Source organism: Canis lupus, chromosome X (assembly GCF_003254725.2).
Source record: "Canis lupus dingo isolate Sandy chromosome X, ASM325472v2, whole genome shotgun sequence".
In the NCBI taxonomy this organism is placed as follows: Eukaryota; Metazoa; Chordata; class Mammalia; order Carnivora; family Canidae; genus Canis; species Canis lupus.
This window is the reverse complement of record NC_064281.1, coordinates 102,765,240-102,837,328: the sequence shown is the minus strand read 5'-3', so window position 1 is coordinate 102,837,328 and position 72,089 is coordinate 102,765,240. Positions and strand designations below refer to the sequence as shown.

General features: G+C 40.6%; 1 protein-coding gene and 1 pseudogene across 1 annotated transcript in view; both read left to right on the top strand.

The window, feature by feature from the left end:
- The window catches only part of IGSF1 (immunoglobulin superfamily member 1), a 16,325-nt gene extending 7,607 nt beyond the window's left edge, over nucleotides 1-8,718 (top strand). Inside the window, exons 8-20 of the mRNA XM_025431599.3 lie at nucleotides 1-81; nucleotides 428-548; nucleotides 2,439-2,509; nucleotides 2,605-2,637; nucleotides 3,018-3,308; nucleotides 3,578-3,856; nucleotides 4,357-4,644; nucleotides 5,528-5,815; nucleotides 6,475-6,762; nucleotides 6,958-7,245; nucleotides 7,350-7,628; nucleotides 8,016-8,139; nucleotides 8,294-8,718. The exon at nucleotides 1-81 is cut by the window's left edge and continues 198 nt beyond it. Of these exons, the coding sequence (XP_025287384.1) occupies nucleotides 1-81; nucleotides 428-548; nucleotides 2,439-2,509; nucleotides 2,605-2,637; nucleotides 3,018-3,308; nucleotides 3,578-3,856; nucleotides 4,357-4,644; nucleotides 5,528-5,815; nucleotides 6,475-6,762; nucleotides 6,958-7,245; nucleotides 7,350-7,628; nucleotides 8,016-8,139; nucleotides 8,294-8,429 (2,567 nt within the window). The 3' untranslated portion in view covers nucleotides 8,430-8,718. The remainder of the gene's footprint in view (nucleotides 82-427; nucleotides 549-2,438; nucleotides 2,510-2,604; nucleotides 2,638-3,017; nucleotides 3,309-3,577; nucleotides 3,857-4,356; nucleotides 4,645-5,527; nucleotides 5,816-6,474; nucleotides 6,763-6,957; nucleotides 7,246-7,349; nucleotides 7,629-8,015; nucleotides 8,140-8,293) is intronic.
- A 28,302-nt stretch (nucleotides 8,719-37,020) lies between these two features.
- LOC118353792 (olfactory receptor 6N1-like) lies at nucleotides 37,021-58,451 on the top strand (annotated as a pseudogene).
- The last annotated feature ends 13,638 nt before the right edge of the window (nucleotides 58,452-72,089 follow it).

Genomic DNA, 72,089 nt, shown 5'->3' with positions numbered 1-72,089 from the left:
ACAGTTGCAGCTATCGCATAGAGGCACACCCCAACATCTGGTCAGATCGCAGTGAGCCTCTGAAGCTGATGGGGCCAGCAGGTGAGAGGACAACTCTTCCTAGGGTTGCCCCTCCATGGCTTTGGTCATGCTACCCCTGGGATCCTGAAGCAGTGCCCAGAAAGCTATGGAAAGGGGAGTCAGGGATTGTAAATCAGGGCCCTCGGGTTTGGGCACACTTCCCCTGGGGTGATCTCATAATCACTCAAAGACAATGAGCAGCATACTTTCAAAGCTCCCATTCTTCATGAAAAAGAAGGCCCCTTCTGTCACTCCTTCCTTTCACCTTCAGTAACCAGCTCCTCCTCCCTCCTCCCCGCAACCCCAAATGTGTTCACCTCCCCCCTTCTCTATCAAGGCTCCTGCTTCTCATCTTCTCTGGTCACAGGCTTTCTTACCTGGAATTACATTCTGAATGAAGCTATCAGATTGTCCCTAATCATGCAGCTTGTTGCCTTGCTGTTGGTAGTGCTGTGGATAAGGTGGAAGTGTCGGAGACTCAGAATCAGGTAACCATCTTATTCCAGCCCCTTGTCCTTCAATCTAGCTGAGTCCAGGCTCTCCAGATACTCAGAAATGAGTTTTACCCCCATTGACATAAGCCACAGGGCCACACTGTTTGTATTCTCCACCTTCTGGGCTTAAGAAACAAGACTTTCCCATCCCAGCTGTTTTTCTTTCACCTCACAGAGAGGTCAGTACCCAAGCCAGAGGGTAGAGAAACATAATTCTTGGAGGGAGAAGCAATCCAAACCTCATTCTCTGATTTGCCTCCCCCCTCCTGCCCAGGAGAGTGCCCAAATCTCCCTCCCAAGCCACCCTGCCCCTCGGAGATGATTGATGTCTCTCACTGAATTTAGTTTGAATTTTTTTCTCTTGTAAGAAGACAAGCTGTCCTGTCTCCCTGGGTGTTATCCAACTCCTGTCTCAACTTTTCACCCTTACCCCTAGCTTTCAAGAGCTAGAGAGGCTTGTGGTCCCTCTTAGTCTCCATAGGAACCAGTGTCTCTACTGCTCTGGTCTCCAACCATCTGTGCAGAGCATTCTGAGAATATAATCTTAACCTGGATGGGCATCTGATGAAGCAGTGGATTAGGCCAGAGAATCAAACTGCTTCCTCTGAACCGCAAAATGGCAAACCAAACAGGTTATCCAGTCCTTTCCTTTGATCCTTTGGTGTCCCTTGGGCCATCCTGATCCCCTGGCCTATGCTCAGGTGATTCTGCCTGAAAACAGGAAGATAAATGACAGGTCCTAGGTTGGTGGGGGTCTCAGCCCCTGAAGGTCTTACCTACTCCCCCAACCCTCTGCTTCTGGCTGTAGCCCCCTCATCATGATCATAGGTCTTTGTGTGTCTGAGAGTATTCAATACACAATGGATGATGACTGTGATTGCATGTGTCTGTTTTCCACCAGGATCTGAGGGACAGAGTGCTTGGGTAATTAGAAGGGAGCCTCCTAAATCATCTGTAAAAACCACCATCCTTTGAGTTTTCAAAAAGTCTCAGTGGGGTGCCAGCCCTACTTGTCCTCAGAATCCATCCTGAGTCCCACACGTTAGGGTAACCTCCAAGCCAGGGATTAGAAAAAAAATGTAGCTTCAAGTGCCCCGCCTCAGCCCAGGACCACTACATCAAAAGATGAGCTCAGAAAGCAGATTTCAGAGAAAGCAGCTTGAAAAGCATGTTTTCCTGACCCAGAAGGAGGGTCATTGTTTTCTAAGTACGAATTGCCAAATGGATTTTGGCTTAATATCATCTAATTCTACAGGACCCATAACCCAAAGCTGCTGCACATTGCTAGTCATAATCTGGGTGGGGGTAGAAAGATCCCACTCTCTGACAAGCTTAGCTCAGCACTGACAATCTTCGGGTAATTCACTGCGGCTGCCTAGGCAACCCTTCCATAACAAAGGCAGGTGAGGCAGGTCGGTCTGAGGACCAATACTGCCATAATACAAACTGCTTCCAAACTTAAACTTGATGACGGAGAAACACCCAAGATTTTTCTCTCCACCCCCACACCCACCACCCAGAGCTGCCGATCACTCTGAGCTCCGGGGGTTCTGAGAGCTGAAATTACAAAAGCATTTTCACATCTGACAACTCAATTCCAGCAACAGCCTAATCAGGGGCCATGGGGAGCTGACATCTGATATAGGCTGGGAAGGGGGGAGGGGGCAGGGGGCACGTGGGTCATGAAAGAGCAAGAGGTTTGTAGGTGGTGAGGCCCTCAAAAAGAAAAGTCATCGATGTCAGAAAAGATTATATCCCATTATCCTGCCCAAATCCAATCCCTATTGGGTGGTGAGTAAGCCAATGACATAAATTGCCGCCCCCTTCTCTCCGCCCTCCCCCTAACCCCAGCAGCTCCTCTCATCTCTTTTCTGGTCTCACTAGAGAAGCCTGGTTGCTGGGAACAGCTCAAGGGGTCACCATGCTCTTCATAGTCACGGCCCTTCTCTGCTGTGGTGAGTACAAAGGGGTGGGGAAGGGGCCTGGGCAGAAGGCCGGGTGAAGTCCCGTGGGGGAGGGGGCAGAGCCTTGGCAGCAATTTCTTTTGCAGGACTGTGCAATGGGGTATTGACAGAAGAGACTGGTGAGTTTTTCCTGCTCCAGACTGGGACATTCCTTCCTGGAGATCCGAAATAACTACAGAGTGTCAGTGTCAGTGGCCAGGGAGTGACTGGTTGGGAGGGAAGGACAGCCAGGAAGGGGCACTTGCTAAAACTGCTGGCAAAATTCAGCCTCCAACTCTGATTTCTGCTTGCAAAATTTCCCCTAAGCTTCTGCACTTTCCTGAGGCTCAGCTAAGACATAAGCTTCCCCTTTCCCCAGCACCTGCAGAAGGAAGGAAACAGTTTGGATTTGGGTTGAAAGGGGAGGTGGACATTGTGATCTGGGTAGGGGGTTCAAGGGCAAAGAAACAGGGAGGGGAGAGAGGAGGGAAGATGGCTTTATTAACTCTGCTGTTTCTAGAAATAATCATGCCAACCCCTAAGCCTGAGCTGTGGGCAGAGACCAACTTCCCTCTTGCCCCGTGGAAGAACTTAACCCTCTGGTGCAGAAGCCCTTCTGGCTCAACTAAGGAGTTTGTGTTGCTGAAGGACGGGACTGGGTGGATTGCAACTCGCCCGGCCTCCGAGCAGGTCCGGGCTGCCTTTCCCCTTGGCGCCCTAACCCAGAGCCATACCGGGAGTTACCACTGCCATTCATGGGAGGAGATGGCTGTGTCGGAGCCCAGTGAGGCACTTGAGCTGGTGGGGACAGGTAAGAAAAGGCAGAGGTTCCTCCCGGGGTGACCTTCAGTGCCCTGTGATTCCAACACTGTTCCTAAGGGTAGGGAATGCACAGAGCCCAGAGTTCAAGGGGCTTTGCAGCAAGGAGAGGAGGAGCCCTGAAATGGAGGAGGGGGTTGGGAAGAGAGTGAAAATGGCCAGTCCAGGATGGATTTCTTTTTTGCTGACAAAGTGACTCCAAGTGTTCCATCTGGGCACCTCCAAACTTCGACCTCCTTTTTCACCCCATTTGTTTTCCAGACATCCTCCCCAAACCTGTCATTTCTGCTTCCCCCCCAATTCGGGGCCAGAAACTGCAAATCCGGTGCAAAGGATGGCTGGCAGGCATGGAGTTCGTTCTGTATAAGGAGGGAGTGCAGGAACCTGTCCAGCAACTTCATGCCGTTGGGAGAGAAGCCTTCTTTACAATCCAAAGAATGGAGGATAAAGACGAAGGCAATTATAGCTGCCGTACTCATACTGAAAAGCGCCCCTTCAAGTGGTCTGAGCCCAGTGATCCCATGGAGCTTGTCATAAAAGGTAGAGTTGAAAAGGGTGTATGAGGGAGGAGGGGGAAGGCAAAGCTCTGGGTCAGACACTCCTCTCCCCACAGCAAATTTTGCTGCTGGTCCTAGGAGCCTGTGTCCAATCTTAGAGCCAGGCAGGCGTGGCACTGGGTGTGCCAGGGCCTCTGGCTGCACGATATTAATAGCCATAATCGTTATTAATAGCTGGGGTTTGTGGAGGGTGATTTAATTTTTCTAATTATTTTCATATCAATTATCTCATTTAGATATAGGCCAAATATTCCAGGGAGGCAGAGCAGGTACCATTTCCCCTTCTTGCCCAAATGGGCAAACTGAGCTGCAGGGGACCAGCAGAGCCCTAATGACAGTTCACTCTTTTAGCTAGCCTCCATTGCCTGCCCTGATGGCTATAGAAAACAAAGCAGCTTCCAGGAACCATTATTTGCTATATTAGCTATCTTTCTTTTTTCTCTTAATTTGGTTTTGTGTTGTGTTTTGTTTTTTGCCTTCTAGAAATGTACCCCAAGCCCTTTTTCAAGACATGGGCCAGCCCTGTGGTCACTCCTGGTGCCCGAGTGACTTTCAATTGCTCCACTCCCCAGCAGCACATGAGCTTTATTCTTTACAAAGATGGAAGTGAAATAGCATCCAGTGACAGGTCTTGGGCAAGTCCAGGGGCCAGTGCGGCTCACTTTCTGATCATTTCAGTGGGCACTGGTGATGGAGGGAATTATAGCTGCCGCTATTATGACTTCGCTATCTGGTCTGAGCCCAGCGACCCTGTGGAGCTCGTGGTGACAGGTCAGGAGTGGGGAAACACAGATGGAGGCAAGACTGACCCTGGAATGGTGGGTGGAAGGGCTGTCAAAGGGAGAGGAAACATGCTCCTTCTAAAAGTCACCAGAATAGAGCACAGGACTCTTGATCTCAGGGTCATGAGTTCAAGCCCCATGTTGGGTATGGAGCCTATTCAAACAAACAAACAAATAAAACTAAGTCACCAAGAAAGTGCTTAGGAATGTCACTGGTACATGTAAACAGTTCATGAAAGGCAGAAGACTCTATTATTATTAATACATGGAGAAGAGACAAAGGAGAGGGGAGAGGCAAGTAATTCACTTCTAGGGGAAGAAATGAGGCAGACGAGGGTGTCCAATCTCCAGTGCCAAGCTCACATTGCCCTATTTCTGAAATCTTTTTGTGACTTGGCCTTGAGCTTTAGGCTCAATGTTCACTTTTTCTTTAGCTGGGCTGTCAGAGATTGGCAGGCTGGATGGCCCTCAGAGAAAGGGCAAAGACCTTGAAATGACAGCTGCATATTATGCAGCCATTACAAATGATAGTTTTCAAAGGCTGATTAACGTCATAGGAAAATGTTTACTATATAAAGTTAAGTGAAAAATATTAAATTACACAATTGTACATACAGTAGGACCCGAGTTATGCAAATAGTTACAGTTACAATAACATGGAAACATAGAGAAAAAATGAGAAAGAAATATAGAAGCGTGTATAAAGAGTGGTTATCTTTGAATGGTAGAATTGTATTTTCTTAGGTTTTTTTTCTATATTTTCTAACTTGTTACAATAAACACATATTGTTTCTTACAATAACACTAAAAGAAAACGATCTGCATAAAGTGAGGGGCAGGCATCTCTCAGGTTGTGGTCTGTTGAATTTCAGAATTCTACCCCAAACCTACTCTTCTGGCACACCCGGGTCCTGTGGTGCTTCCTGGAAAGAATGTGACCCTGCGCTGCCAAGGGGCTTTCCAAGGCATGAGATTTGCCCTCTTGCAGGAGGGAACCCAGGTTCCCTTACAGTTCCAGAGCACCTCCGGGAATTCAGCTGACTTCCTCCTCCACACTGTTAGAGCAGAGGACTCTGGGAACTACAGTTGTGTTTACTACGAGACAACCATGTCAAATAGGGGATCACATCTCAGCAAGCCCATTATGATCTGGGTGACTGGTAAGAACAGACAAGATATATTTAAGAAACAAAACAGATGAACATATGGGGGAAAAAAAGAGGAGGGAAGCAAACCATAAGAGATCTTAATGATAAAGAGCAAACTGAGGGTTGATGGAGAGAGGTGGATGGAGGTGGGCTAAATGGGTGATGGGTATTAAAGAAGGCACTTCTTATGATAAGCACTTATGATGTAAGTGATGAATCATAAATTCTGACCCTCAAACCAATATTACACTATGTTAACTAACTACAATTTATTTTTTTAATTTATTTATGATAGAGAGAGAGAGAGAGGCAGAGACACAGGCAGAGGGAGAAGCAGGCTCCATGCACCTGGAGCCTGACGTGGGATTCGATCCCGGGTCTCCAGGATCCTGCCCTGGGCCAAAGGCAGGTGCCAAACTGCTGCTCCACCCAGGGATCCCAACTAACTACAATTTAAATTAAAAAATTGAGAAAGAAAAAAATAATGAGATTTAAAAAAAGAACAGACAAGATATGAGACTGAGATAGAGACAACTCGAGTAGGGGTATGGAGGGTAGAAGGCTAGGCCAGACCATGGAAGGGAACTACTGTATCCAGAAGGAGAAAGATGAAGGGTTAACACAGCAAGTGGTAAGTTTCCATACTCTCTACATCTTTGGTCTCTTTCTAGACACATTTCCCAAGCCATGGTTGTTTGCTGAGCCCAGTTCTGTGGTTCCTATGGGGCAGAATGTTACTCTCTGGTGCCAAGGGCCAGTCCATGGAGTAGGATACATTCTGCACAAAGAAAGAGAAACCACTTCAGTGCAGCTCTGGGGATCCACCAGTAATGATGGGGCATTCCCTATCACCAATATATCTGGTGCTAACATAGGGCGTTACAGCTGCTGCTACCACCCTGACTGGACCAGCCCTATCAAGATACAGCCTAGCAACACTCTGGAACTCATAGTCACAGGTAAGGGGAAGGTGCTCTGGGGCAAGCATGGGAACTTAGAGAGGAGAGAATGGACTGCAAGAGGATTCATTGAAATAGTTTTTGAAGAGCTCAAGGAGAGGTAAGCAGTAGTCTTTCCTCTTTATTGAACAGACTCCAGGGGTGGCACACTGGAACATGGCCTCCTCTCTCTGACCAGGAGTTAATTTCTTCTAGGTTTGCTCCCCAAACCCAGCCTCTTAGCCCAGCCAGGTCCTATTGTGGCCCCTGGAGAAAATATGACTTTTCAATGCCAAGGGGAACTACCAGACTCAACATTTGTCCTGTTGAAGGAAGGCACTCAACAGCCTTTGGAACAACAGAGCCCAAGTGGGTACAGGGCTGACTTCTGGATGCCAGCAGTGAGAGGTGATGATTCTGGGGTCTATAGCTGTGTTTATTATTTGGACTCTGCTCCCTTTGCGGCTTCTAATCACAGTGACTTCCTGGAGATCTGGGTGACTGGTAAGGGCCTGCAGACCTCAGTAATAGTCTAGTGAAGTAATTAGTCCCAAGAGGGTTCAGGGCCACTTCTTCTAACACTGGTTGGTTGTCCTGGTTGGTTGCAGATAAGCCCCCTAAGCCCTCGCTGTCAGCCTGGCCCAGCACCATGTTCAAGCTAGGCAAGGACATCACCCTTCAGTGCCGTGGCCCCCTGCCAGGTGTTGAATTTGTCCTGGAACATGATGGAGAAGAAGCACCTCAGCAGTTCTCAGAGGATGGGGACTTTGTCATCAACAATGTAGAAGGAAAAGGCATTGGCAACTACAGCTGCAGCTACCGCCTCCAGGCCTATCCTGATATCTGGTCAGAGCCTAGTGATGCCCTGGAACTGGTGGGGGCAGCAGGTAAGAGGATAATCCCTCCACAGTCCTGGCATAACCTGCCTGGGGTATCAAAGACAGTCCAGGTAGAGACCACTCAAAGATGGAGGTGGGAGAGTTTGGAGTCAGAGACTTCAAGTGTGGTCATCTTTCTCCTAGGGATGGTGAGGAGGTGGACCTCAGATCCACCTACAAATAGTAAGCAGGATACTTTCAAGGCCTCTTCCACCCTCAAAAGGAGGGCAGGTTCTGCCTTAGCATAAGTGCTGGCTCTAACCAACCCCTCTGCATTCTCAACATGGCTCCCAAGTGAACGCTGGAGGAGGCCAGATGAGGGGGCAACAAGAGATCAGGGGGAATGTACATGTGCTAACCTCCATGGCTTTGGTTTCTGCTCTTTTGTCATTACAGGGCCTGCTGCCCAGGAGTGCACTGTGGGGAACATTGTCCGAAGTAGTCTGATTGTGGTGGTAGTTGTAGCTTTGGGGGTAGTGCTAGCCATAGAATGGAAGAAGTGGCCTCGACTCCGAACCAGGTAAATGCCTCATGTCAGTCTCCTTCTATAAACCCAGGGCTGGTAGAAAAACAATAGTCTTCATGTTCCTCGAGTATCTGAGCCCCATAACAAACCTGTTTTCAGGTTGATACTTTTAGATTCTCCCTTAGTCATATCTTTTTTCTCCACACAGGGACTCAGAGACAGATGGAAGAGACCAGACCATAGCCCTTGAAGAGTGTAACCAAGAAGGAGAACCAGCCACCAACACCAGCTCTCCCTCCTCCGTCTCTCAGGGAACCTCAGTGGAACTGCCAGTCCCAGTATAATAATCTCCTCCTTTACAAGAGCTTTCTTCTCTCTTTTATCCTCAGAGATCTGCAAATCGGACTGGTTATACTGGGAGTCAACCTCATCTACTGTTCATTGGCCACTAATCACCTGAGCTGGGTCAAGGGGATTCTGGGATTTGAGAGCTCTACCAGGGTGAGATGTTTCCTGAAGAGAGATTCCCCACTCCTGTAACTCCTCACTGTACTGATTTACTGGTGCATGAAATTCTATTAAATATGTATTCTTCTGAATAAAAAGAGTATTCACTATTTAACTGCAAAAAAACTATGGCAGTGGTTTTTCCATGGGTTTCTTGTCCACTTATAGCTTAGAAATGGTATACTGGAGCTGACCATCATAGCAGAATAAGAGCATGGGGCTGCTAGCACAAAGGAAGGTGCTTAAAGATGGGGTAGGGAAGGCTCCAAAAGAGTACTTCCCAATTTGGTTTGAGACATGGTCACTAAGTAGGATGTCCTTTTGTCCTTCCATTTTACTATTGAGTGGATGGATGGATAAATGGCAATGTTCTCTTCAAGTTCAGCCCAAAGAAGCTAAACATTGAAAGTATATCCCTTTCACCATGTTACTTCCACAGCATATCTGCTTTTAAACACTAGGATTAGCCCTCTGCAGAACTTTGAAATTGTTGAAGTGTGTTTATGGCCCTTACCTAACAATCTTAGTATATGTGCTGCTAAAGCGAGCACCTTACCTAACAATCATGGAGTGTACATTAATTCACCCATACGTGTAAGTGATTGATAAATTCTGAATACTTTGCCATTCCCTGAAGAGAGTTTTGTTTTCCCAAAGGAATGGGTCTCTGGTAGTGGGATCTCAGAGAGTGAGTAAGCAAGTGAAGCTGGGAGCAGGTGATTCCTGCTGTCTCCTCCCAGAACTCTAAATAGAGACCAGCTTGCATGCTGAACCCATGATCTTCCTTGGATCAGCATGCCATTTGCTCTATGGGTGGGAATTCAGTACATATTAGGGGCGTTGGATTAGGGAAGGGGGCTTACCTAGTTCCTTGAACCTGTTCAAGACCTCAGAAGAATTGACCTACAGGTCCTAGAGGAGGTCATGATTCCTCAAACCTGGCCCTGAAGTTCCTTACCTCCCAACACTGTTTAATTCTAAGCTAACACTGTTCAGTAGAGCAATGCATGAGGGTGCTGCACACAGTAAGTTGTTTATCCCAGACCACAATAAAGTTTAGAATTTTATTGTAAGATAAAATTTTACATTAAGGAGCTTATTTACCCAGCAACTTAATGGAAAAAAATGCATCCCATTTCCCTTAATCCTTATAGAATGAAACACTGAATACTATAAACTAATTTGTATTAAGCTCTTTGGAATGTAGAAGTACAAAGTCTCACTCTGATTTCCATTTGATGAGATGCTATTAGTGGCTTATACTAATTTCTTATAGTGTTTCTAAAAATTGCATTTCAAAAATGCTTTTACATTTGAATTTAGCAAAACCTAATTGTTGCTTTCTGCTGATCACTACTCTCTGCCTTCAAACTCTTAATCCCTAACCCTCAATCAAGCTGTACATTTTGAACATTAAAGGGTGGCTTGTTGTTGGTCCTTGGTTTTAGGATAGAAGTTCTTTGCTCAGGTCTGATTTTGTTTTGCAAATCATCAGGTGTTCCAAAGTGTATTGTCAAGGCTAGTGGCAGGGCTATGCAAGTTAGCAAGTGATTACTTGATTACTTTAGCTGTTAACCAAGTGAAAGAGAAATAAAAGAAGAGCAGAGGGCCAAGGTCTGAAATCTAGAGAAGCCTCTGAGTTAGAAGAGCAGGAAGAAGATGAGGCAAAAATGACAGAATAAAAGACTTGTGAAATCCAGACATTGAATCTGAGATCTCCTATATCATAAAGATTTAAACACAGGTAGGTGCTCATGGAATCAGATAAAATTTTGATAAACCTTTCAATGAGAAACAAATAGTGAGAAATATTGTGACACTGGACTGTTAGTTGGTTTTCTAAAAACACTCACATATACCATTCTTTCACTTAGAGAACCAAGTTCTACATGTTTTAGAAGGGAAAAAATAGTTGTCAATTAACTGTGAAATACTTAAAGACAAAGAGTGGCGTTGGGATTTAACTTTCCTACTTGCTGTCAGAGCTATCTCAATGAATTAAATATCTATTTATAATGCAGAAGTCGTCACAAACTATCTCAATGAATTAAATACCTATTTATAAGGCAGCCTTAGCTTGTTGCTGACAATGCTCCACATGGCACTTTTTTCAACCTGGTTGCCATGGGAATCAGTCCCTTTACCCCTGGCTGGCCTCTAATCATCAGGCTAGCATTGAGTAATTTATGGGAAATGGAATTTCAGTTAGGGTGGAATGGACGTTTAGGAGCAGAATTTGTCTCTGGGACTCTAGTAACACAGGCCAAATATTCTCTACCCATGTTTTTAAAAAATGTAAATTACTCCTGATCCTTGAGCTCACACACCTTTGGCCCTAGCATCTCACAGCTACAAATATTGTCAAGGTGGTGTGGTCCAATCCCCAACCCAGTACACAATCTCCTTCACAATAGAGCATACAGGTAGGTACACAGCCTCTTTCTGTACACCTCCAGGGATGGGGAATCCACTTCATGACACAACCTGAGAATTTCAAATTGTTTGATTGATCCCATGTCTGCCTGTATATATTCCATTTGTATTCACTGGCTCTAGTTCTGTCTCAAGTAGCAACCCAGATGGAGTCTACGTCTTACACATAATAGTTTTACAACATCAAGAAGATACTGTTGTCTTCCCTGAGTCCAGAATATCTCACTAGTGGTGCTTCCAGGGTTAGGCCAACATTCATTTGCAAATGTATCTCTATGTAGTTAACTCAGTTACTGAGACTTCAGAGAGGGCAGTATTCACGGACACCCAACTCCTGCCATGTTCATAGTATACTTTATAGGTTTTTAAAATATATTTTTACATATTTTATATATCTACTATTGTATAGAATAATATACTATAGAATATTAAACAATGATAAATGATGTCATGAAAAATAAAGCAAAGAAAGGAAATACAAAAGTGTGTGTCCAGTGGGGAAATTGTTGCAATTTAAAAGGGGTAACTTAAATTGCACTACTGGGAATTTACCCCAAAGATACAGATGCAGTGAAACAGCAGGACACCTGCACCCCAATGTTTATAGCGGCAATGTCCACAATAACCAAACTGTGAAAGGAGACTTGGTGTCCATCGAAAGATGAATGGATAAAGAAGGTGTGGTCTATGTATACAATGGAATATTACTCAGCCATTAGAAATGACAAATACCCACCATTTGCTTCAATGTGGATGGAACTGGAGGGTATTATGCTGAGTGAAGTAAGTCAATTGGAGAAGGACAATCATTATGTAGTTTCACTCATATGGGGAATATAAAAAGTAGTGAAAGGGATTATAGTGGAAAGGAGAGAAAATGAGTGGGAAAAATCAGAGAGAGTGACAAAACATGAGAAACTTCTAATGCTGGGAAACAAACAAGGGGTAGTGGAAGGGGAGGTAGACTGGGGGGATGGGGTGACTGGGTGATGGGCACTAAGGGGGGCACTTGACGGGATGAGCACTGGGTGTGGTAATATATGTTGGCAAATCGAACTCCAATAAAAAAATATACAAAAAAAATTAAAAAACAAAAAATTAAAAAAATTAAAAGGGTAGCTGAGAATATCACACCAAGAAGATAACATTTGACTTACGGTTTGAAGGGCATGTGGAATAAGGCACACAGATATCTAGGTAAAGCGGGTTCTTGTCAGGAAGAGAAGTAAATGCAACAGCCCTGATATAGGAGAATCCCTGGCTGGCTGGAGGAACTGTGACTAGATTCTAGTGGCTGAAGCCGAGCAAGGGGGAAAGCAGGAGATAAGGTCAGAAAGGTGGTGGGAGCTGGGCCAAGCAAGACATTTGTAGGTCTCTGTAAGGACTTTGACTCACACTCACACCATGAATAAAAAAGGAAGTTACTGGAGTGACATTAGACTTAATTTGCAAAGGACTGTCTAGTTTTCTGCATGAAAAGTAGACTGAGGGGAGAAGGTGGAAGCAGAGAGATCTGCTAGAGGCTATTGCAATAATTAGGCAAGAGAGGCTGGGTTAGGTCAGCACAGTAGCAGAGAGGTGATGAGAAATGATTGGATTATTGATATAATCTAAGAAAAGAGCCAACAGAATTTGCTGACAGATTGGATGTGGGGTGTGTTCTGTAAACATTTTCATTAGAAGAAAGAACTGTTTCAAATATTGCCTTAGTGTTTCCCTCCCTGTGTTATTTTAATCTCATCCTCAAGAAAGAGTTTTCCAATGCCTCCCAAACTGGGTTGCCACTTGTGGACAGTTTGTCAATGAATTTATCATTGTCTATCCAGAAACGTTGTGAACAAAATGCAGTCCTGTACATCTGAGGTGACCTGACTGGCACAGAGCACACAGGACAGTGAAAAGATCATTTTCTGGGATCTCAACTTACCATTTCTATTAATACCATCTAAAATTACATTAGTCCTAGGGTGGTCAGATCACTCTGGTGGCTCATAAGAAACCTATGGTCAACTAAAACCCACAACTCTTTTTCATACAAACTTGTCAGTTCAATCCTTTCTTATTCTTCACATGTGCAAGTGATATGTTATTTTGCAGCTGAGTTTTGAACTCAGATACAAGACTTGACATTTATTCCTGTTACATTTCATCATACAGGCCTCAGCTTACAGATGTCATATATTACCACTTAGTGAGCCTCCTTCAATATGTCACGCATATACCCACTACCTACCTCATTTACTCCTAACAACAATTCTGTGTAGCCCCATGTTATTATCATCCCCATTTTACACATGAGGAAACAGAGACTTGAACAGGTTATTTTTTTAATATTTTATTTATTTATGAGAGAGAGAGACAGAGAGACAGAGACACAGGCAGAGGGAGAAGCAGGCAGAGGGAGAAGCAGGCTCTATGCAGTGAGCCTGACGTGTGACTCGATCCTGGGTCTCCAGGATCAGGCCCTGGGCCAAAGGCGGCGCTAAACCACTGAGCTACCCGGGCTGCCCTTGAACAGGTTATATAACATACCCAAGGCCACCCAGCTCATAGCCAAGGGAAGAGCTGGAATTAGAATCCAATTTTGCCTGTTTCCAAAGCCAGATTCTCCTATGCTAAATCTTGGATAGCACAGTATCTGGAACATAGTAGGTACACAATAAATATTTACTTGAATTGTCCACCTTCACTCCATACTTTTTATTTATGTTATTGAACTGGCACTCATATTCACTTGGTATTTGTTGAGCTCTGTTCTAGAGCTTTATATTTAATAATCACCTTAATCTTTACATAAATCTATGATATAGGTACTATCATTATTCACATTTTCCACAAAGAAGGAAACAGAGCCACACAGAGATTAAGCGACCTGTCTAGGTGACACAGCCAACAAGTGTTGGGAATGGGTTTTGGACCCAGGCAGTCTGGCTCCAGGGATGACTTTGGTGAGAAAATCCCTTGTTATTTCAGAAAGCCATCTTTGGCACATGTTAAAGGCCTGAGGATGATTCATATGACATCATAGCCTAGCAAAATGTATCTCAGAGGCTAGAGTTCATTTTGAGCTTGAGACAAATCCTATAAATGGTGGCATGTCATAAGAAACTTTTCAAAATTAGTCAAAGTTTTCTTATTTTGCAGGATCGTTACTCATGCAGTTGTCCCATTTTAACCCAGCAGTCAATCCTGGGGAGTCCATCAATTGCTGTCCCAGAGACACCTGGGTGGCTCAGCCGTTTAGTGCCTGCCTTCGGCCCAGAGCATGATCCTGGAGCCCCAGAATCAAGTCCTACATTGGGCTCCCTGCATGGAGCCTGCTTCCCCCTGTGCCTATGTCTCTGTCCCTCTCTCTCTGTGTCTCTCATGAATAGATAAAATCTTTTAAAAAATTGCTGTCACAAAGTTAGACCTCATGATATATATCTGGGCATAGTGAAAGAATCCTAGACTTGAAGAATATTTGAATTGGCAAGGCCATCAGAGATGATATAATGTACAAACTTTCTACAACATAACAAACAAGTGGCTGACCAACCTCTGTTTGAACCTTTCTAGAAGAGTGGTGTGGGAGTGGGTGGACTAGACTTACTGCCTATAAGCAGCGGTTGTCCCTTCAATTATCAGGTAACTGTAATGGTGAGAAAATTATTTTAATGATCTGAAAGCTGCCTTCTTTCAGCTTTTGTACCGGTTGGCCCACAGAAAATGTTTAACACAAAATTCATCATTCAGTCTTTGCTTTTCCAAGCAAAACATCCTTATTTTCTTCTAACACTGCAACCAGAGTAAAACAATGTCTTAGAGATGCTCTGACCAAGTTTAAATACAAAGAGGTCACCTTCAATGTGATGGACACTCTACATCCATTAGTATAGCTCTGAAATCTCAATAGCATATATAGCACATATAGCAACCACATAACAGTATGGGCTTATATGAAGCTTGAAGCAACTGAAACTCCTATTTGTTATTTATCTATTTATTTATTTATTTATTTATTTATTTATTTATTTATTTATTTTTAATCTCTGCACCCAACGTGGGGCTCAAACTCACAACCCTGGATCAAGAATCACATGTTGTACTGACTGAGTCAGCTAGGCACTCTTCCCATGCCTTTTAGAGAAGTATTTCACTAAAAGAAGTATTTCACTTGCCTTCACTCTGAGTTTATGTAGTTAATTTTAGAGCTGTAACATACAATTTCATATTTGTCTCAACCACATTTAGAGTAAGAGGGTTGTTTTGTTTTGTTTTTTGGTTGTTTGGCTTCATAGCTATTTGTCCCCTTGGCAAATCACTGAATCTGTCAACCTCAGTTTTCATATCTGTAAAATGGAGATAATCACTATTCTAATTTTGCAGGGTTTATGGTGAGGATGAAACAAGCAACATATGTGAAAGTGCTCTGTAATTAGAAAAGTATCATGCCGCTATAAGGCCTAATGATGATAATGAGGATTCTTATTTTCTATTGTACAATGTACACAGATATCCCCCCCAAACTTGGCCTTAACCTCAGATTTGGTCAATGTCTTAGTTTTATCTTTATTAAAATTGAAAGCACATGTCTTTCTGGGTTTGCAGAATTTATTAGTGTACATTTTGTATATGATCATTTAACGAGTTAAATGTTCAACTGTCCATACTATCAGCCTACCACATTTTTCTACCCTGTCTGAAAGAACATCAGAGAAGTGTTTGTCAAGATCCTTGCTGAAGCCCAGGTAAATGATTTTTGCAGCTTCCTCTTGTAAGCCCATCCAAAAGGAAATGAGCTTAGTCTGGCATGACTTGCTCTTAATGAACCCATGCTGGTTCTTCATGATTAGTAAGTCCCATTTCCAAGGGCTCAGAAATCATCTTCTTAATAATCCATTCTAGAAGTTTGCTGGAGATCGACGTCAAACTCACCAGGCTAGCATTTGTAGATTCTCCTTACTTTGTAGAGGGGAAAAAATTATTCTTTATTTAGTCTTTTGGCACCTCTCTCCTTATCCACAAGTCTTTGGAGACTAGCAACAGAGATATTCAAACTTATAAGACAGATAAAAAAGAAACAATGCTAAATCCTAAGCTGTCGTTCACTTTTCCTCATTTTTTTGAAGTGAGAGAATTCAATTTAGTTAGATGATATAGACACACCCTCTACAATTGAGGTTATAGAGTTTATATGCCTTATTTTAGAAAGCCCAGAATGTCAATGGCAGATTGGTTAACAATGCAAAAGTGTCCTTTCCAGGGGATGCTTTACAAGAGCTCACACTTCTAGAGCAGTGCTTCTTAAACTTTAATGGGTGCATGAATCACCAGTGGATCCTGTTAAAAAGAAGATTTTTGATTCAGTAGATCTGGAGCAGAGTTTGAATTTAGGCATAACTCCCAGGTGAGGTCCATGTTGTGGGGACACAGATTATACTTTGAATAGCAAGGCTCTAGATTAATCACTCTAGGCCTTGGCTATACACTAGAATCACCTTAAGCGCTTTTAAAAACTTCCATGACCAAACTGCTCCCCACATTAACTAAAGCAGAATCTCTGGGGTTGGAACCTAGGAATGGGTATTCCTGAAGCTCTTCGGGTTATTCCAATGCACAGCCAAAGCTGAGAGCACTCTTCTAATACTAGTTATCTTTAATCTTTCGGCCAGTAGTCTTCAGGAGGACTCAAACTTTATCCCTTGATTCAGGCAACTGCAGGACCTACCTATTATAAGCCTATGCATAAAGACACTCCTTTTTAGTAAAATGTTGTTAACCAAGAGTATTGGAAGTGTTGTAAGAGACTATATTCCAATGTTGGTAATTTTAGGGTTACTTTGCTTTCCTTGCTGCCTACTACCATAATTGAGGGGTCAGTAGGGTGACGTGAGGGAGGAAGGTTAAGTTAGAAATAGTTTTGTAGCAATAAAAACTCATGTTTCCCCAGTGGGTTGCTTTATATAACACTACCACTTGGACAACAATTTAGAAAGTACTATAGAAATGAACAGGTTTTGGTTTGGCTTGGACCTCCACAGAAAACTCCACTTACAGTAAACAACTCTCTTTTGATCAGAGTGAATACACACATAAAACAGAATATACTTATTTGTTAAACAATCTCTGTCTTTATTGATAGCTAGTTAATGACAGCAGAGGCAGGCTAGCCCAGGCAACTAAAAGAATTTGAGATACATTATATTAAACCATAGAACTCAAAGACAAGTCATTTAAAGGTATAGTATCTTCCATGAAGATTCTTCAACATAAAGGTTAAGGATCAACACCAAAGAAAAAAAATGTAACAAAGAGCAGGCATTGAAATTTTACAGATCTGGACATTTCTTAGTTGAGCAATACTGATATAAATCCTCTCCCTGGCCGCTAAGCACAGGGAGAAAGCATATCGGTCTGTGGGTGGGGTGTGTGAAGGGCAATGGCTTGGCTGGCACTCCAGCTAGGGGCATACCAGAGAGAGAACGGCCAAATGAGGCCAGGCTCAAAGGGGGAACAAAGCAGGCTGGATGGTGGCAGGTCTCAAAAAAGTTCTAGGCAAGAATCCTCCTTCGGCAGCAATTGTTGCTGGCGCCAGACCTGACAATCCTTTGGGATATCATGGAAAAGGACCACTTTGAGGCCTGCTAATAAGATCACCATTATTACACTGTTGATCATTTTATAACATTTAGAGAGTCAACTTTCAGCAAATTCCTTCTCTTTATGCCCTGGGAATACGTTAGAGAACCTAAAAAGGGAAGACCTGGGAGGGAGAATCTGTGGCTCCTGCAAGGAAAGAACGGCACTGGCAGAAGCTTTTCCAGTGACTTATTTCCTCCTGGAGAACCTCCCAAGGACAAAGAAGGACAAAGAAGAGATGGGACTGCACTTATTGCCCCCTCCTTCAGAACTGAGTTCATCCCTACTTCTCACCCCTTTCACACCTCCACACTTCTTCCAACATTTCATTCTAAACCTTCCAACAGCCTGGTAAGCCAAAGAGAATTAAAAAATTTCTCCTTTGTAGCACATCTTATTTCCAGATGCCGCTCAGTGTGGCATCAGCAGTTCAAGGATCATTGTTCTGAAAGAGACAACTCTAGTCTCTGAGAGGTTTTTCTTCCATTGGCCCTAGGCATTGTTCCACACTCTCTATTAGACTGCGCCCACTCATCCTCCCAAGGCTAGCGCACAATGATACTCCTAATTCTCCTTGTCTGTCCAAAAGCAAGCCACGTACCCTTCTGAGGTGGTACAGTACACAAACAGTTCATTTTATGATGTGGTGAAGAATACAAGCTTTGGAGTGAGGGAGCAAGCCCAGAGTTTGCATTCCCCATTGCCACTTACCAGTTGCACACCCTTGCATGCCCACTAGAACTCTTGGTACCTTAGTCCTTCCTTATGTCAAACAAAAATGAATACTAATAGTACCCAATTCAAGGGTTGTTATGGGGATTAGCTATGATGTACATCCATTGCCTACCATGCAGTAGGTAAATGGTCAATAAATAGTAGCTTTCATTATTTTTTCTAGACTTCTCTCTTGGCAACTATAAAGAAAACAACTAGTGAGGTTTAAAAGATACTAACTGCAAACAAAAGTTGAAGGCTACAAAGTCACAACAATTTGAAAGTAACATACAAGAAAAAACCATAAAAATCACTGAGGTAATCACTGAAATATGAATAGAAATAACCTTGAGCTGTCTCTGCCCAAAGCTTGCTGAATTTCAAGATTTTTGCTTTTTCTTTAAACTGCAGTCTTGGGTAGAGATGAAGGTTCCTGGACTTAGAGTCAAACAAGCCTGAGATCAAATGCCAGCACTGTCCCTTACCAGCTCTGTGCCCTTGGACAGGTCCCTTAATTCCCTCAGCCTCAGTTCCCACATCTGCATAAGGAGAATAGAGTATCCAATTCCTATGGCTGCAGTAAGGATGTAATGGACTTGTTATAGCGTAAGAGCTCAGTAAAAGGAAGTTGCTCTCATAAGCTTGTGTTCCTACCTCCCGGGCCTGCGAATTTTTAGGGCTGTGTTCATGGATCCCATCCACATCTGAGTTCTTTCACATTCTCTTTCCTCCTAGGCCCTCTTTTGCATTCCGGGAAAATCAAGCTGACACATTTCCACCCAACGGTTGAGCTTACTTAATCACTCCAAGGAGGAAAGGAACAGAGGAAACACACCCCAAAACTGTAGGAGACCCTGCAACCCTGCCGAGCAGGAATGGGAGGGGCAGAATGGGAGGGAGAGAGAGGAAATCCTTCTCCCTCTGCCTTTTTGGCCCCTCTTTTACATCGGCTGAAAGCTTGCTGGGCAGCTCTGTAAAGGCGAACAAGGATAGGTGTGTCAGCTCTGCAGCTCCCTCCAGTGGTGGGGCCTGGAGAATCCACGAGGTGGAGACGGGGTGAGGAGTGTAGTCCTAGGACTCATGGAGAATAGCAATAACCCCAGTGACAACCATAGCAACAACAGTTTATACAACAGTAGCAATAATCCATAAAAACAACAATAATGATAATATTTGGTGGCCTTGCAGAGGAAGAGGACTAAAGTTCTGGGAAGATTCATGGTTAAGAATGGATTTACAAGTAATATGACAAAGATTACAGTAATATTTAGTGGCCTCATGTAGAAGAATAATCATGATTATAAAAGCAACATTTAGCAATTACTCCCTACACATCATTGCTAAGCGCTTTGTATGTATTATTTTACACAGCCCTTCAAGGAACTTCGGCCTCAGAAAAATTAAATAACTTGTCCATGGTCACATGGCAAACAAGTGGCAAAGCTGGTAGGAAAATCCAGGTATGTCTGACTCCAAACCTGTGCACTTCCCCCTGTACCATGCATGTAGTGGCAATGGAAGAAAACCAGCTGGCCGAGCTAGTTAGGACACCTATTTGCCTTCCAGTTCTTAGCCATGGACGTCTGCAGAAATCTGCAGGATTCTGAGCACGACTGACTGGTTACCATGGGAGCCACCCTCTCTCCCCTAGGCTTTTATTACCAGTCTTGGACAAGGGGGCTTCAGAAAAATAGAATTCTCTCCCACCTCCAGTAGGGTGGCAGGTTCCCCACTGAGTAGAACAATCTGGTACCCAGACATCCAGGTGTGTAGTCTTCTCATAAATGTGTGAATTGAGGGACATGAGGGAGATTCCTCCTTCCTAATTGCGAATGTTTGAAATTGGACCTTTGGAACATTCTGTACTTTATTAAAATGCAAATACCTGTTTTGATTCATTTACACCACAGTGTGAATCTTTTAGTTCATCATTTCCAAGAAAACTAGTCTCTGAGACTTTCATCCTAACATAGTTAGGACTACAGGCAAAGCCCTTCACAACATCTCCATCTCTGGCTTCAACTGCCCCCACTCTCTGTGCCAATACTTCCTACCACACTCCACCTCAAACCAATGAGTTCAAATATGTTACTGTTCCTGTACCTGGAATAACCCCTACCTCCCTTTTACCTAATTTTTAATTGTCAGTCAACATTAAGTACAGATGCCAACCTCCTTCCTGTCAGCCTCTCCCTTGCACCCATGTACCACCACACACAGGGTTATACCCTCTGGTTTAGGTTACTGTCCCTTGTACTATTAGAGCAGCCTCTGTTTTTATCTGACTCTCTATCCATATAGGTAATTATATATATATATATATATATATATATATATATTATATATAATATATATGTGTGTGTATATATATATAGTTATGGCATCTATTATTATGTTAGTTCCATATGAAATAGTATGTATTAGAATAATAATAGTAACAATAATAAACGCACATGATTAAAATACACAAGCAGTGCAGATTATGAAGTGAAAAATAGAATATTTCTATATCTCTCCACCACAGTCTCAATCTCCAGAGGTAATCTCTGTTAACAGCTTTTCCAGAAATGTTGGATGCCTATACAAGAATATCTGTATATGTTTCATTTTCACACAGGAACTACATCTTTCTTTTCTCATTCTGTAGATCTTGGGGAACTTCCCATATTGAAATATATAGCTGTCCTTAATCTGTTGTAAAATATTCAAAGGACAGAAGTATCATGATTTCCTTACCTATCCAGGAGTCTATCTTTTTTTTTTTTTTTAAAGATTCTATTTATCTATTCATGAGTGACACAGAGAGAGACAGAGACAGAGGGAGAAGCAGGCTCCATGCAGGGAACCCAATGTGGGACTCGACCCCCATGTGGGACTAGATCCTGGGACTCTGGGATCATGCCCCGAGCCAAAGGCAGATGCTCAACCCCTGAGCCACTCAGGCATCCTCGAACAGAAGTCTATCTTTGTTATTGGTTTGGTTCATTGCTGTTATGCTTGCTTTGATTTTGTTTGCTGTTAGAAACAGTGTTGTAATGAACATCTTCTTACAAATATATAATTGTCTGTTTGTATGCATATACACTTAGGATAAACTCTTTGGAAGTAGAACCACTGGGTTGAAGGGTATGGCCTTTTACAATCTTGATAAATATGTCAAATTGCTCTCCAAAAGCATACCTTCAAGTTAAATTCCAGCTGATTGCAAACAAGAATTATTGTATCCCCACATCCTCAAAAGCATTAGGTTTTTATCATGTTTCAAGTGTAGTAGGGGAAATTATATCTCATTGTTTTGATTTATCTTTAATCGTCAATACATTTGAGTTGAATTTTTATATTCCTTGGACATTTGTATTTCTTTTCCTGTTAAAAAATTTTTAAAGATTTTTATTTTTTCATGAGAGAGAGAGAGAGAGAGAGGCAGAGACACTGGCAGAGGGAGAAGCAGGCTGACATGGGACTCGATCCCAGGTCTTTAGGATCACACCCTGGGCTGAAGGCAGCACTAAACCACTGAACCACCCGGGCTGCCCACCTGTTAAAACTTTTGAACCACTCTATTGTGAGGTCTTTTTGCCTTCATGCACTAAAAGTTTTTGACACATACACTTTTAATTATTGTTTTTAAATTTTAAAAAAAGGGCTTAAAAATCTTTATTAAATGTATAACCCATTTTTTCTTTGTTATTGCTTTTTGACTTGCTTATTTATTTGCTATTGCCATATATAAATGATAATATTTATGTAATTGAATGTATTAATCTTTTCCTTTAGAGTATCTGGTTTTTATATCACACTTAGATAAAAATATCTCTTTCATTGCAAGATTATAAAAACAATCACCTTTGCTTTCATCTAGTACCTTATGGCTTTTCCTTTTTTAAGTGTTTAAGACGAGTGATCCAGAATTTGTTTTGGTGTAAGGGGTCAGATACAGATTCAGGCATTTTATTTGAATGGCTAGCTAGTAGTACAATCACTTTGTATTTTTTTTTATTTATTTTTTTACACTTTGTATTTTTTAATATTTATTTGTCCCTTCCCCTAGAATCTGAGCTCTTCCAAGAAAAGAGCACTATTTTACTATTGATTGTAACCCAACATCTAACACTGCCTGGAATATAATAGTATTTACTCTATACATGTTGAATGAATGCCAGATATGGTTTCAGTTTCCTCTGTTGGTAAACAAAGCCTGCTGGAAGACAATTAGTAGCCTATATGTGCCACATTTTATTAACTCTACTGCTAAACCAGTAGGAGCCTCTCTTCTTATCAGCTACTGCTTGGTACCTATAACCTCTTACCCAAGCTAGCTGATTTAAAAGGCTAGATAGGGCAGCCCGGGTGGCTCAGCGGCTCAGTGGTTTAGCGCCGCCTTCGGCCCAGGGCCTGATCCTGGGGACCTGGGATCGAGTTCCGCGTCAGGCTCCTTGCATGGGGCCTGCTTCTCCCTCTGCCTGTGTCTCTGCCTCTCTCTCTCTCTCTCTCTCATGAATAAATAAATAAAATCTTAAAAAAATAAAAGGCTAGATAGACAAGACCTGAGCCTAATTAAATATTGGAGGCTCATGGTAAAAAGAAACATAATAAAACTCCATTGGGCCAAGAAGCCCCCTACTCCATAATTACTACTGACTGAAATTCTATCTTTAGGACTTGATATCCTTTATTAAAATGCAAATATCTCGAGATACCTGGTTGGCTCAGCGGTTGAGCATCTGCCTTCAGCTCAGGGAGTGATCCTACCATCCCGGCATCAAGTCCCACATCGGATCCCTGCATGGAGCCTGCTTCTCCCTCTGCCTCTGTCTTTGCCTCTCTCTCTGTTTTCTCTCACGAATAAATAAATAAAATATTTAAAATAAAATAAAATGCAAATATCTCGTTGAGCTGGATTTCTTTATTCATTTACACCACAGTGTGAATTTTTGTTGCCTAATCCAATGCAAAGAAGAAAGTCTATGACAACAAGTTTTGAGGGGATGGTTGGAAAAAAGTAAAGGGCAAGAAAGGGATCGCTGAGCAAGGGATTGCATGGGGGAAAGCACTTAATTCTAACATTCCAACATGGCACTTTAATGTACCAAGCCACTTAATCACAAAATACATCATCCTACACACCCTTCCCTGAATTTCAGCAATCTAGACTCTTCAGACTCATTGGACATATTTGTAGGGAACTATTTAAATTAGAGAAGATTACATCAGTCTGCTAAAGGCTAATTTCTTTGGAGTGTTTTTGAGAATTTTATCTAGAAAGAACATATGGGTATTATGTTTTCATTTAAAGAATCTAATAGTTGATTCCAGTGCCCAAAATGCCTTCTTATCCTCTGTTGACTCCAAACTTAACATCTACCTGATTAAAAGTACTTTGGGGAAGGAAATGGCAAAAAGCAGAAGGTCAAGATGTACCTCTGCACTCTTCTAATTCAGGGCTTTTAAATACATATTGTTAAACTCTCTCTTCCCCATTTTGTCTGGCTGAAAAGAAATCCCAATTTTAAGAATCTTAAATTGGTGTGACTTGCAAGCCTGCTCAGCACCTGGGCTTGTGCTTTGGGGGTTGACGTCAATGAGCAATGGGGGTTAAGAAAGTCATTTTCCTGGTTTATTAGAATCTGTCTCTTTGGACCCAGGTCATTCTTCACATGCCCTGGTCATGTTGGTCTAAGCTACTTCCATCACAAGCTGTTTTTCATTTCCTAGTTTGTATGAAAAATTGACCATAAAAGTCTGTACATGAGCCACTTGTTTATTGCTAATCCATCCCTGGAGTCTGAAGGGAATGAAATAACTAATGGACTCTGAAATTAAGCCCTTATTAAAAGTGTATATTCAATGGAAAATGCAGCATTTGAGTTAATACTCATTCATATCCTACTTAGCATGAATTAGTGTTGGAGGCTTTCCTACAGAAACTCTAAGGATACAGTTTAGGAAAGAGTAAAGAATAGAAAGGGAAACAGGGCATTGGACCCTAGGGGAGAAAGTACCACTAGGCCTAAAAAGATCCTGAAACAAGAAGTAGAATAACACCAGAAATAATCTTCTGTTTTCTCCCAATTCATCTGAAATCCAGTCCCAGAAAAGAAAGCTCTGGAAATTCCCACGAATTTATTAACCCTCGGCAATAATAATAATAGTAATAATAATAATAATAAATGTTAGGTAATATTCTGTGATGAACCAGAAGACTTCAGAAATTGAATTGAATTTAAATATTTTAAAGGTCCTGTAAAATAAATATATGCACATATATATTAAAAATAATCACTATAATAGAGAAGCTGATGATATTAGTGGCAAGTTATATTTACTGAGCACTTTGTGCCAACCACTGTGTGCATAATAACTCATTTAAGCTTAACAATTTTTAGGAAGGCACTATTATACTCTCAGTCTTACAGAAGAGGAAATCCGGGCTCAATGAGATTAGTAACTTGCCCAATATCATACAACTAAGAAGCAGAATCTTCCTCCACTGGCTGAGAACCAAGACTGAGCCCAGAAGCCCTATTCTGCACCATTGTGCTACTTCAGGCTTGTGCTGCTGCTGCTGTTTGTTATCTCTAGGCCTCAGGTCCACAGCAATTCCTGCTCTGGATAGGATTCTGAGTCAGAGTTGGCCTTTCTGTATCTTATTTTCTCCGGCTGGGGGCCCACTCCTCTAAATACTTTGAAGGCCATTTTTGTATTCCACCTTGGCACCTCCCTCCTAAATTGACTGATCCAAATGAAGCAAGGACACGTCTCTTGCATGTCAAGCATTTTCCTAGGTGCTTTCACACTTAGTCTTCTTATTTAATATATCAGCCTTTGAGGTAGATATTATCATCCCCATTTGGCAGAAGGGCAAACTGTGACTAAAATGAGAATATACCTAAGACAAGTGGCAATTTGGATATGGGTCTGTCTGATTCCAGAGTTTGAAAGGACTGGTGAGATATAAATAATTTATACTTCTCTAGACTTCTTAAAGAAGGATTGGATGCGTAATTAATGTTGGAATCTCTGGTAAAAGGGACAGGTAAATGAGGCATATGTTTTGGGACAAGAGGCTTCTATCCTAGGGTCTTCTCCACATCAACCCAAGCAGGAGTTTACTCCTTAACTCACCCCACACACACATAGCACTGGCTAGGCTGATCTTGCCTGGTCTGTTCATCCTTTCCCTTGCTAGAATTGCCCTGAAAATCATTACAGTAATACAAAGGTCACCCTCTAGCCTAGCTCCCTTTTTCCTGGCTCAGTCTGGTTCTTACATAAAGGCAAAAAGCTCAACATACATTAGAAAAGTTAGATGGGAGTACGGGGAGCTTTTCTTAGTCCTTTCCAACTGGGGCAAAAGTATCTGGAAAGAATCAGTGGGTCCTGAAATAGTCGTGTTGGCTCAAGCCCATTTGGAACTCAAACTGTCCCTCTTAATCCAGTTACGGGAACTACAATAAAATGATGCCCCCTCCTCAGTCTCCCCAACATTGATGAGTTATTAAATACATATTTTTATTTCAAATTTAAATAAATTAGAATAAGGACTTAGACTTTCTAGCATAGACAATTATATTTATCCAGTTGCTTAATGAAAAATGCATTATTGAAGCCTTGCAGTGCTTAAGCACATGGAGCACTGTAGATTAATTTTATTAAGTTGTTTTGCCTTTAGGATACCAAGCACTCACTTTCAGTTTGATTAGATGAGAACCCATCAGGTGTGTATGCTAATTTTATAGTGAATCTAAAATTTTCAGCTGCAAATCACCTGTCCTTATTCTTTACTGAAGCCTCTTTGGCACTGTAAAACACTCTTTATCCAACTCCACCAAATTGCCTGACTGGTACCACTTCCAGTATGACTTGACTCCATTAAAGGTTTTTGCCTTAACACACTAAACACCTGGATTCATGTCTTATCTTCAATTGAAGATCTCATATCTGTGGAAAGAGTTGAATTTTTAAGACCTGGATGTTTACAAATTTGAATTCTGAAACTACTCCTTTCTTTATTCATTTTAAATAGAAGCTCTAAAATCTAAAAATAACTTAACACTCAAAACCCAAAAAACAAATAATGCAGTTAAGAAATGGGCAGAAGACATGAATACACACTTTTCAAAGAAGACATCCACATGGCTAACAGATGCAAGAAAAGATGCTCAACATCACTCAATTTCAGAGAAATACAAACAAAAACCATAATGAGCTATCACATCTGTCAAAATGGCTAAAATTAACAATGCAAGAAACAACAGGTATTGGTGAGAAAGGGGAACCCTCTTACACTGTCAGTGGGAATGCAAATTGGTGCAGCCACTATAGAGTACAGTATGGAGTAAACAGGAGTTAAAGAATAACAAACAAAATTGAAGGGAAAATTGATCTAACAAACAAGAAAAGTATGAAATCTATCAAAGTTAAGGAGAGACAAAAATCTTCAAATAAAAAGTACACACCAATTACCAGGAAAGCTAGCTTAATAGAAAGGTATCCAACTGAAGACACATGATGGTGAAATTTCAGAACTCCAAGGAGAGAGAAAATAAAAATGTGTGAACATTTCCAAAGCAGTAAATAGGCAACCTACACAGGAATGAGGATCAAGCTAGGATCAGATTGCTCATCAGCAATACTCAATGTTAAAAAAAAGTAGTAATAGAATAGCCTCCAATTAATGAGAAAAAACAACTTGGAATTAAAGATATTATACTCAGAAAAAAACAGTATTTCAGTTGGAGGGTTGGAGTCTGAGTGAAATGAAGATATTTTTCATTGGGCATGCAGAGATTCAGGTATTTCCCCACCTGCAATTTATCTTTGAATGAATTACTGAGGATGTTCTCTAGCAAAATGAAAAATGAACCCAAGGAAATGATGTGAAGTAAAAGAAGTAATGGGATCCAAAAGTCTGTAAAAATTATAATAAAGTCTAAGTAATCATTGACTGAAAAAAATAACAATATGGAACTAAATCCCAGATGATCTCTACATGGGAAATTAAGGGGATTAGGAGGAAAAAAGAGGTAAACTATTGCTATGGTTGTTGTCTTTTTCAAGATCAGGATATAGATAATTATACATTCTAGAAATGTATGGAAAATATGTGTTTAAATACTTTTTAAGAAATTAAGGGTAACAACTGGAATATGAGATATAATATAAAACTTCCCCCCCCCAAAAAAATACTAGAGAACACAAAATAAAACACAGGAAAATGTTATCTCCTAAAGTTGCTGGAAAGGAAAAAACAAAACAAGAAGTCATGGTAATTAGAAAAAGTAAAACAAGACAGGATAATCATAAATATCAAGAATCATTTGAGTTTACATAGATAAATATTGTTAAAAGACAGATCATCTCAGGTTGGACAAATAAAATCTAGCCATATCTGGTTTAAGAGACACATTTTAAACCAAATGGCACATGAAACTTGAAAACAGATTTAGAAAGACACATGAAAAAAATGCTAACAAAACTCAAGTCAGGGGGATCCCTGGGTGGCTCAGCAGTTTAGCGCCTGACTTTGGCCCAGGGCGTGATCCTGGAGTCCTGGGATCGAGTCCCGGGATCGAGTCCCATGTCGGGCTCCCTGCATAGAGCCTCCTTCTCCCTCTGTCTGGGTCTCTGCCTCTCTCTCTCTCTTTCTCTCTCTCTCTCTCATGAATAAATAAATAAAAATCTAAAAAGAAAACCTGAAGTCAGGTGTAACAATAGTAATACCAAGCAAAAGAAAAAAAGATAAAAATTAAAAGGGACAAGAGACATATTTCATATTGGTATAATCCACCAGGAGGATAAATCATTTATTAGACTATTGTGCCAATTGTTAGAATAATTATACCAATTATTAGATTAATAAAAAATGTAACTCTGAAATAAATGAAATAAGCATGGAAAACAAAGAAGAAACTGGAAATCCACAAAATTAATGGGAAACTTTGACACAACTCTTGCTCAGAAACCCAGCAACAGATCAAGTGGGAACATAAATACAAAGGAAGAGAATTTGTAGAACCCATGAGTTTGATACAACATACACGTACATGCATGTATCCAACAAGCAGAGAATTGGCATTCTTTAGACATATATGAGACATGCACAAAATTTGACCGTGTGAGTTTACAAAAATCTCAACCAATTAGGAAAAGCTAAGAACGTTAAGGTTATATACTCTGAACACATCAATACAATTGGAAATTAGTAATACTGGCAAAAGAAAAGAAGTTTTGAGAATTTCTCCATAAAATATTTTAAAGTTTCTTCCAATGACTCTTTGTTAAAGAAAAAAAAAATTAAAATTGCAAACTATTTAGGAATAAACTAGAATAAAAGTACTATTTAGTGGGGTGCCTGGCTGGTTCAGTTGGAAGAGCATGAGACTTGATCTCAGGGTTGTAAGTTTGAGCCCCATGTTGGGTATAGAGACTACTAAAAATTAAGTAGACTTTTAAAAAAACATTACATAGCAAAACCGATAGAACATGGTCAAAATGGCACTGAAAGAAAACATCATAGTCTAAATAAATGTATTAGAAAACTCAAGATGTTAGGGAAAGAAGAACAAGGTTAACTAAGGGAAAATACAAAGGAATATAAATGTAAAAGCATAATTTAAAGAAATTTTGATAAGAACAAAAACAAACACAAGGGTAATGTGGATCCATAAAACCTAACATAATTTATTTGAAAAGGTTACTAAAATAGATAAACCTTTGAGGTAGTCTGAGCAAGAAAAACAGATGGGAGATATAAATGTTTGAAACAATAGCTATAATAAATACATATATTGAGGTTATTTAATTTTGTATTAAACACAGTTATGCATAATTTTATGAGAGTAGAATTTTGAAAATCAATACTTAATGAACTATTTTTTAGGAAAACACGTATTGCTAAAATTGATGCAAGAAAATGTAGAAAACCTGAATAGACTAATAATCTGGAAGATAGTCATAGATCTACCCTGTAAAAAAGAAACAGGGCTCAAAAATTAAATAGCCAAGTTCTATTAAATCCTCAAAGGACAAGTCACTCTCGTGCACTATCAAATCTTCTGGAGCATGAAGAAAAAAGGAAATATTCTGCATTCATTTTGCAAGTCTAGCATAACTACCATGACAAAAGTTGGGCAAAGATTCCAGAAAACAGAAAACTATGGAGCCAACCTTGCTTCTGAGCCTAGATGCAGAATACTAAACAGAACATGAGCACTTCAAGTCCAGGAGTGTGTTCAAAGAAAAAGTAGTATGAATCATGACCAATAAGACTTTTCTGTGAAATGAATATGGCTTAATATTAGGTACTTTATTAATGCGATTCACTACATTAACAGATTGTGATATAAAAATTATATGATCAAAAAAAATTAAAAAATAAAAATTATATGATCGCCAATAATTTGATGCCCCAAATTATTTCATGAAACAAGCTATTCCCATTATGACACACATCATAGTAGCATATCATATTTTAGTACCTATAAAACATTACTGTTTTTATTTGGTGCACTGAGATTCCAGATTTATCACATACTTTCAAAGTTCTGCTCATGTTTATTACACCTCATTGACTATTTGAATGTGATCCTTTGGGTTAATTCATCTTAAGACTTCACTCTTTTAATTTCTCTTTATCCAAGGTTCTGTTTTTGTTGATTTTAAGTTTAGTTTCTATCTTATCATTTATTTGATTTCTCCACTAAAGTTTATTGGCATATCTTCCATGGTTCCTCAGAGTTCTTGTATATAATACAACCAGGTTCACACTCTAAATTTTTTAAAAAGATTTATTTTTATTTATTTATGATAGACATGGAGAGAGAGAGAGAGAGGCAGAGACACAGGCAGAGGGAGAAGCAGGCTCCACCCTGGGATCCTGACGCGGGACTCGATCCCAGGACTCCAGGATTGCGCCCTGGGCCAAAGGCAGGCATGAAACCGCTGAGCCACCCAGGGATCCCCTCTAAATTTTTTTTGATTAACACCTAAATGCATAAAATAATGAATAAGTAGAGTTGTGCTAAAAAAAAAATCACTTCTTAAAAATAGTCCCTGTGTCAATAGAATCACTGAATGATTAGAATAAATGAAATGAAAAAGTTTTGATAAAGTTGCAATGAAACTGCTTGTATGCATATATATTGGTTTCAAGGGCAATTTGACAGTGTTTAATAAAACTGAAATATTCAGACCCAGCAATTCCACATCAGAGAAATATACCCTAAGGAAATGCTTTCACTTGTGTACAAAGAGATATCTAAAGTTGTTCATTGCAGAATCATAACTGTGATCATTTGTAAACAACCTATGTATTTATCAGTGGGAAAAATAGCTAAGCCAATGATAGTATAGGCATACTATGCAGCCCTTTATTAAAAATGAGACAGTTTTATACATACCTACATGAAAATATCCCCAAGACATGCTGTTGAATGAAAAAATCAATTTGTAGAACAACACATACAGTTTTATACCATTTATTTTAAAACTAACCCCTACACAACAATACATATCTATATGTCTGTAGATACATGACAATTGTTTGGAAAATTGTACTACAAATGTAATTTCTATCTTGAAAGAGGTATGAAATAGAGGGCTGAGGGGGGCCTTTGGTATTTTTTTTTAACATTTTTACAATGATAAAAGACCCACATATTACTTGTGAAATTTTAAAATTAAACACACAAAAAGATGGTAACAAAGACAATTAGGGGCTTTCCTGCAACTTCCACATTTTATAAATGAAAAAACTGAGCTCAAAAGAAACTGAGTTACTGTCTCAAGGTCATGAAGTTCATTAGTGGCAGAACTGGACTTGGAATCCAGACCCCTAGTCTCCCAGGCCAGGGAGCATCACATAAGTAGGTAGTCATCTCCATTATTACCTAGAATCTCTCTTGTTCCACCAACAATAGAAGTCATTTTGTGATGTTACCAGGATTGTCATTTGGGGATCAGTAGACCAGTACCTTGTCTATAAATGCTATATAAGCCAAACAGAACCTTTTGGCCCTTGTAGAATGGAACACAACAAAACATAATTTTCTCCTACCACCTATTAACCTTAAGATAAATTACCTTGGTAATCACAATACTGGATGTTTTTTTCTGTGATGCGCAAAGGGAAAAAATTCACAATAGACCTCATCTAATGCCTCATGGTGCTGAATGATTACTTTTATTAAATATGTTTCTGTTTGGGCTTTAGTGTTTGATCTATCTGTAAAATCCTCTGTACAATTCTGAAAATATTTTCATTTATACATTCTGAAAACTTCTTTAGCTCCTGGAGCTGGATCTTTAATAGTTGAAGCAAGCATAAAGAATACATTATTTGGATAAATATTTTGGACCCTCCACAACATGGCTTCAGACAACCATTATAGGAATTCTTCCCTTTACAACCCTATGAGAATTCTTGCCCCTAATCACAGTGTACTGGGATACTTAGTGCCCGTGGAGCACTCCTTGGCCATTCTTACCCCTAGAACATTGTTCAGACTTGTATCTCCCTCCACTTTGTAATAGTCAACCTCATCTATCTACCCACACCCATGGAAGGGCAGTACAGTACAGTGGTCAAAAGCATATCTCTGGATTGAGACTGAAGTTCATATCCCACCTCTTACACTTACTGTGTGATCTTAAAAAATTTATTTAACAGATCTGATTTTCAGTTTCTTCATTTTTAAAATGGCAATAACACAGGCATCTGGCAACTCTTGATGCTGGGGTCATGAGATTGAGCCCCATGTTGGGCAGAGAGATTTTGTTACCAACAAAATATATACAGCATTAATAAATGGCAATAATGACCCTACCTCATGTGTATGTTCTGAAAATATATAACTCCCTTGCCATAGTGTCTACTGCATAGTAAGCCATTATTATCATTATCTATCTTTCATTGATACCTCCAAACCCTTTTATTTTCAAATACATGCAAGAGCATATGTGGTCACATGTATATATGACCTGACGTATGAGTTTACTTGCCACTGAGCTCATGTGTAGAAGAGGCTGATTCTCATCTTAACAACCAATCAGAATCAGGTCAATTGTACAACAGCATTTTAATATCTTCCCTATCTTTATACCTTAAAAAAAACAGAGGCACACCTTCAGTTCACCACTCCACTCTGCATGGACTAGAAGTATTCAATGGCTGACTGTGAAGACATAAGAGATTTGCTGAGCCAAAAGTGCTTCTGGAAAGGGGGAGAAATTAGAGATGTCATCCCAAGGAGCCATGTCAGAGTTGGGACCTGATAGGAAAGAGTAAGAGCCACGTCTACTCTAAAATGTTTCTCCATGAGTCAAACTTACAAGTGCCTGAAATTTTCCCATTAGAATTTTAAGTCTGAAAGACCTGGAATTTGGAGCCTTGTGCATGAATTTCTAAAAAATAAATTGATTGTGAAATCAATCACAATCATGAAAACTTTAAAAGAAATACTTATTATCTCCAAATTAAGTGATTGGCCTTTATTAAAATGCAAATATCTTATGAAAAGATACAGAATTAAGTTGTTTTCATCCATTCACACCACAGTGTAAATTTCTATATCACATCAATTCCAGAAAAACAACTAGAGAAAACAAGCTTTCAAAGAAGGAGATTAGAGGGGAGAAAAGGTCACTGCTATGCACATGGGCCCCCATCCCTAGGGAGAAGAACAGGAAAATGATTTCATAGAAGACAGCACTTAAAAATCATGTTCTAGGGATCCCTGGGTGGCGCAGCGGTTTGGCGCCTGCCTTTGGCCCAGGGCGCGATCCTGGAGACCCAGGATCGAATCCCACATCAGGCTCCCGGTGCATGGAGCCTGCTTCTCCCTCTGCCTATGTCTCTGCCTCTCTCTCTCTCTCTCTCTCTCTGTGACTATCATAAATAAATAAAAATTTAAAAATTAAAAAAAAAAAATTTAAAAATCATGTTCTAATGCAGGGACATTTATTTACAAATCAGGTAAATTAAAAAATGCATCCCACTTACTTCTTTATGAACCTAGGCAAACCACATTCTCTAGACTGATTGGATATGTTTGTACAGGATGATTTCTCTTAGAGGGGATTGCATTAGTCAGTTGTGGGCTAATTTCCTGGTATATTTCCCAGAATTTCAATGGGAAAGAGTATTTGGGCATTTTATTTTTCTGTTTTCTTTAAAGACACTGACTGATGATTCATATGATGAGCATACCCTCCCCACCCTACAAAAATAACCTTATTTTTAAAATATTTACTTTGAGTATTTGCTACTCATAGGAACCTGGGTAAGGGAAAGGGAGGGAGCAATTGAGAGCCAGGTTATTTCCTACAAAGACAAACTCTCAAAACTGGCATTTCTCCCTGTTCTGGTCAAAGTTTTCATTCTACAAATCAGTCCATAGTTGTATCACTGTTCTTACTATATCACATTGCCATTATCTACTGAAGTCTCTAATCTTCCAGAAAACCACAAGCTACAGAAAAGCAGAGATCATGGGTTTATCATCAAAGGACCCTTAAATCTTTGCATAGTATCTGGAACCTAAGAGATACTCGATAGAGTTGAATGAATGAATGTGCAAATGAAGGAATGAATGACTAAATGGAAATCAAAAAGCCAGAGTGGTGAGAACTCCTGACTCAGGTCATCTGAAGCCTATGGTGGGAATAGGATATTCTCCTGTGGGAGAATGAGAATGAATTACTTGCCACCCTGAGTGAAAACAGATTAGAGGCCTCAAGGTTAGGCATAACTGCAAGGCCCCTAGAGTTGTAACAGTCAAATGGAATGAGCCTTTGAAGCTTTCTCTCCCACACTCCAATGGCCTTCAGGAGCCAACAACAACATCTCCTGAGAACATGTGGCCCTCAAGACCCCACACTCTCCTAAGGGAGTGGGAGAAGAACCAGATTTGGAGCTAGAAGGCTAGGATGCAAATCCTGATTTTGTGCTTACAAACTCTAAAATCCCTCGGGGAAGTCACTTGCATTTTGAGAGTCTCAGTTTCATCATCTGCAGAATGGGAATGATTAATAAAGTCCACGCTACTGAGCTGTTCTGCAGATACAGTGAGTCAGCATATGTGAATGCACATAGTAGGAATTTAGAAAATGTTACATTCTAGGGCCTATCTTTGTTTTTCAGCAATACTGTTGGCCTAGATTAGGAACCCCTTAAAGTCCCTGAGATTCCAGGGGGCAGAAAAACAGACTTTGTTTTAATTGAATTTGACATCTCAGATGTCAACAAAGGGCTTGGGAGTATGTGTGGGAAGAAGAGGGGAATGGGTAGGAGCAAGAGTAGAACCATGGGGAAGTGGAAGTTGCTAGGGAAATAAAAGAATGGAAAACCTTGTTATACCTTTTATGGAAAGTGGGAGGAGAAAGGCAGGAGAGAGAGGTTGATAGGGCAGAAGTTGTAGTTTAGGAGTGATCAAGGGAAGTTAGAAAAATCCCCAGAGTAAGAAGAGCAATGCTCCTTGGGTATATCCCCCACCCCTGGTAGCTACCATGAGGTAGGACCTTAACTGACTAAAGGGAGCCAGCAGGGAGCTCTCAGCCACACATCTTCACAAAAAGAATTGTCATGTCTTGCCATACCTCCCTTAGCACAAGTACTGCCACCCCAGAGATTCTCCCAATCCCATTCTGGGCTAGAATGGCTGGTTATGAGTTCAAGGATAAGAGGGCAGATCTGTGGGGAGAAAGGAAGGGTCTGAGCATGATGAATTCACCTGACACTCACATCCACCATGGCCCTGAGCAGACATTGGCTCCCCTCAAAGGAGGGTAGAGTGAGAGAAATAACCATATGAAGGAGTGATTCTCAGGCATCAAGAGAGTGAAACAGTAAAATCTTTCCCTGGCACTCACAGAACAACTCTAGAGGTACCTCCACATCACCTTCTCTAACCATGTGCCTAAAAGACAAAGGTTTACTCTCTTTTCCCTTTGAAAATCCACATTCCTTCTCAAAGCTTCCTCTTTGGAGACTTCCTTTGGGTCTGAGATAGCCAAATGGTTGCCATGGGAACCTGCCCCTCATTTGCCTCTAATCACCTGTTCTGGAGGGATAAAGCTTCAACTCCCATTTCTATTAGATGAGATCACATCAATCAGTTATACCAATTTCCTATAGTGTTTCTGAGAATTTCGTCTGGAAATAGCTTTTATGTTTTGTTAAAAGAAGCCAGTTGTTGATCTGCACATAGTGATGCATACTGCCATCACTCCTGCCTGTTCCTGTGAAAACCCCTGTTTTTAATACACTTGAGTCCAGTCGGATAGTTATGAAATTTCAGCCTTCTAGAGTGGGTTTAATCTATCAGATGTCAAAGTTGAAACTTTATCTTGTCAAACTTCCTGTAGCCTCTTAAAATAGAAGCTAGAGAAATAAACATCTTGAATTAGTATGACAGGTGAACTATTAGCACACAAAGTTGTCAGAATCCCACTCGTGTGGAACTAGCCTCAGGTCCCTCTGTGTAACATAACATAGCATTGTATCAGAGGAAAAGTACATTCTCCAGATTCTTGGATTTGGTCTGGAGGAAAGATGGGAAATCCACAACCTTTCTCCTTTGTTCCCCTCTTCTGTGCTTTTCTCCCATTGCTGGTAGCTGAAGTTCTATGTCAGTAGAATTATGAATAGTTTTGTGCCTAGAGATGGAGTAAGATGGAAATTTCAGTTTCATCCCCCTTAGATGGCTTTCAAATTTCTAGTTCAGCTCCCTCCAGTTTCATGACGGAGACCACGGTACCTCTCCCTGCTTCTGTCCCCTTCCACCTTCTCTACTCTTCTCACCTCAATCAATGCCTGAATAGTGCAAAGCACTCCAGCTGCTGACCCACAGCGGTTCAGAGGCCACTCTGCTCCCTCCACCCCCACCTTCTTGTACTGCCCCATACAGAGCATTGTGCCTAGCACAAAGCCTTTTGTAGAAGCTTAATACATACAGACAATAAAGCAGGCACATTTGCATTTTCAATTCGGGGAGAAATTAGGTTAAGGGGAACTTCAATGCCTGAATCTTGGATAGGGAGTGGGAAAAAAGTAAAGGACAGGGTCTTCAGGGAGATGCCAGAATCAGTGGCCCAAGGAGGCTGAACTCTGGAGACTGGGAGAAGCTAACGGGGAAGCCAGGACAGAAGAGGGAGACTGCGAGGAGGTGGTGCAGTTTGCTTTAAGCTGGCTCTTACTTGTGACTTATTTGTGATTCAGATGAAGTCCAGTTCCCTGGCACTGAAAGAGCTATGCCCCCTCCCCATCTTCTAAGGACATAAGAAAGATGAATACCAGAGGCAGACCCAAGAGAGCTATGGAACACTTTGTAGGGAAGAAACTTAGAGCTACCCGCAGTGCGGTGAATTTTATTAGTGAGCATTATCTCTCTTGCTTTTCAGAAAATAACAAATGGCCTTAATAGCTTAAGGCATAGTTACCAACAAAATATATACTGCAACTTCCTTATAACATTTTTCACTATAGAACAAAACAAGGCAGGTCCATCATGGACCCCATTAAAGGAGCTTTAGTTACCAAAGTATCAAAAACATCTTGCCATTAGGTGTTCCCAAGGCAAGAAACCTGAATAAAGTGTTACTGTGATGCCACGGGTAATAAAAGCATCTAACGAAATGAGATACTTTCTTTCCTTTGCAGCAATGACTGTACCCATTGCTAACAGAACATACACTGGATACACTGGCCCAGACCCCCTCATGGCCGATAGCAACAAATCTGCAGAACAAAGGTAAGCATAGACTAAGTCAAGGTCAATATCCCTACCACATTAAATCCACATAAGGGCATGTGAGGAATTTGATGAGCCCACAAAGAAATTATCATATATCTAGATGCTTATTTATTTTCTATCTACTTTTAAAAAGGAACTTAAAAAACAATTGGTAAATTCTTGGTACAATTAGACAGAAATTTGTTAACAAAGAATAAAAGCAGTGCAATGGGAAGAAGATGGAGACAAAGTATACTAACCGCCTCCCTCATATTTCTGGAATGCTGAAACAATTGAGTATACAATGTAGAACTGAGTTTCCTAGCAACCAAGGTGAAAATCAAAATACTATGTTAACACTCAGATTGTGATAGTACCATTTATGCTAGTTTCCACATGGACTTTTGCAACATGCAACCCATTTGTCTCATGGTCAATTAACAAGGGTAGTAAGAAATCATGATTGAACTAGTCTAGGGAGGTAGTAGGATTTAGAAAATAAAATATTTCCTATATCCTATTAGAGCCAGGTCAGTGTACTTCTATAAAGCTATCAGATCAGCAGATCTTTCCATACATACCATGGACAATTAGGCCTTTTCTTCTGCCTGAGCACTACCAGTTTCCAGAGCCTCTTGGTCCTTCAAATCAGTGATTCTCAAGGGGAAGACTCGTCTGAAACCTGTTTCCCACACATTCTTACTTCTTTCTAACTCTAGAGGCCAGGCACAGCTCCTAATTTTCTGCTAGAGAATCCCCAGCATGATTCAGCTTAGAAGCTGATGGTGCCATCATTGTTGCCTGGGAATTCTCTGGATTCCCTGTTAGGTTTGTTTGTCTTCCAATTTTTAATTTAAATTCTATTTGGTTAACATATAGTGTAGTATTGGTTTCGAGAGTAGAATTTAGTGGTTCATGACTTACATATAACACCTAGTGCTCATCAATAACAATCTGTCAGGCTTTTGAATATGACTTTTCATATTCAAAGAGGACTCTTTGAATAGTCCTCTTCAGAAGTTGTGGCTTACCCTGTTTCCCCAATTTTAAGTGAACTTTATGAGCTGTCCTTTGCTTCTTCCTCAACTCCAATACTCTTCCTCTTAGTAGATCCAAAATATTTCATACAGCTGGAGAGTTTTTGTCAACCCTCTGGCTAGGGTGTGGGGGAGAATTATTTCCATATGATGGGTTTCATTGCTTTCATTGTCTGGTGGAGGAAAGCAGACACATTCACTAGGAGAAACAAACTTTTTTTCCTGGCCCTGATTTTGGAGAAGAATTTGTCATGAGGTTTTATATAAGGAGGAGCACTGAGCAATATAATATGTGATGTCCTGGAACAGGAACGAAATATGGGGAGCCAGCTGCGAACTCTACAAAAAACATCAATTCACAACTCTGCATCTGGTGCTCATAAATCAGAGCCTCACTGGGCTTATGATGCTGTTGCTGACACTCCAAGACCATGAAAATTTAGTCTGGGGCCAGGCACACCCCTATATTCCCATTCCAACCAGTCTTTTCATGGTTTGCAGAATCCGAGTGCCCCAAATGCTTACTTCCCACTCTCTTCACTAGGCTTTAGCTCAGACCTGCCAGATGTGATTGAAACTTGCCCTTGTGATAAGCATCACGTAGAGAGCCTTGTGGAAAGGGGTTTTTGAAGGCCTGTACATCCTAGATAGCAATATTCATTGCCAAGGAAAATAAGTTAATTGTTATCAAGGAATGACCCTGTAATTCCTGGTTACTCTGCTTGGCAGCCATCCCCAATTCCTCTCCTCCCTTGATGGAGGAGGCTTCTCTGTCCTGGGGTCTGCCAACATGAGGGCTTTTCCTACAGAAGCCTCCTTTTCTCTGCTCTCTATTTATTACCCTGGAGTTTGTTTGCCAACAAACAGGAGGTGACTGATTGGCCACAAATATAGGAAAAAGTAGATTAAATATGGAGAGGGAGAATAGAACTCAACTAGAGAGGGGTTCTATCTGTTCCCCCTTTGTCTCTGGAGCCAGCGCCTCACCCTTTCTTCCACCTTTGTCTGTCAGGAAAACACCCAGTCAGACAGAACAATAAGACAACCATTTTGGAAAAGAGAATCAGAGAAGCCTTCACCCCTAAGTCCTACCTTCCTTTCTACCTCTCTAAAGCAGTAGTGAGCAAATAAAGAGACCTCTCCTCAGAGAGCAAGAGTCATCTGCTCCATTTTTTACCTCAATTCAAAACAATTCAAGTTTATATATCTCTCCTAACTTCATTCATGTTTATGCCTTCTACTCTGTCTGTAATTCCTGAGATCTCAGTTCATCTACTTGAGATGAAGGACAACCAGTTCCTGCTATAAAGATATAATTGTTTGTCATGGGTGCTGTAGTCAGTTGATTAATGACCCCCAATGATATTCAGCTCCTAATCCCTATAAACTCTGAATGTTACCTTACATAGAGCCAAGGAGATTATGCAGGTATGATTAGGTTAAGAATCTGGAGATGGGGAGATTACCTTGGATTATTCAGGTGGGCCATAAATGTGATTATAATTCTTGAAAGTGGGAAGAAGAGGAGACAATATGACAGAAGTACAGAAGGATTTGAAGATGCTTGGCTGCTAGCTTTGAAAATGGAAGAAGTGGGCATGAACCAAGGAATACAAAAAAATGCATCTCTTGAAGCTGGAAATGGCATGGAAACAGATTCTCCTCTGGAGCCTCTAGAAGGAGCACAAACAAAGAGTTGCAGAAGGGGAGTTGGGTGGGCCGATGGGGTAACTGGGTGACGGGCACTGAAGAAAGCACTTGATGGGATGAGCATGGGGTGTTATACTATATGTTGGCAAATTGAATTTAAATTTTAAAAATGTAAAAAAAAAAGAAGGCATGTGGCTCTACTGACACCTTGATTTTAGCTCAATGCATAGATTTGTACTGCTTTAAGCCACTAAATTTGTGGTAATTTGTTATAGCAATAGAAAACTAACACAAGTGTCCTCTGCTTTGCTGTGTCAGGAAAATCAGCCCATCCCACTCTCCTTCCCATGCCACAGAAGAAGCCCCATGTCAAGGATCTTCCTGAGAATGTGAGAAAAGTGGCCAGAAATTGTGGAGAGCCTCAGGAAGGTAGAAATAGGGTGATGAAGAGGGAAAGAGGAGCTAAAGGTGATGTCTGAAAAGAGCCACATTTGAAGGAGGGAGCTGTTCCCAGGGAAAGGCTGTGGGAGATTCATAGGCACATGGATTGAGGCAAGACTTCTTTGCAGCTCTTATTTTCCTTGCAAAAAATGAAGAACCATAAATCAGTGTCATCCAGCAAGACTGTATTTTAGTTAGGCGAGTCACTTTGCCTCTCTCAGTTTCCATTTCCCTCATCCCTGCATTGTATCAGGACAGTGATTCTTATTTCATAAAGTTGTTTGAGGGAATTAAGTGAAAGAAGGGAATAGGACATTACCATGGCTGGCAGGTAGTAAGCACTTAGTTAATTTAAATTAGTGTCCCTTGCCTCCTTGTCCCCAGAAAGCAACTTTTAAACACTCTGCTTTCCTGTTACTCTGTTTCCTCTTTCTTTGTATTACTTTGGATGCAGGTGAGGGCCTCTCCATCACCTACACACAGATACTGTGGAATTTGGCATATAGTATTGGACTTAGTTTGGGGAATATTAGAAGAAGTGAACTGAGAACAGATATCCAGGGCCTAGAATTGGCTGATACAAGAACTGTCAGGCACAGCCACAGGTTGCCATGGCAATGAATTCACGTCTTCCATTCAGAGGACGGAGGGTGAGATAGGGGACAGAAAAAGAAGTAGAGCTTGTTCTGCAAGGTTCTGGTTTAGGAGTAAAGGAAGACCTGGCAGAGGTCAGAGCCTCTATGCCCACCTGGTGTTTTCAAAACTTGCTTTGTCCTTTGGGGCTCAGCCCACCTTAGTTAGGATCTCCCCTTCCAGAATTGCTTTTATTAAAGCAATGATTCAAGGTCAGGGAAGGACCTTTATAGGGAAAAGATAATAGGATATGGGAATCAGGGTTACACTTGGAGTGTTCTGGTGTTCTTGACATGGGGAAGAACTACAGTCTGAGATACTTATCAGAAAACTCTGAACACCTCTTCTAAGAAGGGAGTTCAAACTGAATTATAGGCAAGTGAGGATATTTCTTGATCTGTATCCCTAAACTGGATGGCTAAAACCACTAAGTCATCTCAGGCCTGAACACTTCTTTGAGTATTTAATAAATTCTCTGCAGTGAAGAATTTATTGATAAGGAGATAGTTTTAGAGGACTGCACATGCATGCATCCATGTGTGTGTATGTGTGTGTCTGTCTGTCAAATATATGAGAGGGTTGCCTAAATTAAGTAAAAGGATTGAAAAAAGAGGTGAGTAGTTACTGCTAAAACAATAGTTGTCTACTTCACTAGTATATCTAGAGCCATCATTGGCTCTCAGAAACTTATAATAAAATGCATAGATCACAGATAGAAAAATGGAGGAGGACATTACTTGACTGTGGTGTTGGTCTTTGCCTTTTGGGCAGTGAAGACCAGCCTAGCCAAGATTTTTTTCACTGAACCTCAGAACTCAGCTCTCTCCAGAGGGCACTGGGCATCTCAGGCTGCTTCCCCCTTCTTCCCCATACACAGGCTCAACTGGCTGCATTCCTAATAGCAGTCACTCCAGACCCAGGAGACGTTAGCCAAACTGGCTACCCTAAGAAACTAAGTCACTTGGTACATTGAAAGCCGCCCCCCCGTCCATGCCCAGCAGCCATTTGTGCCAATGCCTGTGCCCTAAGGATTGTGGGGAGAGATGGAGGGGCCAGTCAGCTGTCTACTCAGAGTGCCTCCAGGAAGGCAAGCTCAGTCTCCCCACTCAAGCCCCCAGCACTCATTTTGGAAGCCTGGGATGAGGCTACGACCCCCAACCCCGTCCTCATACTTCTCGGTCAATCCCAGAACCCCAAAAGCATGCTCATTGTGACCAGCTAGCTCCACACAGGTGTGTGAGGCAAGCAGAGTGAGAAATGAGCCATGTGTGTAATCATATCCTACACTAGACACCACCAGAGAGGTCCATTGGTTTAAAGGGACAGAGAAGGTGGAGGGATGAGACCATCACCCTCCTCCCCAAAATAAAGCTATACTTTTGAGATTTCCTTTTTACCCTTGAAGTCAAACTAATAACTGTGTCTAGTACGGAGGTGTTTGCTGGTTTTCTTTGGTGTTTTTTCTAATGCAATAAACTCATTCTGCCTGCAAAAAAAAAAAAAGTAGAGGCAAGGTTGCGAGTAGGTGGGCCGAGCCCAAGATGCTGTGGCAGGGTTTTGAATAGTATAAGGTTGGTCAGAATCCAAGTTCCAACCATAGGCCAAGGTGGCCAGACAGTGACCCACCCCTCTCTTAACCCTAGAAGCCCCCGAGTCCTCTGTGATGAGTGCTTTCCGTTAGAATCCACTTTCCATCCTTCTCTCCAAGCACCTCTGGGCCTGGCAGCCTCAGCCCTTGTGGGCCACCCTGGCCGCTCCCAGGGTGTGGCCTCAGGTGCCAGAGGTGGAAGAGACCTGGATCTCTTGAGGTGGCGTAGGGTATTTTGCCCTTGGAAAGTCCGCTCCGCCCCACCTGCCCCAGAGCATGTCCAGGGCCAGATAAGATAATGTTTTCAACTATATCAGCCCACCATACTTCCTTCTTAAAACTTCTCAAAACTTGAGAAAAGACTCCATCTCTTGATGGAAGAGAAAGATCATGGATTTTGAAGCTTGCACATTTTAGCTCTTGAGCAGAAAAATTTACCCACCATTTATAAGCTGTGTGAATTTGTGCAAGCAGATTCTGGTCCTCAGTTTATTAATCTGTAAAACGTAGGTAATACTCTACATATTGCGAGATTGTAAGTATTAGTGACAATAAGTGTAAAGCAATGGGCATAATAAATGACATCCAGTAGCAATGTGGTGTAGAGGCAAATACATAGGCTTTACAGCAAGAAAGTTCTGAGTTCAAATCCTAGCTCTTCCACTTATGACCTAAGCAACTTCAGGCAAGTGTATGCATTTTCTACATTTTTCTGTGGACATTCTTGTTCATGTCTTTTGGTAAGCTAATGTGCTCATTTATCTTGGGTATGTATACTTGGAAGTAGCATTGCTGGATCATGGAGCATGCATATGTACAGCTTCAATAGATATTGCTTATCAAAGGTTTTCAAAGTGGTTTTACCAGTTTACACTTCCTCTAGTAGTATATGAACAATCCAGTTGTTCTGTGTCCTCACCAACTCTGGTGTCATTTATCTTTATCATCTTCTACCATTCTGATGGCTATTGTTACTTTTATTCACTCTCTATGACATGACTCATGTTTCATAGTGGTTGTTCTTTAAATCTTGTCACTTACTTAAGTATTCAAAAACTACTTATTGAGTGCTTTGTGTGCCAGTTGCTGGGGACACACTCCTGAAGCCCTCAGTCCTATGCCCACTCTCCTTCCCTTCTACAGATAATCTATTGGCAACATCAAGACCAGCCAGCACATGGTGTACAAACTTCCTTGAAAATTCAGAATGGAGGTGCCTGGGTGGCTCAGTCTGTTAAGTGTCTGCCTTCAGCTCAGGTCATGATCCTGGAATCAAGCCCACACCCACCTCCCTTCTCAGCAGGGAGCCTGTTTCTCCCTCCCCCTCTGCAGCTCCCCAAACTTCTGCTCGCTTGCTCTCTTTCATTCTCCCACTCTCTGTCAAATAAATAAATAAAATCTATTTAAAAAAAAGAAAATTCAGAACGTTTCCAGTTTAATGTCATCTCTCCATCTCTAAATATTTATGTAACTTTTGTTGGCCTCTTTTCTTTTTTATTTTTTTCATTTTCCAAAGAAGGTATCAGCCCCATATTTGCCAAAGCAAACATTCCATCTAGCTCTTGGTCCTACTGTTTTGTACACTCATCAGGATCTTGTTCCAACCACATTACTCCTGATCTGACCCCAAGTCTTTAATCTCTACTAGCAAATGTTAATTAACATTTTCCTTCAGCTAATAAATGTGCTAGGATCATGCTTACCCTAAGAAAGTCTTTCAATAATCCTACTATCCCTTAAGTATCTCTTTTGTCCCTTTAATTTCAACACAAAAATTCTTCTGAGCATTCTCTATAGCCACTGTCTCTGATGTGTGACCCCTACTCTCTTTCTCTTCTTCATCCCCTTAAAATCTGGCTCTACTGTGGAACTGCTCCTTGTCAATCACTAAAGATCATCTAATCACCCAAATCAATAATATTTTCTCATCCTCCTTTTTCTCTGACCAGCTCTACAATGTTGATCACTCCATCTTCCCCAAATCCTTATTCCACTATTTCCTGTTTCCTCCCTTCCCCATGTCATTTCTTGTCAATCTCCATTATAACTGTCCCTCTTTGCTATATCTACTCAAAGGAGGCATTCCCCCAAGCTTTTGCCCTTGGGTCTTGTCTCTCCCCACATTAACTTCAGCCATTTCCATAGTTGCAAGGGTCATTTTTTAGAGATTTCTCCCAGCTTCAATCTCCAAAGAAGAGAGAAGAGAGAAGTCTAAACTTCTCCAAGGTAGCAGTCCCACAATTCCGTGATAGCATTACCATTCTAGTTAGAAAGCCTCCACACCTCAGTGTCAACTATTTAAGTTCTACTTCTCTGTCTCCCTCAACCCCCATATCCAGTTAGTCATGATTTCTTTTTTTTTCCTTCACAATGTCTCTCCTTTGTCCATTCCCCTCTTTGGCTTTCTTAGCTCAAGTGCTTAATACACTACCTTCCATTCAGACTATTATACTGCAATAGTCTCTTAACTGCCTCCAGTGTCTCCCCTTTCCCATCCATCCTCTGTACTGCTGACAGACTAATCTTCTTAAAGCGCCACTTTGACTGTCACTCCACTACTTTAAAACTTCTCATGGTTTCCCATTGTTTACAGGATCCAACCCCCACTCCTTAGGCTGCCAATAGGACGCTCCACAGTTCGACTGCAGTTGCCAGTCCTCCTTTTCACATGCTCTGTGCTCCAGCCACACTCTGATTTTTTTAAAATTTTTTTATTTATTTATGATAGTCACACAGAGAGAGAGAGAGGCAGAGACATAGGCAGAGGAAGAAGCAGACTCCATGCACCGGGAGCCCAATGTGGGATTCGATCCCGGGTCTCCAGGATCGTGCCCTGGGCCAAAGGCAGGCGCCAAACCACTGTGCCACCCAGGGATCCCACACTCTGATTTTGTTGCTTTTCATACCCTGACTTGCAACTATTGGTTAGTTGCATGCATGGGCTCTGGACTCAGACAAGCCCAAGTTAGAAACCTGGCTCTGCCATTTCATAGTTGTGTGACATTGGACAATTTATATAGCCTCTCTGATCTCAATTTTCTTTTTTTCAGTTTTTTAAGTTTAAATTTAATTTGCCAACATATAGTATAACACCGAGTGCTCATCCCATCAAGTGCCCTCCTCAAAGCCCGGCACTCAGCTACCCCATCCCCCCACCCACCTCCCCTTCTGCAACCCTTTGTTTCTCAGAGTTAGGAATCTCTCATGGTTGGTGTCCCTCTCTAATTTTTCCCAATCAGTTGCCCTCCTTTTTCTAATCTATACAACAGAGACAATAGAGGAAACCTGCCTCATAGGATTATTATAAGGATTAAATGAAGCAATGTATCCAGAGTGCTTAGCAGAGTGCCTGGTGCATTGAAAACAACAACAAAAAGGGCAAGAGTTGGGACACCTGGGTGGCTCAGCGTTTGAGCATCTATCTTTGGCTCAGGGCTTGGGGTCCAGGATCGAGTTCCACATCAGGCTCCTTGCAGGAAGCCTGCTTCTTCCTCTGCCTATGTCTCTCTCTCTCTCTGTGACTCTCATAAATAAATAAAATCTATTTAAAAAGGGCAAGAGTTTGCTATAATTGTACCCATATTATACCCATCTCCTCTCTTTGCTCAATCCATTTCTTCTTCCCTGAATGTCTTTTCCCAATCTCATCCACTGAAGTCCTTTGCACTCTTCAAGAAATACCTCAAATACTATCCCCTCCAGGAAGTCTTCTCTGCTTCCTCCAACCTGAGCACTTTGCTCGAACCCCTCTCTTGGCATTTTTCATCCCACCTTGGAATAAAGCTATCAGCATTCTGTGCCAGACAATGCAAAGCTCTTTTCCCCCCAACCATATTCTAATTCTGTCTATATCACCCACAGCAACTCCCACAATAGGTGGTACAGAACAGGTACTGAGTAACTATCTGTTGCCTGACTATAGCTTGAGAATACAAGCTCAAATGGCAAAAAAAAAAAAAAAAAAAAAAAAAAAAAAAGATAATGGAGGAGGCTCAGAGTTAGTTGTGGTAAACCATAACTATGGAGTGATTAGAGTTGCTAGTGGTGGCACTAGCACCCTCCCTCCTTTTCTTTCTCTTTTCCCCTGTCTCCTACTCCTACTTATTTTCTTTTCCATCTTGTTCTTTTCCTGTGTGGTCCTTACTATTGCAATGTGCACCATGGCCATTATTTAATCCTGCCGATGGCCCTTGAGCAGAAAGAGGTTCCTATAATAACCTCAGATCTTGTCCCTTTGTCCTTACCACTTAAGCTTTGATGAAAACCATCCTCCTATCTACTACAAATTCTTACAAGAAGAGTTCATTAAACTTATGATCCAATTCTCCATCTGGAACTTCTGATAAAAATACAGGAAATTAGACTCCTTTATGTAACAGCCACTTACTAGCCTTCCCAGATACCAACCACCACTCTGTATCAATAACATTCTTCAGCTCTTGAAGATTGTCTAGCTCAAACTTTTCTTTTAGTCTACAACTAAACTTTGAACACTAGTCATCCAATTTCCAGTCTTTCCTTCCTTGTCATCTCCTAAGTAAGTCTTGCTAAGTAAAAAGTTGTGACCATGTGAGATCACCTGTAAGCTTGATTGGTGTCCTCTGAATTTTCAACTATTCACCAAAAGCCATATGATTAGAGAGACAAATAAAATATGATCAGCTCTTTGCCCCCAAGGAATTTACAGTCTTTTAAATTAAGCTTTTATGATCTTTACATTTTATATTCTGCTTGTTGAGAAACATTGGCTCCCTCAGCTCCTGACTCCTAATTATAGCATTACTCTGTTGTTTCAGCTGCTTTTCTTTCTTTTTTAAAAATATTTGTTTATTTACTTACTATCTACTTACTTATGTACTTAATTACTTATTTATTTTAGTAACACAGAGAGCACAAGCAGAGGGAGGGGCAGAGGGAGAGGGAGAGAAAATCTCAAGCAGACTCCTGCTGAGCACGGAGCCCAACATGGGGCTCAATATAGGACCCCAAGATCATGACCTGAGCTGAAACCAAGAATCAGACACTTAACTGACTGAACCACCAAGCCCCCACCCCAGCCACCTTTCTTTGCAGTGAATTAACTCTATCATCTTTGTTTGCTTTTTTCATTAACGAAACTAAAAAGGAAAGAAGAAACTAATATTTGTTGAACACTTATTTTAGTAGCTGCTTTGCATACAAGGCACTTGCATTTAAATCACACAACAACCTATTGATGTGGTTGTTGTCCCCATTTTACAGATGAGGTAGCTGAATTTCACTTAAATAATTTGTTCGAGATCACCCAGCTAGCAAGAGTCGAAGTTGGGATTTCATGGGATCTTTCTGGTTTCAAGCATGTGCTCTCTTCACTCCACAGCACTACTACCCCTTTATAAATCAATACTTGCACTCCAGAGTAAATCCCTTTTTCTTGGATGTAGGCCCTTTCCAATAAACTCTGGTATCAAATTTCTACACTGCCAGTCCCATTCTGTGATTCTTATCATTAGTAAAAGTCAGAACACTTTCTTCAACTGTTCCATCTACTCTGAAGTGAGTTCTCTGTGTGGACATAATCTCTGAGAACATGATAATCTATTCTTTACCATGTGATCACACCTCAGAATGAATCCCCTCATTTTGACCATAGGAAACAAAGGTATGGAAAAGGTCCTACTAATGCACCTAGTGAACCCTTCATGGATGCATTCTAGAAAGAATGAAGCAAGTATTTGCTCTCAATGTCTTCCTTAGAGAAAGAGGTAGCACTGTTCTGGAAAAAAAGGAAGTGTGCTTCTTGAATTTGTCTTACCAGAAAGACTTTAAGGGTGTAGTGGTAGATGTTTCCCTGATGCTATCTGAAGCCCAGAGAAATCTATAATCCCATGACTCTATAATATTATAGATTATATTAATTTGGAATAAAGGCCAGCTTAAATTACAGGGCTAATTCTTTTTTTAACAAGATATACTACTTTAAAAATCTAAATTTATAAAACAAGCACAGCCACCAGACAAGTAATTATACTACAAAATATTCCTCACTCTTCCAAAATTTGCTTTAGGACTTCTGTTATTAGAAAGCTCCCCTAGGGCACTTAATGGGATGAGAACTGGGTGTTATTCTATATGTTGGCAAATTGAACACCAATAAAAAATAAATTTATAAAAATAAATAAGTAAATAAATTTATAAAGTTAAAAAAAGAAAGGTCCCCTAATGCATCTGAAATTGGAGTAATTTTTCAGAAGCTAAAAGATACACACTTTAAAAAAAAAGATATATTTATTTATTGAAGGGGGAGGGGCAGAGGGAGAGAATCTTCAAGCAGATTCCCTGCTGAGTATGGAACCCGATGTGGGGCTTGATCTCATGACTTATGAAATCATGACCTGAGCTGAAACCAAGAGTCAGACACTTAACTGACTGAGCCACCCAGGTGCCCCTAAGATACACACTTTTTAAAGGAGTACATCTATTATATAATTTGAGATATATCTGTAGTGGGACTCTGCATGTATCAGGCATTCAGTAAATATTTTCTGACCAAAGAATAGAATGGAAATCTAAAATGCAGCCATTTCCCTCTTGAGTATATTCAGTAACTTGGATCAACAGCTTTAAAAGGTTGTCAGATGTCTGAGGTATCTACTTTAATGAATAGACATAAATCATTTGTAATCAGCAATATTGATTTATACTAGGTGTGCTCAGTTCTCTTGAGGAGGTTAAGCACGACCCCTGCAACCTTGTTTACAGTGCTAATTTTCTCAGTAAATACTTCCTTCATAGTTAGTGCAGTAGTGAGGCTCTGTAGCTTGTCATTCATAGAATCCCAAATTCATACTGAGTTCAAGAAATGGAACTGCAGGGACACCAGGGTGGCTCAGCGGTTTAGCACCTGCCTTCAGCCCAGGGCGTGATCCTGGAGACACAGGACCGAGTCCCATGTCGGGCTCCCTGCATGGAGCCTGCTTCTCCCTCTGCCGGTGTCTCTGCTTCTCTCTCTCTCTCTCTCTCTCTCTCTCTCTCTGTCTCTCATGAATAAATAAATAAAATCTTTAAATAAATAAATAAAAGTAAAATAAATCTTTAAAAAAAAAGAAAAGAAATGGAACTGCAGATCAGAGCTTGAAAAGAAGGACTGATATTTTCAAAAAGTCTCCTAGCAATATTGAACCAAGAGGTTGTGGGGGTGGGGGCAAAAGTTTGAAAATACTTTTGGTCAGCTGTTGATTCATTACTGAACATACTCAAAAGGAAATAATTGTATTTTCAGATCTTTATTTAGTCAGCAAATATTGAAAGATTTCCATCATAGGTATATATTCAGTTTTATATTAGATGAACTCCTCAAAAACCAGTGTGTATTTAACTACAAATTAAAGTGAAAATAGTAGTTTGAAAGGAACTTCTATAAGTAGTGAACTAGAGTTGAAGAGAGAGGAAAAGTGTTCAGAGACAAGATGAAAATAGAGTCAATCAATATAGATGAACAAGAGAAAGAAAGATAAAATGTAGTAGCTGCAGATCAACCTTTCCCAATATCTCAGTGTTGCCAAGAGTTGGCCCTGTTCATCACAACAGAGAAATTTGGCTTTCAGAGTAGTAATTGGCTCCTCTGAACCCACAGACTTCAGAGGTCAGGGTTTGGTGAGAAATTTGTTGGCATGAGACATTCTGGATGTTCTTTGTATACTCTACCATTTAATTTAACTTTCCCAGTAGAGGGAGAAAAACTTACCCTTGGGAAACAGGCTTATAGGTAATTGATTTTCATGAAAACAAGACACTGAACAATCAGGTAGGATCTGTCTCCCAAATGGGAGGAAGTTATGGTAGGACATTAAGTTGGGCAATTAGAGCAGCACCTCAACTGAGAATGTTCTTGCATGTGGATCCTAATCCTCCATCAAGATAAGCAAAACATCCAGAACCATAAGGTCATGGTGGCCATCCTTCTTTGGAGGACAAGGACAATGAGAGGTAAGAAAAAAATCTATTTAGGTTTCTGTCAGCCGTGACCAAAATAGAACTTGTAGATTTGAGCTGGGATGGGGAAAAATGTTATACCAATAAATATTTACTAAGATCTTACTGGGCACTCACTTCTTGTGCTAGATCAGTGAAGGAAATTAGATGACAGCAATTGAAAAACTCCAAGATTGCACCTACTTTTCAAGGACTTAAAACTTTGTGAGGGAGATGACACATGAAATGAGATATATAGATATATATATAACCATAACCATATTTATACATACACAATATAAAATGTGAATGAAATTGAGCACTTATAGAGTGCTGGGTACCTCACCAATACTTCATATGGATTATTTCATTCAACCCTAAGGAAAACACTATGAGGTATTTTTATTATTATAATTATTGTTTATTTTCCAGTTGAGAAAATCAAAACACCAAGAGGTTACTTGTCCAGAGTCACACAGAGTATGCAGTAAAACCAGAAATCAAACTCAGGTCTGTTGGACACAAAAGACCATGCTGTTCTTTACTCCAAACTAATACTTACTTGTGATATGATAAATCTTCTAGTACAAACCAAAGAAACCATGAGACTGTAACTATTGCAGCTTCCTCACTGCTGTAAATTTGTCACGATCCATGAAGAAGAGGAGTCTGAAAGCTTCAAAAAGAAAATGTGAGTGGTGACAGATACAGTTTTTGAATGCTACAGGGTGGAGATTAGAGAGCAGCAAGTAGGAGTGGTACTGAGATTTTTCCCATTGTCACAGTCAAACACCAGGATGGTGAGTGAAAGATGCAAGAAAATAAATGTCACTGCTATTCAGATGCCTGGCACTGTGAGCAGATGAGCGGAGAAGTATTAAAATGATGGATCAGGATATTTCAGTTCTCCTGGATATAAAGAAATGGAGCAGGCATAGAAAGTGTGGCAAATGCTCTTTCCTGACTCAGAGGACAAGATAAACATAATAAGCCAATTAGAAAAATATAACTTGTTCAAAGGTAAACTTCTCACTCAAGCTGAGTATTAGCATTGTGGAGACTATTTTTTTCTAGAATGGTTTATTGACGAAATGTTTTCTGAATTCCTTCAATTTCAGATTGTGGCTATAAATTAATAGCCATAATTAGAGTCTGTATTGATGGGGTAATTGAGAAACTGCATTTAAATAGATTATTTAGAACCCTAAATTTTTATATGAAATATCTTGACAGTTGAGACTAAAAGTATGAGCTCATTATTCTTTGCACAATTTACCAGGATAATTGTTGCTATTCTTCACATTTAGGCTAGGTATGTCTCATAATGACACATCACATATCATTTGGCCCAAGATATTTCTTGGCCCGTTTCATTGTCTGTCATGTTGACAAATGGAATAGAACAGGGGGAAAAAGGTATTTGGCACCAAAGAATATAGTTGAATTAGAAATATCTGTCACCAGGTCTCAATAATGTCTATCTTCCCAGTCTGTTTCTGGGTCTCAATAATGTTTGTTTCAGGCATTTTAGTAATGCCTGTCTCCAGGTCTCAAGGTGCACAAACACAAATAACAAAATCATTCCCTTGGACACCAAGGGGTTTCTCAAATTAATGTGCAGTTCCTTAAAAAGTGAGCTGTCTATAATGTTCCACAAGTTGTATTCAAAGGAAAAAGAAACTTTTACCAAAATTTCCTGCTGCATGGCACAAACAGGAATTACTCAAGAAAAACACCACGTGGGGCACCTGGGTAGCTTAGTGTTTGAGCATCTTGCCTTTGGCTCAGGTTGTGATCCTGGGGTCCTGGGATTGAGTCTCATATCAGGCTCCCAAAGGGAGCCTGCTTCTCCCTCTGCCTATGTCTCTGCATCTCTGTCTCTCATGAATAAATAAATAAAATCTTTTTAAAAAATTACTTATCTAAGAATTGACCCAAAAAAATCAACTTTCTTTACTGGTAGAAGAGCTAGTATATAGTACCAGTTAAGGATTTCTTCTCTGCCCTTTCAAAGAGTCTATCTCTGGGTAGTTTTCCTGCTCACCAGCCTTTTCTCTCTCAGAAATTACTTTCAGGAACAGGTTTATACGTATTTGGACCAAGGGATGACTTAATTATGATGCTTCGGTTATCCAGATGATCTTCTGCACTACCAATTAACCTTGACATCTATCATTAAATGATTGTCCCAGATGTCAGCCTAGAATAACTTTGGGGAAAATAAAGATCTAAGAGAACATTTGAGTATTATGTGTTTGTTGCTTGCATATTTATTTATTTATTTATTTATGGATAGAGTTAGGAGTTTGGAGGGAGGGAGAGCGCTGGATATCTGATGTTTTAAGGATGCATGGTATGATGATTGAATATACATGTATCATGAAGTGATTACCACAATCAAGTTAATTATCACATTTTTCATTCACACAGTAACTGCTTTTTTGTGGTGAACATTCTTAAAATCTACTCTCCTAACAAATTTAAAGTGTACAGTGACTATAATACAACAGAGCAGTATTAGTAACTATAGTCATCATGCTGGGCATTAGATTCCAGGATTTATTCATCTTATTACTGGAACCTTTGACAAACATCTCCCCACTCCCAGCCCCTGATAACCATAGTTCCATTCTCTGGTTATCTGAACTCATCTTTTTTTAGATTTCATATATAAGTGAGATCATACAGCATTTGTTTTTCAGTATCTTAACTTATTTCACTTAATACAATGCCCTCTGGGTTCATCCATGTTGTTGCAAATGGCAGGATTTCCTTCCCTTTTTAAGGCTGAATAATATTCCACTGCATATATACACATTTTCTTCATCCATTCATGTATCAGTGGACATTTAGGTTGTTTCTATATCTTGGCTATTATGAATAATACTGCAATGAACATGGGAGAGCAAATATCTCTTTGAAATAGTGACTTCTTTTCCTTGGATGTATATCCAGAAGTGGGGTTGCTGGATCATATGGTATCTGTTTGATATAGCCAGATCATTGCTCTCCTTATCAAATTATAATACTTCTCCCTTCCAGAAGTTGTAATCTTCAGCTGCTTTCTGCTTCCTCTTCACGATCTCCTTTTCCAAGAGGTTTCCCTGGATTGACTCTAGAAGAGGTAACAAGTTTGGGCTTCCATAGTTAGTTTCTTACTTCCCTAACTATACTGGTACGCTTTTGATTTTATGATTGTACTTTTGCAACTATTAATATCTCAGAGGTGATGGGAGGAGGTAAATTTGGGGGTTTTATTTTATATTGGGCACCAAATAATATTTTTCATGCTAATAAATACTTTTTGGTGATTATAAGGATATAGGAGAATTAAAACCAGAGAAAAATCTGATTAAGGATATGCCAGGAGAAAGAGTATATGTTTAATTAGATTTCTGGGTAAAGGAGAGTTCAGAACAAGCTGTTTTCCACTGTGTTTGAAAAAAAAATCCACTAATACATCTGAGTCTACTGTCCCAACCTAGTAAATCAAGTATAATGATATACTTGAATCATTCTTTACTGATTGAGGATCTCTCAGAGCCTACAACCATTATTTTGAGCATTAATTCTGACTGGCCAGAACTACAAAAGGAGATGGAGAAGAGAGAGTAGGACTGAATGTATTCTGACCCTAGGACATCTCCTGAAAATTGTTTTCCTGTCTAAGCTCATTCCATTATCTGTCTCTCTCATGTAAAATCAAAGTGAAACAAAACAGAATTTTTAAAAAAATCTCAGATACTTGATAGCTCCGGGTAGTTGGGTGGCCATTAAAAAAGGTTTTGTGGAGACTCATGATGAAGGAAGTCTAACAGTCCCCATAGAATTATACTTTCCTGTGCTCCATCAGCAGGGGATGCTCCTGATAAGCTGTTGCTAACCCTGAGCTTTGAGCAATTTTTACAGAGTGAGTTAAGAGTTACACTGACCCGTTCACTATCTTCTCTGACCCTTCCGAGACCAAGGGCAAGAATTTGTTAGGCTTTAGCTTAAGAGCTCATTGTGTGACCGCAGTGAGAGCTCTGTCTCTTGGGGCTGGGGCTCTGTCTGTTACCAGATTGTTGACCCATATGAGGATTGCAACTGTCATCTCAGCCATGGATCATACTCCAATAGACCTTTTGAAAGGCAGGAAGGAAGAAAGGGAGGAATGAAGGAATAAAGATAAAGGAAAATTCCCCCAAGCTAAATTACCTACTTGGTCTATCTCAGAAAAAGACATGATCATCCAGGTAGTTGCTTAATCCATGTCATTTTGTTAGAATAAACTTTTTTAAATTAAAGTATAATATGTATACATAAAAGCACAAAAAGATGTATCAGTTATATGTAAAAAGCCCTAAAATTTTAAAAAGTATAGTAGGCATACAATTTTATATTAGTTTCAGGTATATAACACAGTAATTTGACAACTCTATACCTTATGCTGTGCTCACTATGGTAAGTGTAGTCACCATAGAATATTGTGACAATATTATTGACTATGTTCCCTATGCTGGGCTTTTCATCTCCATGACTTATTTATTTTTTTTTTAAAAAGATTTTATTTATTTATTCATGAGAGACACACACAAAGAAAGAGAGAGGCAGAGACACAGGCAGAGGGAGAAGCAGGCTCCATGCAGAGAGCCTGACGTGGGACTTGATCCCAGGTCTCCAGGATCACGCCCTGGGCTGAAGGCGGCGCTAAACTGCTGAGCCAACTGGGCTGCCCTCCATGACTTATTTATTTCATAACTGGGAGTTTGTACCTCTTGATCGTATTTCACCCATTCTTTCACCCACCTCCCACCAGTTTGTTTTCTGTGTTTGAGTCTGTTTGGGTTTTTTGTCTGTTTTATTCTTTAGATTCCACATATAAGTGAAATCATATGGTATTTGTCTTTCTGTGTCTGACTTATTTCACTTAGCATGATACCCTCTAGGTCCATCCACATTGTCACAAATCACAGGCTTCTAATCTTTTATATTAAAAAGCCCCCAAATTAACTCACCTTGCTCCATCCCAGCCTGGTCCTAGAAACCATCTCTTACTTGGATTACTGTATTAGCTTACTCACCAGTTTTCTCACTATCCTTGTTAGCCCCTTATAGTCTGTTCTTTGCATAGAAGCCTAAGGGATCTTTTCAAAATGTAAATCAGACCACACCTTCTACAAACTCATCTCCTATCACTCTTCCCTGAGCCTGCCTCACCTGTTGCCCTCCAGCCACAGTGGTTGATTTTGTTCTTTGCTTGTTTGTTTTATTTCTTCCAGTGTTCAGGTGCTCGTTCCACTCAGGGCCTTTGCACATGACACCTTTCTACCCATAATACCTCCCCTCTGATTGTTCTCATAGTTGGCTACTCCATATACAACATATTTCAGTTGAAATACAACCTCCTCCTCAGAGCCATCTTCCCTGACAATCTCATCTCCAGGCATATTATTCTTTGTATTAGGATTCCATATTTCTCCCTCATAGCATTTATCACAGTAGTAATTTTACAGTTACTTTTAAGATCACCTCCACTACTAGGATGCAAGCTCTGGGAACATTAAGACCATGGCTTTCTTGCTCCTAATTTTATCCCCAATGCCTATCTCACCCAATATATGGCACATAGCAGGTGTCCAAAAATATCTGGTAAGTGACTGAATGAAAGAATGAATAGAATTCTCAGCTGAAGCCTCTCTTTTGCACCAGCATGAATCTGTCTTCACTGCAAGGAAAAAAGAGGATGGGAGAGGATTAAGCGAGGCTGGTGTGCCTTTGAATTTGGAGGCACTAAGGAGCACGCCTATAAATTAAAGGGGAAATTAAGTTTATTTCATTATTAATTAATGAGAGTTGGGATTGAATAATAAAAATCTAATGATGTTAATGTCAGTTCTGAATGCTGAATGCAGTGTCTGAAGACAAGGTAAAATGGTAATAGGACACTGCAGTTTAATCCCCCAATTAGGAAACAGCTGTTACCCCTAGGGACAACTCTAGTTACTGATTGATTTTCCTTATACACTGTAATTATATTCAGTACCACCTTAGGCACCCTAAATGTCCTGGATACCCCATTATATGTGGACCTCCCTTTACACAAGCCCAGTGTATTAATAATCCAGATTAGTACAAAGGGTAAATTACGGAGAATTTTTTTTTTCATGTCACAGGAGCATTCTTAATAAGATTCCTTTGAATAGCAAGTTCCCTGAGTGGATTTAAAATAGGATTTCATTTACAAAAAATATGATTTAACTGTAACCTGTTAGGGACACATTGTCTTTTTCAAAGCAAAGCAGCAGCTTTATTCCCTGGCCACACTGAGGCTTCATTTTAGAACACCAACTAAACCAAGCCCCTAACCCTGGCTTCACACTTACCCCTAATTTAGGCTACAACACAGTCTGATTTTCAATTCAATCACAGCCCAGGAGCTAAGACCACACAGCCATTTCAAAAATATGAGTCTTTGAGCTCTGGGGAGGGGAGGAGGGCTTGTAAGGAAGGGAGAGCTGCAGCCATGACTCACTGCAAACCCATCCCTGCTGCTGAAAAAAAAATAACTCTAAATGCACATCCTACTGCTTGTGAGTCAGGAATGTCATTTTCATTTATGAAGGATGGAACATTATTTTTCTCTAACATTTCAAGTGAATAATTTTACATACATTTACCCCGATTTCCATAGGAATTTGATGCCATGGAAGCAATCAGCTACATGTCCCCAGAGCCTGGCAGAGAGTCTTATTTTTCTTACAGGTACATTAAGATCAATATCTCTGAATTTTCGTCCTCCCTCTAATTATGTTTCTGGTGAAATCCACCTTGATTTAGGGGTTCAGTGGGAGATAGGGTGGTCTGAAATTCCTGATGTTATTTTAGGATCTTGGACTCATGCTTTTATTAACTCTCAAAAGCTGAGTTTCAGAAGTTCAGAGAAGCTTCTACATGATGTCCCTATTAAGAAGTGTTTGCCTCCCACTGTGAGACTCCCAAAGGTAGACTTGTCACATGTTATGTCAAGGAAAAGAGCCAAAAAGAGCAGAGGAGATGCCCTCTATGTTCACTCTCCAGGGCATAGTTTCTGATTCTGCTACAAGTATTAGATAAATATACCTGGTAGAACAAAACCGAAAAATTTGTTCCGGAGGAAAAAAAAGACAAAACCTTTGAGCACTATAGTACACAATGTTTCTGGTGCCATCACTTCCTTCCAAGAGCACAGCACTTTCTCAAATTGGTGAGATTTCTTTTGTTTTGTTTTCTTTCCTGTTTTGTTTTGTTTTGTCTAATCTTTGAATCTCACAGGCACAAGTAATCTGACCATGATCAAAGAATTTCTCTTCCTGGGACCTGGGAATCTCCAGAGGCTACAGTCTTTTCATGTGGGATATTTCTGGGCATCTATGTAGTGACCATGCTGGGGAGCATTTTCATCCTCCCAATCATTGCTTTGAACTCAGCCTCCAAACCCTCATGCACTTCTTTTGGTCCAATCTTTCCTTCCTTGAGATCTGATATACTACTTCCATTGCCCCTAAGATGCTGCAGACCCTCTCTCAGATTTTGGGGCAATTTCTTTTGCAGGTTGTGTGGTCCAGTTTTACTTCTTCAGTTCATTACTTTAGTCGAGTAGTCGAGTGCTTTGTGCTACCAGCCATGTCTTCTGACTATCACCTTGCTATCTGCAGCCCCCTCCAGTACCCATCCCTTATGAACTTCTACACATGTAGTCTGTTTGCAGGTGGGCCTTGGCTGGATGGGTTCCTAACCCTTGTAGTCACTGTTTCCATGACTTTCTAGCTGCCATTCCATGCAGCCTATGAGATTGACCACTTCATCCGTGACCTGGCTCCTGTATTGAATCTGCCCTGTTCTGATCCTGAGATGGTGGAGAAGGCCACTTTCCTCCTGGCTTCCTTTGTCTTGGTGCCAGGCATGAGACTGAATACTTGGGGATTCAGGCCACTGCTGCTCCCTCCTTCTAGGGCACTGGCCAGCAGAGCAGGGACCTTCCTTCTGATCCTACAGCCTAAAGCCCTTGGGACCTCCAGGTTAGTCTTTGCCTGGTAAAATTGAGTTTTCCAGACAAATGCAACTCTATCAGGCTATACCACCATATATAAATGCTTTTTAGGGGAAAATATGAAAGACCCAATTTACATGCTACAAAAATCTCCTCTCCCTTTCTGTCTCTTTCTCTCTCTCTCCTTCTCTTCCTCTTTCTTTCTCTCTTATAGAAATATCTGTTGTTGCTAAGAGTTTTGGCTGCATTATGTACATGTACCCAGGTATACATACACACATTTATATACACGTATAGTCAGCATCCAACTTATTGTCTAGTACTTACTATTATACCCTATTAGCTTCTGCCTAGCAACGCCCTTTACTGTGCCTCTCCTCAGAGTTCATGCACATTCACTTCCCCCTTCTGTTATTTCTTACATCATCTGGCCCTCCACTGAGCAGAACTGTCTCTAAAATCCTCGAACAGCTATTGACTGTTCCACTCACTTGAACAGTTAGTTATGCAACCCCCTTGAAGATTGGAATAACATCATTCTTATTCCTCTTAATGTCCCCTAGCATGGTGCTCTGCACAGAACAGATACAAAATAATTATTTGTTGATTGAATGAATCAAAGCAATCAATGTTTGGTGTATGAAGAGAATGAAGTAAGTTACTTTTCTCTGCCTACAGTGGCTTTTCCTCCCCAGCTTCTTCCTCATGGTCATAGATACCCCCAACTTTCTCCATAGCTCTGACTGAGCCCTCCTCTCAACCTTGCTCCTTGCCATACCCTCCCATCCACTTTCTCCAGAGTGGCAGGTGTATCTTTCTAAAATCCAAGCCTGGCCCTGTCCTTTCTCTGTTTCCACAAACTCTCCATGGTTTCCCTATACCCCTGTGATGGAGTCAGAGCTCCTGAGCCTGGCTTCTGGGCACCTCTTGAGCTCACCCTTCACCATTCCCCTCTTCCCCTTTGTGCTCCAGTCACACCAAATCTCTCAAATAGACTTGGAAGCCCCAAAAGACAGGATCACATACTTGCCATGTCTCTCTCACAGTATCTAGTTCCAGAGTGAGACAAATAAGTAGTTGCTCAAACAAAACATCTTCAGTCAAATTGTAATGCAATTTTCACTTTCCTCTTTATTTCCTCTTTCCTCTTTCCTATTTCCTCTTTCCTTTCCTCTTTATTTCCATTTATTGGCTTATGAAGCTCTTTGGCTTGAGGAAAAGGTAATTGTGATTGGCTGTTAGTGGTGTGTGCGTATGTGTGTGTGTACCTCATTTCACCTGCCCACCCTCCTGGTGGGCACCACCAGGAGCACAGATACACCCCCCAAGAACTTCTACCTACAATATGAGTCAAAGAATGGCAAACAGTTTGGGAAATACTTTCCCAGCTGGTTCTTCCTACTCCCTTCCCAACCACCCACAGAGCTCCCTCTTGTATAGGGTCTAATTGTCACTAATCTAGTTTTAACTTCTTGTAATTACCCTCAATTAGGAAATAGAGCCTGCAGAACACGCTCCTTGTGGTTAAGACATGGATCCAGAGTAGAAGTGTAATTACTTTTCAGCCTCTCAGGGGTTCTGTCTAGCCTTCTGTGCAGATGCCAAATGGAAATGCTTCATCTATTCCATGCATACATCTCTTTCTTTTTTTCTTTTTCTTGCATCCAGTTTTCTGAGATACATTGAGGAGTTTATTGAGCATGTTGGCCATTGGGATTTAAAAAAAAAACCTACTAGTCTAAGATCAACTAAATTTAAAAACTTTCAATGACTTCCCATTGCTCTTGGGATGACGTTCAAATGCCCCATGGAAGTGACCATCATTACCTATCATGATAGCCAAGGACATGGAGCCAACCTAGAGCCCATTTAATTGCCAAAAAGCAAATAACTCTTGCCACAGTCTCCAGTCTCATCTGCTTTCTTGCTCTCAGAGCTTCTTTCCTCTCAGAATTTAATTTCCCCAAACATGTCTTCAAAACTTTCACACATATTGTGCTTTCTCCCCTTCCTCACTCCACTTTTCACCTGGCTCATTCTTTGGGTGCCACCCAGTCTCTTTATGGTATGCTCTTAGAGTACATTGACTTTCTCATTGCCTCATTATAAATTTCTCTTCAACTGAATTATCTGAGTGATCATGGATATAGATGTACAGGCACATAAATATATATTCTCTACCTGCATGATAAACTTCACAAAGCAGGAACTGTGTTTGTCTTGTTTGAGCGTTACATCCCCAGTACCCAGCACATGCTTAACACAGAATCATTGTTCGATAAATACTCATTAATAAAAGAATACAAAAGAGGCATCTAAAGTCATTTCATTTATTTGATAAACCATTATCTTGCTCTCAATCAAGATGTGGTTATTTAATCTTCTTGTGGTCCAATTAGTTTCACTCTGTTCCCAAAACCACAGTATACCTCTGTATTCCCTGCAAATCTCTCACAAATGTATGTAATTCCCTGAGGGAGCTGGAGGAGAGTGTATAACTCAGAATAGCCCACCCCTACTGGTGAGAAATGTGTCAAAGTGCATGTCTTGCTCACATTGGTTGTACAGCTTCCCTGACAAATATAAAAGGTAACATTCTTCTATTATTGTGCTTTGGTTGATATATTGCCTCTGTAACATGAATAGATTTTCTCTATTTAGTGAAACATTATGTTAATGATTGGACAGAGTAATTAATAGCAAATCAGATTGAATTTTCATGTCTCTGTACAAGCCAAAGAGAAATTATCCCCATTAACCTGATCAGCACAAACTGTCATAGTAGATTAAAAGAGCTCCAGCTTCAATTTATACTTTAACCTCCACTGTTTTGGCCAGATGGCTCGCTGGTACCTCAGCTACTGCTCAGGAGAGTGGAAGAGGAAACCAGGAATGGGTAATTCAGGGGCAAGAAGAAGCAAAATGGGCTTCAGCCTTGGCCTGAAAGAAGCTTGCCAATAGTACTTGTCTCAACATTGGAAACCCATTCACATTAGCATTTCCATACAAAGGACCCAGGCTAGGAAGTGGGAATGGCTGGATGGTTCTTAGGGCAATGATGCTAATTGAGAGAGGTTATAATTATGTTCCAGAACAGTACATCTGTAAGTAGAATTCCAGAGAAAGGGCCTGGAGACTTAAGATTTCAGGACCTTAGAAAAAGAGGACTGCCAAGAATTAGACAGGTATCAGGAACCCAGCCAAATGATTGGGGGTTCAGACGGCATTCTGGCAGGAGCTCCAAGATTTCTATACTTTAACATCTTCTTTCTTCCTATTCTCCAGCTCTATAGGCTCCTCAACTTTGCCTTCTAAACCGCTACACCACCGGGGCTGCCCTCAACTTTGCCTTCTATGTCCAGCTTGAGCTATAGTGCAAGATTGCTGGCATAAAAATGAATGAAGACACAAAGTGTGGGTATGTGGTGTCTGGTCTCACTACCCTTCCAATTGATTAAGATTGGAGTTTAATAAAGCCGATATTAAACTGTGTTTCACACTGCTACTAAAGTAATAGAAGGAATTGTGTGACAAACCCATCGGAATTCATATATACAAATGAGACTTATCCCCTTCAAAGAAGTCTACTGGGAAACTATATATGTATTCCATTGATGCTAAAAACAAAATCTCTGGAACTTCCTTTTTGAGTATTTTCTTTATATCCTTAGATGCATGTTTTTTGATATCTTCAGCTGAAGTTAACTCTTTCATCTTTTGAGGATATATTCTACAAAGAGTCAAAAGTCTTTTTGAGCTTGGTCTGATAAATGACTCTGGAGACTAAGTTGAGTGGTACCATTCAAATAACTTAAATCCAGACAAACTGGTAGAGTTTACATAAGCTCTAAGAAGGGCCTAAGCATTATGGAGTATGTCAAGCAGGTGATCAAAGTGTCAGGGAGACCTAATAGTGATAATAGTGTCAAGGCAAGAAATAGGTAGAAAGTATCCAGGAGTACCAACAACAGATAAAAGTATAGTATTAAAGTAAAGATTAGAAGGGTCTGAAGAGGCAAATTAGAACACTACTTTCAGAGGGAATGGATTACCAGTTGGGAAACCAAATATGAGATTTGGATTCTAGAAGAGAGTTACAGGAAATTAAGTAGGATCTCAAGTAAGTTTATGGGATAACAAAGTCAGAGTAAACCTGAGTTTCTGATTTCCCTTGCACAAAACTAGGATTGTTCCAAGATCCAAGTATGGAGTTGAGCCCACAGGAATTTTTTTAATGCCCTCAGCACAACTAAAATTGCAAAAGTGATTTACCAACCATGGCCCTTTGTGGTGAAAAACCCAATCACAGAACTCCTCTAGTGCCTTAGAATTTTTATCCTATTAGCCTAACTGCTTTTTCTACATGAACAGTATCATGCTAGCAGAACAACACAAGCCCATTGTCCTCATCCATAGTCAGATTCTGCACCCATTTTAGGGTCTCTTGCATGCTACAGTTTGCCTCTGGCAATTCTATCACTTGTTTCTTGGTCACATTAGAAAACCCATTTCCCAACCTGGTTACTATTCTGCTTGAGAATACCTTGTTTTGTCAAGTTTCCCTTGAAAGTTCAAAACAAATGTCAAGCCCTTCCTGTTTTCATTCATCACTCAAAATGCATTGACTTCTTTTCAGAAACTTTGTGTTTAGGGTTTCTTCCAGAACAAGTTAGCTTCTTCCTCCAAATTGGATTCTTCAGCCATCATTCTCACAATTGCAAGGCATTAAAACATTTAATGAAGCAGATCTCTGACCTTTTCAATATTTCCATTGGTCCTGTGGATGACGGGATGACCAAGTCATGCATCATCAAGGACACTGTTCCTAATCCTTTTGTGTCAGTCCCAATTCTCGTTCTTGATATTATTCAGCCCCTCATACGTATCTCTTAACACATAAAGTATCTCACTTGCAAATTAATTTCACACAATACTTGATATTGATCCTTTGCTCTAAACAATGGCCACTCATTTTTTTCAATGACACAAAAGTAGTATGCATTTCACCACTGATGCTAGCTAGTACAAGACTGATTGGCAGATGTTGCCAACTTTGCTCCTGAAAGTTAAAACATGCTGCCAACTGACCTTGGTCACAGTTCCAAACTTTGAGTAACAGCTTCCCTTTAGGTTATATAGATGTGGCTTCAAGGATGATTGGTTTAGAAATTAGGACACTTTTATAGTTCTTTCTCTTTCATTTATTTTGTAATCATCATCCTAGCCCGGATTAGCTGAAGGTCATTGCCTCGTGGGTTTGGAGGAAGATATGTGGGTTTTGAAAGGGCCCCTTGACAGGAGTCCAAACTTAGCTACTGACATATCTGTTATAGTACCTTAGAGTATTTGTCTTATCCCCTCTCTTAAGGAACTACAGCATATGGTAGTGTGTAAGACAGCAGGCTGGGAGTTAGAACTGGGTTTGAAACTCAATTTGACTACTCACTAACTTGGTCAAATGAATCACTTTCACAAAACTGATGTTTCCTTACTTACACAATGGAAATGACATCCACCTACAAAGTTCATGAGGCCTAGATGAAATAATACATGCAAAAAACTTAGCATGATACCTGGCACATGTTAAGCTACCTGCTATTAATTGGGAAGACCAGTCTGACTTAATAAAAACTCAGAATATCTTTCAAAACTATAAAGTAATACCTCCACTAATATTGACTCTTCTTGTTTAGAAATTTCCTTCGCAGGAGCACCTGGGTGGCTCAATTAATTAAGTGGCCAACTCTTGACCAACTGTTGATTTTGGCTTAGGTCATGATCTCAGGGTGGTGTGATCGAGACCTAGGTCAGGCTCTGCACTGGGCGTGGAGATTCTCTCTCTCCCTTTCCCTCTGCTCTTCTAGCTCTGCTCTTTCTCTATCATCTATCTATCTATCTACCTATCCCTTTCTCTCTCTCTCTCTCTCTCTCTCTCTCTCTCAAAAAAAAAAAAAAGGAAATCTCCTTCACAGAGTAATTTCAGAAACATATTCCATTCCAGTCACATTACAAGAGAAGGCTGTGATTGAGGCTTGTGGGACATATATTTCTGTGTTCCAGAGATATGACCCCACATCAGTTATTCTTGAGCTAAAGATACTCCAGACTTTTAGCTTCCCCTGCTAACATAGCCTTGGTTCTCTCTTTTTTTCAGCTGCCACTACCACTACCCAAGGACTGAGAGCTTCCATTAATTCTTTATGTTTCTATGTACCAGGCTGATATTATGCAAATGAACTTTATTGTCAATTGATTGAGGTATTATTCTTTGTTATTGTTCTTTCCAAATATGTACAGTGAATTGTATCACTGAGTAGATTGCTTAATGGGATCCATATTAATAGATAGAAAAGTATAGTCAATTTCACATGTATTGTCAAGTTTCACATATAAATGAAACTTGCATTAATTACCTTTATGATTCTGTTTGAAGTATTAATTTACCAAATACATCCTTCCTTTTTGTGAGGTTTACTTTATGTGTATTAACCCCAACTATAAGTGATATATCACTTATCTGAAAGTTATCTTCCTGGAAACCATAATTGTCTAGTGCTCTCAGAGCTAAAAACTAAGACTTAACCTTTAAAAATCTTAGAGCAAACAGAAGAGAGATGATATAAAACCTATACACCAAAACTCATGCAGAGTACTTACAGAAAAACTCCTAAGGCTCTCAATCTTACTTTATACACAATTGTAACACAGCTTGGTTTCTGAGTCCAGAGTAGAATAGAAAATGTCAAAGGGCTACTGGAGGCATAAACAACATTGTCAGCAAGCAAGGACTTTCAAAAGAAGACTGGATAGTTCTAAAAAAAATGGACAGCCCGGGGCTATTATTAGATGATTAAACAGTCTGATCCACCTCAGCATAGTTCCTAAGGACACCCCTTACCTCCTAACCCAACTCAATGATTAGTGTCTGTAAAGATGGCTGAAATCAACTTGAAAAGGGCAAATTATGTCAGATTCACTTGGCATGAAAAGACAGAGACCTATCTATTTAAAACAATTACAATGAAAAGGACTTGGCTATTGCAAGGACGCTTCCATTATTTGGGACATGCGCTTGCAAACATTTCCTTCCTGGTCAATGCCAAACAGATCAGATGTTAAGGTATCTGCCAACCAAGGCATGTCACACTTGGTTCTGCCAGGCTGGTTTCAATAAACAGATAGGTTTTGTGGTAACCACATTGTTTGTATGTAAGTAAAACAGATGCTAGTGAAACAGTATAAACAGTTTCTCTCTCCTCCCTGAAGTGGCACACTTGTGAACACCACCAGCCTAGGCAGTGTCTGAGTTATTTACAACTGTGAGCTAATGAGGTGGCTGTTTTGCTGCAGGTATGTGGGAGGTGAAGGGCGGGGAAGATGGGATTGTTCTCCAGGGATGAGCCCTGAAACTCCAGAGAGTTTATTAACACCACCCTTTAGACAAAAATGATATTTGGGCCTGGCCATTTTGCCACACCACATTCCAGAAGAAATGAGCCTTAGCAAGAAAAGAAGGTATTGATAAGGAAAAATAATTTTTCCAGGTTTCTAATGAAGTCAGGGAATTTCCTCTCACCTTGCAACCAACAATAAACATGTAGGGGTGGGGGCAGGAGGGAAGTGCAAAATAATAGCCTCTCAAGGAGCTGTTTTGCACTTGCTTTTAATAACTCCCCCTGAGCATATCTCCATGCTCCATCTCCCAGTGAAGTTCTTTATAGTTAAAAATGCCTTCTATAACTAAGTCAGGTATGACCAATTAAAACCACCAACTCTACAGTGAATGAGGTGCTAACTCCTTAATCCCAACAATTAGTGTGCAAAAAAGAAAGGAAAATGACGAAAGAAGCAAGCTATTGGCTATAAGAAAAGGAGCCACTTACAAACCTTGCCATAAGGAGGGAATAGGTTGCTTGTAAGTAACTGCACTGTGTGTATAAGTAAAATTTATATGTACATCTTATACAGACACTTATATGAAATATGGTGTGTGTGTATATATTCATATATATATGTATGGGTAATATGAGTATCTGTATAAATAGGGTATTTAATACTGGGGCCATTTTTTTAAAGATTTTATTTATTTATTCATGAGAGACATAGAGATAGAGAGAGAAGCAGAGACACAGGCAGAAGGAGAAGCAGGCTCCATGCAGGGAGCCTGACATGGGACTCAATCCCCAGTCTTGAGGATCCCACTCTGGGCTGAAGGTGGCGCTATATCGCTGAGCCACCGGGGCTGCCCACTGGGGCCATTTAGTGGAGGGATAGAGTCCAAGACATCTCAACATAATTCCTAATAACACCCTATGTCTCAGCCTAGCCCCCAATAATGAATGTCCATAAGGATGGCTTGGAATCATCCAGAAAAAGTTAAATTGCTTCAGATTCAATGGGTATAAGAAGACAGAAAGCTAGCTGTTTGAAATGATTATGATGAAAAAACTATGTTCCCTTCAAGGAATACTTCTATTTTTGGGGACATGCAATTGTAAAGAGCACCTCTTTCCCTGCCAATTGCAAACACATCAGGTGTTACAATATCTGCCAACCAAAGCATGTCACACTAGGTTCTTCCAGCATGTGTACGGGACTGTGTGTCAGCATTTTGTGTCTATGGGATGTGTGTGTGTGTGTGTGTGTGTGTGTGTGTGTGTGCTGGCTCAAGTTGGGGTGTGTTTGTGCATATAGGAATAGGTAGTTATAAGGGGATGCACTTTTTTGAGGGGACATACTTTTAAAGTGAGTTCCATCTAGTGTACATAGTTTCTGCTCAGCATCTTGCCTTGACTATCATTCTTCCTAATTTCCTGTTCTGATGCCTTAGTTTGCCTTTTTCAATGGAGATCCCCTGGGTCAAATTTGGCCCAGTTGGAGATTGCTCAGATTATTTGACCCTGCCCACCTGTTGAGCCAGCAACCCCATTGCTGCATCCTGTAGCCTCAACTGCATCCTCTTGCCAAAGCTGCCACCTGTTCTTTGGTCCATTCTGGCCAGAGCTACTTCCTTGAAACTGACCTGATGACCCTGCTTAGGCTAAGTTAAGCACCAGTCCTGGCAGAATCAGGGGCAGAAGCAACATGACAAGGTTGGACTGCAGGATTTTGCACAGTGCAAACCAGGCTTCCTTGGAGACAGTAGGTACTTGAAGGCATGAGAGGCTGCCCAATGTGGGGACTGCCAATTTTGGGTGGGAGGAAGCATACTGGGAGCTCCTAGAGTCCTTGATCAAAAAGACAAACCAAGTGGAGAAGTGAAATGAGAGCCAAGGGTGGAGGGTGCTGGGTCATCCATAATAGCAAGGAAGAAGAGGGAAGAGCAAAAGCAAAGTATTGAGTGTGCTGAATATCACTCCAAAGAGAACCACAGAGTCCCAGTGTTTCCCTAGGAACATACCAAGCAGCCGTTTATTGAAAGACTACTATATAACAAGCACTTGCCAGGCACTGGGCATATGTCTTACTAAACAGGATATAGCCCCTTCTCTCAAGGAACTCACTGCATATTTGAGGAAATAAAAAGAAAGTTATTTTTCATATTTGTTTGTGTAAAGTTGCACAGTACATGTAAGAGAAGGCTTCCTGGAAAAAAATCAAGTTAGGCAGGTGAATAGTAGGGAAGGAAATGAATATTTAAAGGCCGATTACTTGGCTTCAGGATAAAATCCAAGTTCCGTGGCCTGGAATAGAGGCCCTTCATGAACTGGCTCCAGCTTCTTGGGTCTCAGTTGTCACCATCATGCCCACACAGTCTACATCCAGCCACACTGGATTGCTTGCAGTAGTTTGGATGTGTGCACTCTCACTTCCAAACCACTATAGAGATGATCATTTTATATTAAATGGTCTCCCCAGGCCCCACCAATGCAATCCTACTTATTTATCTTGATTCTGCTCAAACAACACCTCCACTGGGAAGTCTTCCCTTAACCTGACAAAATCCCTTCCCTCAGACTGGTTTTGGTGTCTGTATTCGTTTTCTAGTTCTGCCATAACAAAGTACCATGAACTGAGTGATCCATACAACAAAAGTTTACTTCCTCACAGTTCTGAAGGCCAGAAGTCCAGGGTCAAGTCAGCATTGATTTCTTCAGAGAGCAGTGAGGAAGCATCTGTCACATGTCTCCTGGATTATGGTGGTTTGCTGGCAATCTTTGGTGTTTCTTGGCTTGCAGACAGCATTCCAACTCTGCCTCCATCTTCACATGGCATTGTTCCTGTGTGTTGTTGAGTCTAAATTTCCCCTTTTTATAAGGACACCAGTCATATTAAATTGGAGCCCACCTTCATGACCTAATTTTAACTTGATTACCTCTGTAAAGACCCTGTACAAATAAGGTCACATGATGGGGTACTGGGCATTAGGATTCCAAAATATATCTTTCTTTGGGAAACAAAATTCTACCCATAACAATAACTCTCCACAGGACTGACACAGGACACTGTAATTTTCAGAACATTAATAAACCTGATTATAACTGTTCACTTGTCTGTCTCTTCCACCAAACTGTGAATTTTGTGAAGACAGAGATAATGCTTTCTTCATTGTTGTAACTCTAGTGCTTGAAACAAAATCAAGTACACAGTAGGCATTCAGTACATATTTGTCACAGTTTAAGTGTCATTCCTTTGGTCAGAGGCCAGTCCCTTCACATGTGCTCTGGACCTTCAACTTCTTAACCTTTGCAGGGGCCATAAAACATTGTATCCTCCTGGCCTCCTGCATCTTCAACTTCTCCTGTTCTAATCAATTCTTCTTCCTAATGGTATTCAAACATTTTCTATTCTTTCCCATTGTAAGAACAAACATCTTCCCTTAGGTTCTCTGTTCTAGCTCTCATCAAATCTATCTTTTCAGAGCCAGGCTTCTCCAAAGAATTATCTACCCATCGTGTTATCTACACTTTTTATTCATTCCTGTATCTCGCTCCAGTGTGGCTTCTGCACCCATCACTCTACCAAAAGTTCTGTTAGTGAGGCCATCAGTGTTATCAGATACAATGAACTCTTCTCTGTCCTCATCTTGCTCCTCCTCTCAGCAGCCTTTAATATAGTTTACCAGCCTTTCTTCCCTAAAAAATTCTCTCCTCAAAAAAAAAAAAAAGACTTTTCTTCCCTCTACTTGCATGTATGGATTTCCTCCTATCTCTCTATTCTTCCTCAGTCTTATTTACTGGTTATTCTTCCTCTACATGACCTCTAAATGGTGGAATTCCCAGGGCTCCATTCTTAATTCTCTTCTCCTTCTACACTGTTTCTCTACATGACTTCATCCATGTCCAGGCTTTTAAATGCTATCTACGTTCTGATGGCTTCTAAATTCATATTTCTAGCCCAGATATCTCTTCTGAGTTTCAGATCAGTATATTTAACCACCTAGTTAACATCCACGGCTATCTCAAAATACTCTCATACAAAACTGAGCTCATCATTTCTCTTCTTCCCCAAATGTGGAGCTACTCCAGGGCTCTCCCATCCCAGTGAGTGGCCCAAGCACATATTCAACTCACAAACCAGTAGCCTGAAAGTTATTACTGATGCCTTCCTCTATAACCCATCACCAAACCCTATCATTTCTACCTCTGAAGATATAGAGCTCAATTCATTTCTCCCCATCTCTGCCACTACTCTCCTAGTCCACACTACCAGCATCTCTCACTGGTAAAATTGTAATAGTGCCCTAACTGGCTTCTCAATGTCTATTAGCCTCCACCCTTATTAAAAGTCATTCTTTATATATCAGCCACAGTGATTTTAAAACATAACATGAATCATGTCACTCTCCTAAAAATACTTCAAAGGGTTCTAATCTTACAATGAAATCCAGTGAGACCTTGTATTATCTCGCTCCTGCCTACCTTCTCAGCCCCATCTACCATATTCTTCCCCTTGGTAACCATCTACCACATTCTTCCCCTTGGTCACTACATTGTAACCAAACTAGCCTTTTCTCTGACCCCAAACACTTCAAGGTCCTTACCATTGCAGGACCCTGATGTGGGCTAATCTCTCTTTTGAAATCTTTCCCTCCCCTACCTGACCTTGTAATCTATCTTTGTCTGGCTTATTCCTACTCATCTTTCTGGCCTCTGTTCAAATGCCATATCTTCAGAGAAGTATTTTTTGATATTTCCAACCCAATCCAAATTAGTTATCCTTCTTATATGCCTTCCCAGCAGACTGATTTTCCTTCTTGGCATTTGCCATAGCATCAAATTATGGAGGGGTCATCAGTATATAGGTGGTACTTGAGGCTAACAAAATAAAAATAATCTACTAGGGAAGGAAGATATACAACCATTCAGCTAGTTACTCAGCAAGTGTTACTTAGGTGTCTCCTATGCCAAGCATTCTTCTAGGTACTGAAGATACAGAGGCAAACCACCAGATAATGTAATTCCTGCTTAAACATAGGTCCACAATGAATCCATGGAGATGCAGGAGAGTATCCCTTTACTCAATGTGCTGGATGGAAGAAAACAATCAGGTAAGTCTTTCTAGTTAGGATGGTAATGCATGCAAAAGACAAAGGGGAATTAGCCAGATGAAAAACAAATATGGGCAGAATCTTCCTGGCAAAGGGCATGAGTAAAGATGCACAGGTGTGATATGGTAAACCGAGATGGAGCCTGGTGGGAAATGAGAGCGAGGAAGGAGGCAGAAGCATGACCATGGAAGACCTTGATTTCCATGCTGAAGAGCTCAGATTTTTATCCTTTGAAGATAGGTCTCCTGTGTGTAATGCACTATTATGGGTACTTGAGTGTACAGCTAGAAAGAACTTTCTGTCTCTGTCCTTGAAGGATTTATAATCTCACTAGAAAGATAGGGCATATACATAAAACATAAAGAGCAGAGAATGCTACTTGTCAAATGAAGGGAAATATACAATTTCTCAGGGGAAGAAATGACCTGAACAGGACAGTCAGGAAGAGTTCCAAGAGAAGGTAGAACTTGAGTTGGTACTTAAAGGAAAAAATGGGGTGAATTTAGCTAACTAAGCAAGGGACATTCTGAGCATTTGTGTTTGTTCATATGTCCTACTAAATGCCTTGTTAGATCTTTGCATTAGGTTGTTTCATATTAATTATACAATTACATGGGACGACTGGGTGGCTCAGTGGTTGAGTATCTGCCTTCAGCCCAGGTCATGATCCCGGGGTCCTGGGATGGAGTCCCAGGTCGGGGTCCCTGCAGGCGGCCTGCTTCTACCTCTGCCTATGTCTCTGCCTCTCTCTCTGTGTCTCTCATGAATGAATAAATAAAATATTTTTAAAATTATACAATTACTCTTAAAATTAAGGTAAATAAGAATATTGGGATTTTTACATGCAGATTCTCTTTATAGGCAGTGCTTTCAAGAACTATGTAGTCTATAATGTAAAAAACATAAATTCTTTTTTTTAATTTTTTAAATTTATTTTATGATAGTCATCACAGAGAGAGAGAGAGAGGCAGAGACACAGGCAGAGGGAGAAGCAGGCTCCATGCCCCGGGAGCCCAACGTGGGATTCGATCCCGGGTCTCCAGGATCGCGCCCTGGGCCGAAGGCAGGCGCTAAACCGCTGCGCCACCCAGGGGTCCCTAAAAAACATAAATTCTGAACAATTTGAACACCAAGGCCACCAAGGCTGTAATATCTTTGAGGTCAGAATCTGTATCTACATTGTTCACTATTGTAT